Source organism: Nomascus leucogenys, chromosome 24 (genome assembly GCF_006542625.1).
Source record: "Nomascus leucogenys isolate Asia chromosome 24, Asia_NLE_v1, whole genome shotgun sequence".
In the NCBI taxonomy this organism is placed as follows: Eukaryota; Metazoa; Chordata; class Mammalia; order Primates; family Hylobatidae; genus Nomascus; species Nomascus leucogenys.
Window position 1 is genome coordinate 17385423 of NC_044404.1, and position 63674 is coordinate 17449096.

General features: G+C 49.2%; 1 protein-coding gene across 1 annotated transcript; it reads left to right on the forward strand.

Annotated features, from left to right (window-relative positions):
* The first annotated feature begins 272 nt into the window (after positions 1-272).
* PADI4 (peptidyl arginine deiminase 4) lies at positions 273-57423 on the forward strand. The gene is made up of 16 exons (XM_003279528.2): positions 273-386; positions 23720-23900; positions 26679-26745; positions 28833-28900; positions 30703-30820; positions 32657-32782; positions 34928-35106; positions 35284-35387; positions 39312-39423; positions 41272-41379; positions 48248-48402; positions 49704-49848; positions 50084-50186; positions 52250-52320; positions 52696-52824; positions 56941-57423. The coding sequence occupies exons 1-16, from the start codon at positions 295-297 to the stop codon at positions 57172-57174; spliced, it is 1992 nt and encodes a 663-aa protein (XP_003279576.2). The 5' UTR covers positions 273-294; the 3' UTR covers positions 57175-57423.
* The last annotated feature ends 6251 nt before the right edge of the window (positions 57424-63674 follow it).

Here is a 63674-nt window from a genome sequence, read left to right on the forward strand (position 1 = left end):
GACCCAACCCCTCTGCCCCACTCTCCACCCCAGGCTTTCTGAGCCATCCATCCTTCCCAGGAAACTGACAGAGCCACCCTGCCACTGGTACCAGCCAGCATTGACACCCATCTAGAGGTCCAAGGGGCAGCCCCAGGGCAGAGGAGATTTTGAGAGCCCACACCCCTGACCTGAGTGGGGAAGGGTGAGCCTCTGGGCCACAGACCGCAGGTGCTGACTCATGGCCTCAGCTGGGCGGTATAAAGGAACCAGCCGAGGGGCTTCCTACAGCCAGAGGGACGAGCTAGCCCGACGATGGCGCAGGGGACATTGATCCGTGTGGCCCCACAGCAGCCCACCCATGCCGTGTGTGTGCTGGGCACCTTGACTCAGCTTGACATCTGCAGGTAAGAGGGGGACCTTCTGGGGTTTTGCAGTCAGGTCAAGAGATGCTGGATGAGCCAGTTCTACTGAAACAGGAGCATGTGTTTGGCCCAGGCTCCAGGCTCCAGGCCCCAGCCTCCGCAGGCACTGCCAGGGGAGTAGCTGGAGAGAGAAGAGCCCAGCAGCCCTGGGAAGTGCCAGTCTCATGGCTGTGGGTTCTTTGCCATGTACAAGTGCAAATTCCCCAGGACCACACCACAGATAAATTATTATGGGGCAAACCAGGCCATCCATTTCCCTGTCTTCATCGAGGCAACAGAAGCTTACAGAGAGTCTGTGACTTGCTCCAGGTCACACAGCAAGTGTGCCCTGGAAGTAAGGTTAGCCCCTGGGCCTCCCGGTTCACAGCACAGTTTATTACCCCACATCTCTTAGCTAAGCCTCCCTCAGTGGGTGCATAATCGCATGGGTGGGGATGGCGAAACGGGGCTCTCTGGCGTGGCAGAGACTGAGGTAGGAAGCCTGGACCTGCTGCTGGCTACCAGGGAAGCCTCGGGCAACTGAGCCTCAGTTTCCTCATCTGTGAAATGGGGATAATACTCACATCATGGGCTGGTTATAGGAATTCAATGTGAAAAAATGCGCAAATGTTGGTTGAGTACTTAGCACAGTGGTGGGCCCATCCTTGGTAGTTTTTATTCACTCACTTAACAAATGCTGTGTGCCATGCCCTGTGGCAGGGTCTGGGTTAAACAAGAGAGTTGAGGAACGCTCTCAGGGAGTGTGCAGGGTCATTGTTGTTACTGTAGAACAGGAATTAAAAGAAATTAAAAAATGTGTAAGCAAAAACTCAGTTCTATGTTAAACAAAACAATTTTCCCAGAAAAAAAAAAAAAGAGCTGGAGTCCCTTGAAAATTAACTGCCTGTTTTTTTTGTGGCTAGTGAGCCTTCTTGCTCCTCTTTTTCCAGGCATTGTAAAGACCCTGTTTCTCCAGCTGTGCAGCTGCAAGGTCACTAGACAGATAAACTCAAGCTGTAAAACATGTTTTTCCTTAAAAAGTAAAAATAATATAATGCATGTCTCAATTAAATAACTGTCTTTGTTTCTCGCCTCTATAACATGCTTCCCCCTGCACAGATCTCCCCCTGCCCCATGAAATGCTTAAAGATAACTTAACTCTTTGTTCAGGGCTCAGTCTTTTTAAGTGTTAATCCGACTGAGCCAGTGCACCTAAGTAATAAATCCTCCTCCACCCCTCGGTCTCTCTGATTCCTAAATTATCCTGCAACAATTGCTGTTGTCAGGAATAGGAGTGGTTGCCCCTAGCTTCCCCATCCCAGGCTGGGCATCGGTGGCTCTAGAATGGTGCCCATAGGAGTGTCAGGGACATTTCTTTGAAAGTGTCACTTACTGCCTGAGCCCCAGCAGCCAGAGAACAGCAGGAAATGTCGGGATGGTCTCCCAGGGCCACATGGGGGAGTCAGGAGACCAAGAAGTTGGGGAGAAAAGGAAAAAGAAAATCACGTGACATCATTTGAGGCACCCCCAACTCCTCTGAGAATGGGTGTGGAGGAAATGACAGGGGCTGGAGCTAGCCCAGGGCATCTCCCAGCATGCCCAGGCTAGCCCTCTACCCAGCGTCCAGGAGTAGTAATCAAGATCACAAGTGCTTCCTCTGGCCCTAGAGAGGTGGGTGGACAGCTGGTCAGCACTGGGCAGAGAGGAAGGCACTGCCCATTTCTCCCAGAAAAGATGGGGACTCCGGAGTTCACAGGGGCCTCTAAATCCTTCTTTTCTCCTCCTTCAGCCACACATTGAGCCCTGTCACTCTATCCCCTGAACATCTCACACAACAATGGCTAATATTTACATCACACTTCCTGCATTCAACTCATTCAACGGCCTTGGGAGTCAGGTAATGTTGTTATTCCCATTTTACAGAAGAGGAAACGGAGGCTCCAAGAAGTTAAGTAACCCATCTCAAGCCACACAGCTAAGTACGGGAGCCAGGACTCGACCCAGGCAGCCTGACTCTAGGACCCTTCTGTCTCCCCATGGGTCTCCGTTCCAGATCTTCCTGTCACTTCTTATCTGTTCTTAACATAGCCCCAGACAGCGCCTCCCTCCCATCTCCTGAGCAGCCACCAGCCTCTTCCTGAACCACATAGGTGGGAGGGCCACTTCCCCCTCACCTCCACCCCACATATGCATACCTCCATAACTTGGCTCAAGCCATTCTCTCTGTCTCCAAAGTCAGGAACCCGGGAGGCAGAGGTTGCAGTGAGCCAAGATCAGGCTACTGCACTCCAGCCTGGGCGACAGAGTGAGACTCTGTCTCAAAAAAAAGAGGCAAAAACACCTACCAGAGGGTCACATAAATTAAAGGTGGCAAGCTGGGTGTGGTGGCTTATGCCTGTAATCCCAGCAGTTTGAGAGGCCAAGACGGGCAAATCACTTGAGGCCAGAATTTCAAGACCAGCCTGGACAACATGGGGAAACCCCATCTCTACTAAAAATACAAAAAAATTAGGCCAGGCGCAATGGCTCACACCTGTAATCCCAGCACTTTGGGAGGCTGAAGGGGGCGGATCACAAGGTCAGGAAATCGAGACCATCCTGGCCAACGTGGTGAAACCCCGTCTCTACTAAAAATACAAAAAATAGCCGGGCATGGTAGCGCACAGCTGTAGTCCCAGTTACTTAGGAGGCTGAGGCAGGAGAATCGCTTGAACCAAGGAGGCAGAGGCTGCAGTGAACCGAGATCGTGCCACTGAACTCCAGCCTGGGTGACATAGCAAGACTCCATCTCAAAAAAACAAAAAAAAAATTAGATGGGAATAGTGGCACACGCCTGTAATCCCAACTACTCAGGAGGCTGAGGCACAAGAGTCGCTTGAACCTGGGAGGTGGAGGTTGCAGTGAGGTAAGATTTAACCACTGCACTCCAGCAAGAGCAACAGAGTGAGACTGTGTCTCAAAAAAAAAAAAAAAAATTTAAAGGTGGCAAAGCCAGGACTGTCTGACCCTAAACCCACCCTGCTTACCAGCACACCCTGCCTCCAAATGCTGTGGAGTGGACCCCTCCCTGGGCACTGCTCCCTGTGGGCAGAGCTCATTCAGCTTCCAAAGGATTTGGTAAAAGCCTAGAAGGGGTGGGGGTCCAGGAGGTGCCAACTGCAAAGGCAGTGGGCATTCAGAAACTGCCATCTATGGTCTCTCTTCTTCCTCCCAGGGTCTCCTTCTTTTTTTTTTTTTTTTTTAGACAGAGTCTCGCTCTGTCCAGCCCAGGCTGGAGTGCAGTGGCGCGATCTTGGCTCACTGCAAGCTCTGCCTCCTGAGTTCACACCATTCTCCTGCCTCAGCCTCCCGAGTAGCTGGCACTACAGGCGCCTGCCACCATGCCCGGCTAATTCTTTTGTATTTTCAGTAGAGACAGGGTTTCACCGTGTTAGCCAGGATGGTCTCGATCTCCTGACCTCGTGATCCACCCACCTTGGCCTCCTAAAGTGCTGGGATTATGGGATTACAGGCTTGAGCCACTGCACCTGGCTGGGTCTCCTTCCGAATAGGAGACCATTTGGTATGATAGTGGGGAGCCTGGACAAGTCTGTTTGTATTTCTGAGCCTCGGTTTACCCATCTGTAAAATGGGAAAATTAACACCCCTTGCTGGGTTGTGGTGAAGATTAAATTATATAATGCACACCAAGTGTCTGGCAGAGGGGTCCCCTTTCCAATGCAAATCAAAGAAAATGACTAAGGTGAGTGTCAATCATTTTCAGTGGTTTATTTCCAAGGTTAAGGACGTGCCCAGGAAAAGAATACAGAAACAGGAAAAATCTGTAGTCCGTGCTTTTTCCTAAATGGGTCTGGGGACTTCAATATTTAAAGGGAAAAGAGTGGGTATCTGGCTGGGTGCGGTGGCTCACGCCTGTAATCCCAGCACTTCAGAAGGCCGAGGAGGGTGGATCACCTGAGGTCAGGAGTTTGAGACCAGCCTGGACAACATGGTGAAACCCCATCTCTACCAAAAATACAAAAATTAGCCAGGCGTGGCGGTGGACACCTGTAATCCCAGCTACTCAGGAAGCTGAGGCAAGAGAATCACTTGAACCCGGGGGGCGGAGGTTGCAGTGAGCCGAGATTGCACCATTGCACTCCAACCTGGGCAACAAGAGTGAAACTCCACCTCAAAAAAAAAAAAAAAAAAAAAAAAGTGGGTATTGGGGGAAAGAGGAAGAAAGAAAAAAAAGATGGGTAGATAAGAGGTAAGTGGTCGCATTCTTTTGAGTCTTTGATCAGCTTTCACTGAATACATTTTCCGTGTGAGGTGGGGAGAGGAATAGTCACTTATGCCTTGAGCTCAGTGAATCTATATTGTCACATAAGATAAACATAGAGCAAAGGAAGAAATCAGATATGCATTTGTTGCAGGTGAGCAGAGGGATAACTTTGATTTCTGATTTCTGTCCTTTGTTCCATGCCTGTGAAGATAAGCTATTAACTTACATTGTCAGGGTGAAATTCAACAGAACTGGTTCAGCGGAAAGATCTTAAGGCTCACGAGGAATTTCCTTGTCAGCAAATTGTGAGGGAGATATGTAACTTTTTTTTTTCTTTTAATCTTTGTAGCCATCTTATTTAGAAACAAAATGGGGCTGGGCACGGTAGCTCATGCCTGTAATCCCAGCACTTTGGGAGGTTGAGGTGGGCAGATCATGAGGTCAAGGGATCGAGACCATCCTGGCCAACATGGTGAAACCCCGTCTCTACTAAAAATACAAAAATTAGCTGGGCATGGTGGCGTGCGCCTGTAGTCCCAGCTACACGGGAGGGTAAGGCAGGAGAATCGCTTGAACCTGGGAGGCAGAGGTTGCAGTGAGCAGGGATGGCACCACTGCCCTCCAGCCTAGGTGACAGAGCAAGACTCTGCCTCAAAAAAAAAGAAAAAAAAAGAAACAAACAAACAATGAGGCCAGGCGTGGTAGCTCAGGCCTGTAATCCCAGCACTTTGGGAGGCTGAAGCGGGTGGATCACTTGAGGTCAGGAGTTCGAGACCAGCCTGGCCAACATAGTGAAAACCCATCTCTACTAAAAATACAAAAACTTAGCCAGGCGTGGTGGTGCCTGCCTGTAATCCCAGCTACTCGGGAGGCTGAGGCATGAGAATTGCTTGAACCTGGGAGGCAGAAGCTGCAGTCAGCTGAGATCATGCCAGTGTACTCCAGCCTGGGTGACAGACCAAGACCTTGTCAAAAAAAAAGGAAGGAAGGAAGGGAGGAAGGGAAGGAGGGAGGGAGGAAGGAAGGGAGGGAGGGAGGGAGGGAGGGAGGAAGGAAGGAAGGAAGGAAAGAAGGAAAGAAAGAAAGAAAGAAAATGGGAGGCAGATTTGCATGACCCAGTTCCCAGCTTGACTTTCCCTTTGGCTTAGTGAGTTTGGGGTCCTGAGATGTATTTTCCTTTGACAGCAGCGAGGACTACATGAGCCTCCATGTGTGAGAGTGGCAGACACTGAGTGCCACCCTCATGGGGGTGTTTGGTCAGGAGATGGCGGATGCTGGAGTTGGAGGAATGATGGAATGATGTCACTGTCTGGAGCTCAAGCTCCCAGTGCTGGCTGTATGGAGGGTATTGGAAGTTACAAGAAGATTCAGCTCTGGATGGTCTTATGATAACACACATGGGTCACATGCTTGAGGGAATGCACATACCTGGTGTGAACCCCCAGATGTTTATGAAAGTTCCTTGTTTAGGAGCTGAGAACATCTGGAACACAGCCAGAGGAAGCACACACATCTTAGAGTCGAATCCCAGTGGCCCAGTTCCCAGCTGGCCCTTACCTCTCTGAGCCTCAGTTTCCCCATCTAGCAGGGAGAGTGGCTATAAAGGTGCCAGACCCACTCGTTTGTGCCCTTCTCCCTTCCCCTCTTGAGGAAGCCACATGGGACAGAGGGGGCTCAGGCGGACCTAGCCCCTCCGTCCACCTGCTGTGCGCCCCTCGGCCTCCATTGTCTTTTGAGCCCCTTATTCATTTTCTTGGTGGACCAGACACATGGCGTGTCCCTCTCCTGTCCCCATCCTCTGACCACACTGCCCAGGCAGTTGGAAGGCCTGGCTTATCACTGAGGCTTTGAGAGAATGAAGGAAAACAACAGCACACAGAACCAAGAGAATGAGCCTCTGGGCTTTGGCAGAGAAACAAGGGCCTTGGTTAAGTTTTGGTCCAGCCAGGTAGGTCTATCGTAAATGGAGGCACCTGAGCAGAAAGGCACCGGAGCCACTGGGGCATCTCCTGGCCGGGAACTGCCCCCTGGGCTGAGCTGTCTGCTGCTTCATTTATTGTTATTATAGTAGCCGTCCCATACTGAGCAGCTACCACATGCTGGGCCCTCCAAACCCTGCAGCCACCCAGGAAGCATGTCGACGTGATTCCCATTTTACAGAGAAGGAAGCTGAGACCCAGGAAGGGCCAGTGGCTAGGCCAAGGTCACACAGCCTGTCAGAAGCAGCCCAAGCTCATTGCCTCTCTCACTCCCTTGAGGCTGCCTGCTGCTTCTGGCCTGGCCTGGGAGAGGTTTCCCGTGGGCAGCTGAACCACTCCAGCCCAGCTGGTCTGCAGGAGAGTATCTGATCCCAAACTGCTTCAAGCAGTTGGTGATGGCTGAGTGCAAAACCACAAGCACATGCTGTGCCCTGGCTGGCTGGTGTAGACAGACTGGCCTGCTGTGGTATGTGGTATGTTGGGAATTCATATGTTCCGTTCACACTGACCCTGACAATCTCCCCTAGGCCCAGGTCAGTGCCACCCAGGGTGATGACAACCCAGCCATCCCACTCCCCACCCCCGTCAGCATGGGAACCAGGCTGGGAGCAGGTGGAAAAGCCACCACCCGAGCTGAGGGGACAGGCAGGGACAGCCACAGCTTGAGTTTAGCAGATGTAGAATGATGTCGTTGTCAAGGAGAACTGGGGGGATTCCACAAGGGAACCCCAGATTTTCCACCTTGTCCTATCCACCTTGTCCCATCCACCTTTGTCCTCAGCACAAGGTCTGGTACACAGTGAGGGGTGAGTGAGTGTGTGGTGATTGATTGATTGAATGAATGAATGAAGGAATGAGTGTGTGTTTTAAGGGAAACTATGCCTGTCACGCAGGAGGTGCTATTTAATTGTTTTTTGAGTGAATGAAAGAAAGTTGAGAGCAGGAAGCGTGTCATTCCTCTTTGCATCCCCTATAATGCCTGGGACGTACTTGACACTCAGTTATTATGAAATCTTTTTTTGCAACAAGAGAGGGCGGAGGATAAAAGGGAAAGAGAGAAAAATTGAGAGGGAGATGGAGAGAAAGAGAACATACTTAAAAACATTCCACCATCCTGACATCAGCCACTACCATCCCTTACAATGCAGGAGCCCCTACATGCCAGGCCACTGGGACATGGTTTTTGCTTCCATGACCCTTCAGGAAGGACCCCCCCACCCGCCACCCCCTGGGTCCTTTGGTCAAAGACTGCAGTGTTAGTTCAACAGGAGAGGGAGGAGGGGAGCAGCAAGTAAAAGAAAACTGTCTAAAAATTGGTGCCTGCTGTGACCCACACCCTTTTCTCATACCTTCCCTTGTAGCCCTGGGAAAGAGGAATTCTTCCTTTCCATTTTGGAGAAAATTCTGGGATCCTACACTGGGTTCCCATTCAGGGGCTTTTCCCCCAACCCCCAGTCCCCACCCACAGTGACCTCACAGCCTCCCAGGGCTACCCCTATCACTTGGACCTGGCTGCCTTCCTGACCCACAGCTCTGCCCTGACCCCTCCTCTCTCGGCCCCTATCCACAGGGTGCCTCTACCCAGATGGCCCAGCGAAAACAAAACCAGCCTGGCTCCCTGCCTTTTCCTCCTCTTGATGAGGAGGCTGCCACCCCCATCTTCCCATTTATGTCAATAACACTCCTAGCTGTACACAGTGGTTCACGCCTGTAATCCCAACACTTTGGGAGGCCAAGGTGCGCTGATCACATGAGGCCAGAAGTTCGAGACAAGCCTGGCCAACATGGCAAAACCCCGTCTCTATTAAAAATACAAAAATTAGCTGGGCATGGTGGTACACATCTGTAGTCTCAGCTACTAGGGAGGCTGAGGCAGGAGAATCATTTGAACCTGTGAGGTGGAGGCTGCTGTGAGCTGAGAGCACACTACTGCACTCCAGCCCGGGTGACAGAGCAAGACTCTGTCTCACAAATAAATAAATAGCCGGGCACGGTGACTCACACCTGTAATCCCAGCACTTTGGGAGGCCGAGGGGGCCAGATCACGAGGTCAGGAGATCGAGACCATTCTGGCTAACACAGTGAAACCCCGTCTCTACTAAAAATACAAAAAAATTAGCCAGGTGTGGTGGTGGGCACCTGTAGTCCCAGCTACTCAGGAGGCTGAGGCAGGAGAATGGCGTGAACCCGGGAGGTAGAACTTGCGGTGAGCCAAGATCGTGCCACTGCACTCCAGCCTGGGCAACAGAGCGAGACTCTGTCTCAAAAAAAAAAAATTAAAATAAATAAATAAATAAATAAAATAACACCCCTGCCCAATAACAACCCCCCCCCCAACCCGTCTCCCCGACCCCACACCCAGCATCTGTCTGTGGCTGCATTTCAGCTGGGCATTCAGCAGAAGCTGTGGGACTGCATGACTGGGGCAGAGCCTCAATGTGCTCATCTGTAAAATGGGAAGAGGGATACCTGCCTCACAGTAGCAAGACCTCATAGTGCTGCCATGAATGTTCAGCTGATGAGACAATGTGTGTAGAATGCCAGGCTCACAGTAGCTCTCAACAGATACCAGCGTATGCATTTTCTCCAGCCTCAGTTTCTTCATTTGTAGAAGGGGAACTGCAATAGCACCTATGTCGCAGAGTTGTCATGGAGATACCTGTAGAGACGGAGTTTAGCCATGTTGCCCAGGCCGGTCTCAAACTTCTGGACTCAAGCAATCCACCTGCCTCAGCTTCCCAAAGTGCTTGGGTTACAGGCATGAGCCACTGTGCCTGGCTGTGTGTATGGCTTTTCTGCATAAGAAAATAGCAATAACAATGCATGCCACAGACATAATGCCTTTTTTTTTTTTTTGAGATGGAGTCTTGCTCTTGTCGCCTAGACTGGAGTGCAATGGTGAGATCTTGGCTCACTGCAACCTCCACTTCCCAGGTTCAAGCGATTCTCCTGCCTCAGCCTCCTGAGTGGCTGGGATTACAGACACCCGCCACCACACCTGGCCAAATTTTTTGTATTTTTAGTAGAGACAGGGTTTCACCATGTTGGCCAGGCTGTTCTCAATCTCCTGACCTCAGGTGATCCACCCTCCTCGGCCTCCCAAAGTGTTGGGATTACAGGTGTGAGTCACTGTGCCTGGCCATCATAATGCTTTATTTATTCTGTCCTGTGCATCATGGCATGGTTCCCTCAGATTCCACTCAAAAATCAGGGTAATTCAACAAACTCGTATTAGCATCTTCTTTGGCAGTGGTTCTCACACTTGAGTATGTATCAAAAGCATCTGGAGAGTGTGTTAAAACACAGATTGCTGCTGTGCCTGTAATCCCAGCACTTTGGGAGGCCAAGGTAGGAGGATCGCTTGAGGCCAGGAGTTCGAGACAAGCCTGGGCAACATACTGAGACTCTCATCTCTATAAAAATGTTTTTTACATTAGCTGGATGTAGTAGTGTGTGTCTGTAGTCCCAGCTACTCAGGAGGCTGAGGCAGGAGGATTGCTTGAGCCCAGGAGTTCAAGTCTGCCATGATCTATGATTGTGCCTCTGCACTCCAGCAAGACCTCCTCTCAGAAAAACCAAAACAAACAAAAAACACACACTTCTGGGCCCCACTCCTAGAGTTTCCAACTCAGTAGGACTGAGTGGAGCCCAAGAATCTGCATTTTTAACAAATTCCCCGGTGAGGCAGATGCTGCTGTTCCGAAGACCACACTTTGGGAAGTATTGGTCTTTAGGAAGTGCTGGATGCTGGGCACAGCAGGGTGGCACCAATGCAGAGAAAGAGGTAGCCGTGATGTGGCAGGAATGGCACCAGGCTGGGCTGCAAGAGGACCCACACCTGCCATTATCAGCCAGCACCCAGACACGTCACTTTGCCTCTCTGAACCTGTTTTCTCACCTGTAAAAGAATAACAATGGCTCACTCACAGGATGATTGTGAAAACAAAGGTTAATGGCCACACAGAGAAAGGTGAGTAGCTTGTCATCTGCTGCAGGCATGCGAACGCCAACTCAGGCAACAGTGTCAGGACGGGAGAAGGTGCCAAGACCGAAATGTCACTGAGGATGACAGAAATTCTAAATGTCAAACTCCCAAACGGAGGCGGGGAGAATAACCTGACTGCTGAGTGTGACTTAATGTCTTGATCAGACTTCCCCGTGACTTTGAGCTCTGAATAAACATTTTTATATTTTCACCTTTTGCCATTCATATGCACACAAGGCGAAAATTGGCATGCTGATCTTTTCTTTTTTTTTTTTTTTGAGATGGAGTCTCGCTCTATCGCCCAGGCTGGAGTGCAGTGGTGTGATCTTGGCTCACTGCAAACTCCGCCTCCCGGGTTCATGCCATTCTCTTGTCTCAGCCTCCCGAGTAGCTGGGACTACAGGCACCTGCCACAACGCCCGGCTAATATTTTTGTATTTTTAGTAGAGATGGGGTTTCACTGTGTTAGCCAAGATGGTCTCGATCTCCAGACCTCATGATTCACCTGCCTTGGCCTCCCAAAGTGCTGGGATTACAGGCGGGAGCCACCGCGCCCAGATTTTTTTTTTTTCTTTTTGTGGAGACAGGGTCTCGATATTTTGCCCAGGCTGGTCGAAAGCAGTCCTCCCACCTCAGCCTCCCAAAATGCTGGGATTACAGGCGTGAGCCATCGTGCCTGGCCAGCATACTAACTTTTTAAAAAATCTACTACCACATGCCCCTTGCTTTTTCTTTTTTCTTATGAAGATGCTGATTTTGGTTCAAGTGTTTTTTTGATTGCCTGCCACTTTTCCAGACCTCAGCCATCATATCACTCAAGAGTACAGGGTTTTATCCAGGATCAAGAGAGAGACAAACAGAGGCGTGGCGTGGTGGCTCATGTCTGTAATCCCAGCACTTTGGGAGGCCAAGATGGGAGGATCCCTTGAGCCCAGGAGTTCGAGACCAGCCTGGAGATAAGGAGACTCCATCTCTACAAACAATAATTATTTTAAAATTAGCCAGGGGTGATGGCATGTACCTGTGGTCCCAGCTACTCAGGAGGCTGAGGTGGAAGGGTCACTTCAGCCTGGGAGGTTGAGTTGCAGTGCACTGTGATTGTGCCACTGCAGTCTAGCCTGCGTGAAAGAATGAGACCCCATCTCTTAAAAAAAGAGAGACAGAGACATTCAAAGACAGAGGGTGTATTAGTTTCCTATTTGTTAAAAGAAACACAAGACAAATTAAATTTAACAGCTTAGTGGAGCAAAGAACCATTAGTGAATCAGGCAGCCCCCTCTACCCAAACCAGAATAGGTTCAGAAAGACTCAGGAGCTGCCACATGGTTGAACAATATTTATGGACAGAAAAATGAAAGTGACCCACAGAACACAGAAGTGAGGCTCAGAAACAGCTGGATTGACTACAGCTCGGCATCTGCCTCATTTGAACATGGTTTCAACAGTTGGCTGCCTGAGATCAGCCAAAACAGTGCTTGGTATAAAAGTAGGTCACAGGCTGTTTACACCTCCAGGTAGGTTACAGTTTACTATGTACAAAGAAACCTTTCAGCCGAACTTAAAATACCTAAGGAGGCAGCTGTGGGGTAAACTTAATATAACACATTGCTGCTGTAACAAATCACTACAAACTTAGTGACTTCAAACAGCACAAATTTATTACCTTCCAGTTTGCAAGATCAGAAGTCCAAAAAATGAATCTTTCTTGGCTAAAATCAAGGTGTCGGCAGGGCTGCATTCCTTCTGGAGGCTCCAAGGAAGAACCCATTCCTTGCAGCTTCTAGAGGCGCCCGCATTCCTTGGCTTGTGGCCCCTTCCAGCAACAGCATCACTCTGATCTCTGCTGCCATAATCACAGTTTCCCTGACTCAGACTCTCCTTCCTCCCTCTTATAAAGACCTTTTTTTTTAAATTTTTTTCTTTGGTTTTTTTTTTTTTTTTTTTTTTTTTTGAGACGCAGTCTTGCCATGTTGCCCAGGCTGGAGGGCAGTGGCGCGATATTGGCTCACTGCAAGCTCTGCCTCCCAGGTTCACGCCATTTTCCTGCCTCAGCCTCCCGAGTAGCTGGGACTACAGGCACTTGCCACCATGCCCAGCTAATTTTTCTTTTTTTTTTTGTATTTTTAGTAGAGACAAGGTTTCACCGTGTTAGCCAGGATGGTCTCGATCTCCTGACCTCATGATCCGCCTGCCTCGGCCTCCCAAAGTGCTGGGATTACTAGCATGAGCCACCGCGCCCAGCCTTAAAGACCTTTGTATTACTGGAAAGTGATCCCAATCCAGACCCCAAGAGAGGGTTCTTGAATTTTGCCCAAGAAAGAATTCAAGGGGAATCCATAAAGTGAAAGCAAGTTTATTAAGAACGCAAAGGAATAAAAGAATGGCTACTCCATAGACAGAGCAGTCCCAAAGGCTGCTGGTTGCCCATTTTTATGGTTATTTCTTGATTATATGCTAAACAAGGGGTGGATTATTCATGAGTTTTCAGGGTAAAGGGTGGGCAATTCCCTGAACTGAGGGTTCCTCCACTTTTTAGACCATATAGGGTAACTTCCAAGCGTTGCCATAGTATCCGTAAACTGTCATGATGCTGGTGGGAGTGTCTTTTAGCATGCTAATATATTATAATTCGTGTGTAACGAGCAGTGAGGACGACCAGAGGTCACTCTCGTCATCATCTTGGTTTTGGTGGGGTTTGGCCAGCTTCTTTACTGTCACCTGTTTTATCAGCAAGGTCTTTATGACCTGTATCTTGTGCTGATCTCCTATCTCATCCTGTGACTTAGAATGCCTAACTTACTGGGAATGCAGTCCAGCAGATCGCAGCCTTATTTTACGCAACCCCTATACAAGATGGAATTGCTCTGGTTCAAATGCCTCTGACACTTGTGGTTACACTGGGCCCATCTGGCTAATGTGGCCCATCTGGCTAGGATAATCTCCCCATCTCAAGATCGTTAACCTAATCACATTTGCAAGTTTCCTTTTCTGTGTAAGGTAACATATTCACAGGTTTGGGGGCCTAGGGTGTGGTCATCTTTGGGAGACCATTGTTCTGCCTGCCACAGAGGGCTGATCTCATTTTGAGGAAGAAATTCCTTTTGGTTGGAGTGATAAAGGGAGGATTCAGTGGCAAAGAACCCACTGAGATGGGCCTTCAGGGCTGGATTGGATTCTGCAAGAAGGATGTGGGAAGGGAGAGCCCTCCAGATGAGGAGCAGGTGAGAAGCAAAGCCCGGGAGATGAGAAGGTGGGGGGCAGGTGCAGGGAACTGTGGGCCATTCAGTCTGACCATAGCACAGGGAGAGCAGCACGGGGGACCAGTGGGGGCCAGGCCAGGGCCCACCCTCACTCTCTTTATGAAGCAGAGATCCAATATACCTAACTCTTGAGTTTGGGAAAGTGACTTCACCTCTCTGTGCCTCAGTTTCCTCATCTGTAAAATGAACAGTACCCGCCTTACAGGCTGGTGGTGAGAACCAAATTAGTTAATGTGTGGAAAGAATGTGACCAGTGCCTGGAGCAGAGTAAATTGCCTGTAAGTAATTGCTGTCATTTAAGAATGTGAGCCGGGTGCGGTGGCTCATGCTTGTAATCCCAGCACTTTGGGAGGCCAAGGCGGGCGGATCACGAGGTCAGGAGATCGAGACCATGGTGAAACCCCATCTGTACTAAAAATACAAAAAATTAGCCGGGCGTGGTGGTGGGCGCCTGTAGTCCCAGCTACTCGGAGAGGCTGAGGCAGGAGAATGGCATGAACCTGGGAGGCGGAGCTTGCAGTGAGCCGAGATTGAGCCACTGCACTCCAGCCTGGGCGACAGAGTGAGACTGCGTCTCAAAAAAAAAAAAAGAATGTGAAATTGACTTCGTGAGGGTAGAATGAGAGCCCAAGCCAGGGTGGGCAGGAGATGGAATGAAATCTCCTCTTCTGTCTACTTCAGAGCTCTTAGGTTCTTCAAAGGCTATGCCAAATTCCATCTCCTGAAGGATCAACATCAGAATGCTAGTGATTGTCTTGTAAATCAATTAAAATGACCAAGACGAGTCTCAATGATTTTAGGAGGTTTATTTGCCAAAGTTAAGGACACGTGTCTGGGAGGCAGGTCTATGCCCTTCTCTAAAGATGATTTTGAGGCCTTGGATATTTAAAGGAGAAAGGGCAGATATTGGAAGAAGAGGAAGAAATTTTTTTAATGTGTGGGTGGGTAAGAGACAAACAGTTGCATCCTTTTGAGTCTTTGATCAGCCTTTCACTGAAAACACAATTTTCATGTGAGGCAAGGTAGAGGAATAGTCACTTATGCATTCATCTAGCTCAGTGAATCTGCATTTTTACATAAGATAACATAAATATAGTGGAGAGGAAGCAATTAGATATGCATTTGTCTCAGGGGAGCAGAGGGATGACTTTGAGTTCTCTCCTTTGTCCTGTACCTGTAAAGATAAGCTCTGTCCTTTGCCCTGTACCTGTAAAGATAAGCTATCAGCTGGGCGTGGTGGCTCATGCCTGTAATCCCAACACTTTGGGAGGCCAAGGTGGGTGGATCACCTGAGGTCAGGAGTTTGAGACCAACCTGACCAATATGGTGAAACCGTATCTCTACTAAAAATACAAAAAATTAGCCAGGAGTGGTGGCATGTACCTGTAGTCCCAGCTACTTGGGAGGCTGAGACAGGAGAATTGCTTGAACCTGGGAGGCAGAGGCTGCAGTGAGCTGAGATTGCGCCACTGCACTCCTGCCTGGGTGACAGAGTGAGACTGCATCTCAAAAAAAAAAAAAAAAAAAAGATAAGCTATAAATGTACAATTGCTAGGGAGAAATTCAACAGAACTGTTTTAGGGTAAAGATCTTTGGGGCCCACAAGGAATTTCCTTGTGGGCCAATTGTGAGGGAAGTATGTAGCTTTTTATCTTTATAGTTATTTTATTTATGAACCATGAGAGGCAGGTTTGAGGGACCCAGTTCCCAGGACTCTTCCCTTTGGCTTAGTGAGTTTGGGGTCCTAAGATGTATTTTCCTTTCACAGTCTGTAAGTGGTAAGATTCATTTTCTTCTAGGCAATTTATGTCTTCTTCCCTCCTTTCCTTCTTTCTTTCCTTCTTCTTTCTCTTTTTCACTCTTTCTCCCCTTCTCCCCATCCCACTCCTTCTTTCTTCTGATATACTGTATTAGCTATCTATGCTGTGTAACAAACTGTCCCAAAACTTAGTGGCTCAAAATGATAACATTTATTATATCATAATTTCTATAGGTCAGCAATCCAGTATGGTTTAGCTGGGTTCTGTGCTCCAAGGTTTCAAGATATTGGTAGAGCCGTAGTCATGCTAAGGCTCGATCAGGGAAGGTGCCACTTCCAAGCCCACTCATATGGCTGTTGGTAGGATTCAGGGCCTTGCAGGGTGTTGGGACCTCAGTTCCTCCCTGGCTGTTGGCTGGAAGCCTCCCTCAGTTTCCTGCCATGTTGACCTCTCCATAGCTCACAAAATGGCAGCTTGCTTCATCAAGGCGAGCAAGCTAAGAAGGCAAGAGACAGGCAGACAGAGAGACAGAGACAGACAGAATTCTACTGTAACCTTATGACAGAAGTGATATTCCAGCACTTTTACCATTTTCCATTGGTTAGAAGGAAGTCAGTAGGTCCAGCCCATACTCAAAGGGAGAGAATTACACAAGGGCATGAACAGCAGAGATGGGAATTACTGGGGACCATTTTAGAAGTCTGTCCACCATATACTTTTCCTGTATTTTCCTAATTCTTTATAATGAATACATATAACTCTTAATATAGAGACAAATATTCAATACAAAATAAAAATAGAAAATGTAATCCTAGGCCAGGTACTGTGATTCATGCCTGTAATCCCAGCACTTTGGGAGGCCAAGGCAGCAGATCACTTGAGTCTAGGGGTTCAAGATTAGCCTGCATGACATGGCAAAACCCCATCTCTACAAAAATACCAAAATTAGCTGGGTGTGGTGGTGCACGCCTGTAGTCCTGGCTACTTGGGAGGCTGAGATGAGAGGCTAGCTTAAGCCCAGGAGGCAGAGGTTGCAGTGAGCTGAGATCACACCACTACACTCCAGCCTGGGCAACAGAGTGAGACCTCACCTCAAAAAACAAACAAACAAACAACAACAACCAAAAAAACCACACGTAATCCTAAGTGTTTCTGTGACCTTATATGGAAGGAGTTCTGCCTCTCTAGGGAGTCTCCACTGTGAATCCACTATAATTTATTAGCTATTCTTTTGTGGGTATTTAGACCATGTTTCATTGTTCACATTACAGAAAGGGCTGCTCTGAACTTTCTTGAACATGTCTCCTAGTGAACATATGAAAGAGATTCTCCAGAGTGTCTGCCTAGGAATCGAATTGCTGGGTTTGGTGTTGGCTAATAACACCAAGTTGGGTTTTTTTTTGCAAAATGGTTAACTTCACACTCCAGTAAGCAGTGTGTTAGAGTTTCTGCTGAATCGTATCATCTATAGTGTTATTTTTCACCAGTTGAGTGGGTATAAAACCCTATTTCTTTATGGTCTTCACCTTTTCATTCTCTTACTTGTTAGTAAGGTGAAGTGCCTCTTCATGTTTTCATGTTGATTTGCCTAAGTTCTTTAAATAGTCTGCATGCTAAGCCTTTGTTGGTTTTATGTTGTGAATATATTCTCCTTAGATTGTGCTTGTCTTTTTACTTTATATTGTCTTTCAATTAACAGATTTTGTTTTCTTTTTTAATTTTTAAATTGATGTTAATTTTTTAAAAAATAGAAACAGGGTCTCACTATGTTGCCCCGGCTGGTGTTGAACTCCTGGCTCAAGTGATCTTCCCACCTTGCCCTCCCAAAGCACTGGAATTACAGGCATGAGCCACCACACCTGGCCAATTTATTTACATCTAGTTGAATTTTTTTATCTTTTCCTTCAGGTTTACTGGTTTTGTGTCTTGTTTCAGAGAAAGCATAAATATGTTATCCTGTATCCTCTTTTAGAGATTCAAAGTTCTGACTTTCACATTTAAGTCTTTATCTCCCTCCAGCTGATTTTTGTGTATAGTGTGAGGCTGGGATCAATTTAATTATTTTTCCAATTTAGTATCTTCTATATGAATTAGCAATTGCTCCAGCAACTTTTATGATATAGTCTCTACTACCTCCAGCCATCTGCAAGCCTATTTCTGTCATAGATCAAGTTGTATCTCCTTTAAGTTTTATCCTTCCTTTGTCTTGGCCTGAGCCATTAAAACCCCATCTGAAGTTCCATGGCTTTATAGGAAGTCTTATACCTGGTTGAGAAAGTGCCTCACCTTTTACTACTTTTCTTTACAAGTACCTTGACCAACTTATTTCCTGGATTTCTCATGTAGATTTAAAAATCAACTTGTCAAGTTCCATGAGAAACCCTAAAATTCCATTGAATATATAAATCCATTGGACAGAATTCATACCTTTACGGCAATAAGCCTTCCTAACCATATACATAGTATTTCTATTTCTTTGGATCTTCTCTAATAGCTTTCAATAAAGTTTGAATATTTTCTTCATAAAAATCTTACACATTTTGCTAGATTTATCTTAGGTGCTTTACAGTATTTTTTCCTTTTGTAAATTATATCTGTTTTTTAAAAATTGTTTTCTTCTTGAAGAAATGGTTTGCTAGAAAAAAAGAAAAATATTTGTTTCCTATTTATTGCTGATGTATAGAAATGTAATTTATTTTTTCCTCTTTGTTAGTCACCTTATTAAAGTTTTGTCTTTTTATTTATTTTTAATTTTTAAAAAAGTTTAATTCACTCTTTTGGGGTTTGCAGACAACTGTATTTTCTGTCAATATTGGCAGTTTTTTTCTTACTTTTCACTCTTTATATCTTTTACTTTATGTCTTTTTTTTCTCTTGCTGCAGTGGTTAGAATCATCCACACAATGTCAAAAAGATGTGAGGGTGAGTATCCTTACCACGTTCCTGATTTTTTTTTTTTTTTTCTTTAAACAGAGTTTCACTCTGTTACCCAGGCTGGAGTGCAATGGCACAATCTTGGCTCACTGCAACCTCTGCCTCCTGGGTTCAAATGATTCTCATGCCTCAGCCTCCCCAGTAGCTGAGATTACAGACGTGCACTACCCAGTTAATTTTTGTACTTTTAGTAGAGACAGGGTTTCGCCATGTTGGCCAGGCTAGTCTCCAACTCCCGACCTCATGGGATCTGCTTACCTTAGCTTCCCAAAGTTCTAGGATTACAGGCATGAGCCACTGCACCCAGCCCCATGTTTCTGACTTTAGAGGGAAGGTTTTCACATTTTCCCTGTTAAACAGGACGTTCTCTGTGGGTCTTTTGTTAACCTTTTATCAACTACCTACAGAAAAAAAAAAAAATCTGCTTTATCCTCAGTAATGTTTCTTTTGCTTTCCTAATATTTTTTCTCTTGATCCATGTTGCCAGAGATTTGTCAGTTTTATTGATCTATTCTAAGAACCAACTTTTGGCTTTATTGATTGTTTTATTATTTCACAGATTTCTTCCAACTTTATCTTGGGACTTTACATTACATTTTCTTTTTCTATTAATTTTCAGCTTTTACTTTCTTTTTGAAAAATATAAACATTTAAGGCATAAAGTATCACTCTGACATCTCCCCAAAAGTTTTGAAAATAGTATTTTAGTTATTGCTCAGTCCTAAGTATTATTACTTACTTTCCATTATTAATTGTCCTTTGACTTGTGAGTTATTGAGATGTCTGGTTTTAAATTTCCAAATGTATGGGGCTTTTACAAACATACTTTATACTAGTGACTTCTAACTTAGTTACATTATGATCAAAGAATCTGCTGCCCATATATTACCTCTCCTTTAATGTTTGTCACACTGTTGTTGACTTGCTTTATGGCCAATTACATAGTCACTTTTTGAAATGACCCATGACGCATGTGTGCTTTGCTTGGGAAAATGTATATTTGCTAGTTGTGGGATACACAATTCTATATATATCCACTAAATCAAGTTTGTTAATTATGTTAGCAAAATCTGTATCATTACTAAATTTTTATCTGCTTAATCTATTGTTAATTGAGAAAGAAGAGTTGAAATCTTCGACTCTGATGGTGGTTTTGTCAACTTCTTTTCCCTATGAATGTATTTCTAATAATGTTTGCTTTATATGCTTTTTTTTTTTTTTTTTTTTTTTTGAGACACAGTCTTACCCTCTCACCCTGTCACCCAGGCTGGAGTACAGTGGTGCAATATTGGCTCACTGCAACCTCTGCCTCCCAGGCTCAAGTGATCTTCCCACCTCTGCCTCCTGAGTAGCTAGGATTACAGGTGCATGCCACAATGCCTGGCTAATTATTTTGTATTTTTTGTAGAGATGGGGTTTTACCATATTGCTCAGGCTGGTCTTGAACTCCTGGGCTCAGGCGATCTGCCCACCTCGGCCTCCCAACGTGTTGGTATTACAGGCATGAGCCACCATGCCCAGCCTTGCTTTATATATGTTGAGGCTGTTATTAGATGCATACAAGTTTAGAATATCTCCCAGGTAAGTTAAACTGTATATCATTAGGTTGCAGTCCTCTCTATTGATACCAATGTGTTTTGTCTAATCATTTATTCTTTTGATATTAATATATCCATCCCAGCTCTCTTTGGGTTAGCATTTGCTTAATGTATCTTTTTTCCTTTTTAAAAAAATTTCAACTTTTCTGGATCTTTATATTTTAGATGTGTTTCTTGTAAACAGTATATTACTGGATTTTGTTTATTTATTGAAAACTCTATTTTAACTGGCAATACTAATCCTGTTATATTTATTTTGATTATTTACATTTTTTTTTTTGAGATGGAGTCTCACTTTGTCACCCAGGTTGGAGTACAGTGGTGTGATTTCAGCTTACTTCAACCTCTGCCTCTCGGGTTCAAGCAATTCTCCTGCCTCAGCCTCCCAAGTGGCTGAGATTACAGGCACGTACCACCATGCCCAGCTAATTTTTGTATTTTTTTTTAGTAGAGACTGGGTTTTGCCACGTTGGCCAGGCTGGTCTCAAACTCCTAACTTCAAGTGATCCTCTCACCTCAGCCTCCCAAAGTGCTGGGATTACAAGTGATTATTTACATATTTGGATTTGTTCTTACCAATCTTTTATTTTTATTTGTCCAATTTCTCCCTATGTGGCCTTTTACTCTTTCCTTGCTTTTTTGGAAGGCAGTTCTCCTATTCATTTTCTTATTATTGCATTTTTCCCATGTGTAGAAATTTATAAATGCTATTTCTATTATTTTGGTGAATATCTTTATTTATTTTATTTCTTAAAGACAGGTTCTTACTCTGTTGCCCAGGGTGGAGTGCAGATGTTGTGGAGTGCAGAATCATGGTTCACTGTATCCTTGACCTCCTGGACTCAACTTATCCTCCTTCCTCAGCATTTTGAGTATCCATGACTACGGGCACAAGCCACCATGCCCAGCTAATTGTTTTATTTTTTGTAGAGACAGGATCTCCCTATGTTGCCCAGGCTGGTCTGAAACTCCTGGGTGCAAATGATCCTCCTGCCTTGGCCTCCCAAAGCGCTGGGATTATAGGCATGAGCCACCATGCTCGGCCAAATACCTTTAAAAGTATAGGCACATAAAAGTTTAGGCCAGGCACAGTGGCTCACGCTTGTAATCCCAGCACTTTGGAAGACCAAGGCAGAGGGATCGCTTGAGGCCAGGAGTTTGAGGCCAGCCTGGGTAACATAGCAAGACTCTGTCTCTACAGACAATTTTAAAAATTCGCTGGGTGTAGCATGCACCTGTAGTCCCTGCTGCTTGGGAGGCTGAGACAGGAGGATCACTTGAGCATAGGAGGTCAAGGCTGCAGTGAGCTGTGATCACATCACTGTACTCTACCCTGGGTGACAGAGGGAGATCCTGTCTCAAAAATAAATAAATAAGTTTGACTTTAAAAATTTAGAGTTAAACAATATCTTAATTCCCCTTTTAAGCAAGGACCTCAAAATACTTCAACCCTCTCATCCTCCTGCCAAATTACATTCTGCCTTTTTTATCCCACGGTTTTTATGACCTTTTTGTATACAATGTTGGTTTAGATTTACCAAAATATTTACCATTTTATTTGTTCACCAGTCTTTGTTGCACTTCAGACCATTCTTATGACATCAGATACCTCCATCCTAAACTATGCTTTCAGAAATTGCCTTGGTGAAAGTCTGATTTTAAAACATCAGTCTTTGTTCATCCAAAAACATCTTTATTAAGATATTTTTTGGACGACTGCACAATTTTAGGTTAACAGTTACAATTGACCCTTGAATAACATTGTGGATAGGACTGCTGACCCCCAGTGTCCTTGAAAATCTGTGTGTACAGGAGGCTGAGGCAGGAGAATGGCGTGAACCTGGGAGGCGGAGCTTGCAGTGAGCCGAGATCGAGCTCACTGCACTCCAACCTGGGTGACAGAGTGAGACTCTGTCTCAAAAAAAAAAAAAAAAGAAAAGAAAAGAAAAGAAAAGAAAAGAAAACAAAATCTGTGTATAACTTTGACTCTCCAAAACTTAACTACTAATAGACTACTGTTGATGGGAGGCTTACTAGTAACATAAACAGTCGATTAACAGATATTTTGTATGTTACATGTATTATATACTGTGGTCTTACAACAAGGTAAGCTAAAGAAAAGAAACTCATAAGGAAGAGAAAATATATTTACTGTTCATTAAGTGGAAGTGGATCATCATAAGGGTCTTCAGCCTCGTCTTCATGTTGAGTAGGCTGAGGAGGAAGAGGGGCTGGTCTTGCTGTCTCAGGGGTGGCAGAGGAGGGAGGAAATCAGAGTAGAAGTGGACTCACACAGTTGAAACCTGTGCTGTTCAAGGGTCAACTATTTTCCCAAAACACTATAAAGAGATGACACAACTGTTTTTTGGATGTCACTGTTGTTGACAAGTCTGCTTCCAATCGAATTGTTATTTCCTCCTAGATAATCTAACTTTCCTTTCCGAATGCCTTTAAGATCCTCTCTTCATCTTTGATGTTCTTCACTTTGACCACTGTGTATGTGCATGTGTGTGTATGTTTGTGTGCACGTGGAGAAGGCTAATCCTGGGAGATTTACCTTATTTCTCATGAGCTCAGCAATGCTTTAAAAAGTATATTTTCAGAGTACCTGGTCTGCCACAATTCCAGAAGCAGAAGTCTATGATGCTTTCTACATGCACAATCCTGTGTGTGCACAGTGGCATGGTGGAAACCTCTGGGTGCACACACCCCTCCATGCCTACATCCTTGTATGTGGGAGCCTTTAGTGTGCACATCCCTCTGCTATTTTTCTAGCTCAAATGCAAACCCTTCAGGTCAGGGGATTCGCTTTCTGTCGCTCTCATTCCCTCCTGACAACCTTACAGTACTTACTCCCCACGGTCAGAGTAAGCACTGGCTGCTGTCCGGTTTTTACAACTGTTGGGAAAAGGAGTGTATTAGTCAGGGTTCTACAGAGGGACAGAATAATCGGATGTGTGTGTGAGAGAGAGAGAGTTTATTAGGGAGAACTGGCTCACTCGATCACAAGGCAAAGTCCCATGATCTGCAAGCTGGGGAAGAGAGAAGCTGGCAGTGGCTCAGTCTGAATTTGAAAGCCTCAAACCAAGGAAGCCGACAATGCAGGCTTCAGTCTGTGGCCAAAGGCCTGACAGCCCCTAGCAAGCCACTGGAGCAAGTCCCAGAGTCCAAAGGCCAATGAACCTGGAGTCTAGTGTCTAAGGGCAGGAGGAGCGGGAGGAAGCATCCAGCATGGGAGAAAGAAGGCAGCCAGAAGCCCCAGCAAGCAAGGTGATCCCACCTCTTCCACCTGTTTTGGTTGTAGCCATGCTGGCAGCCGACTAGACGGTGCCCACCCACACTGAGGGTGGGTCTTTCTCTCCCAGTCCCCTGACTCAAATGCCAACCTCCTCTGGCAACATCCTCACAGATACCTCCAGAAACAATACTTTGCATCTTTCAGTCCAAACAATCCGACACCTAATGTTAACCATCACAAGGAGAAAGGCTGGGAGAGCCATGGCCGGCCCAGCCCCTCCTCACTGCATCCGCTGCTTTCCCATGTGTCTTGTCCACAGCTCTGCCCCTGAGGACTGCACGTCCTTCAGCATCAACGCCTCCCCAGGGGTGGTCGTGGATATTGCCCACAGCCCTCCAGCCAAGAAGAATTCCACAGGTTCCTCCACATGGCCCCTGGACCCTGGGGTAGAGGTGACCCTGACAATGAAAGCGGCCAGTGGTAGCACAGGCGACCAGAAGGTGAGTGTCATAGCTGTGGGGTGGCAGTGTGGGTGGACTTCAGCAGGGCAGCCACTCACACTCTGTCCTGCCATGATCCACAGCACCAACCTGGCAGAGCCTCTTGCCCTGTGGAAGAGCTCGTGATGGCTTCTTCAGCCATAGTGTCCTTGGGGATATTAATATACGGCTACCAGGGGTTCATGGAGGTCAGGGTTTAGATTAAACTCTATTCAGCAAATCTTTAGTTAGTATCTAACACATGCCAGACACTGCTAGACACTGCCAGGCACTGGGAATCCAGAAATGAGTAACACAGCTGAGGGTGCAGCCCTCATGGGGCTTACAACCTATGAATGGTGGCATCAGAGAATCTACTGGTAAACAAACAATTGCAAATGATGCTGAGTTCTATGGAGGCCACAGACAGGTAGCCCCAAGGGACACTGGTCCATGCTCCTGGATCGGTTTCCTGTGTCTGGTATAGAAAATCACCATGGTGGCCAGGCACTGTGGCTCACACCTATAATCCCAGCACTTTGGAAGGCTGAGGCGGGTGGATCACCTGAGGTCAGGAGTTTGAGACCAGCCTGGCCAACATAGTGAAACCCTATCTCTACTAAAAATACAAAAATTAGCTGGGCGTAGTGGCGAGCGCCTGTAATCCCAGCTACTCAGGAGTCTGAGGCAGAAGAATCACTTGAACCCAGGAGGGGGAGGTTGCAGTGAGCCAAGATCGTGCCACTGCACTCCAGCCTGGTGAAAGAAACTCCGTTTCAAAAAAAGAAAAGAAAGAAAATCACCATGGTTTGCTTAAAACAACCGAAAGGTATCCTCTTACTGTTCTGGGGTTCGCAAGTCTGAGGTCAAGGTGCCAGCGGGGCCAGATTTTTCTGGAGGCTCCAGGGGAGAATAATTATTTGCCTCTTCCAGCTTCTGGGGGCCGTCAGCAGTCTGACTTGTGGCTGTATCACTCCAGTCTGCTTCCATGGTCACATCGCCTCTGCCCCTTCTCTGTGGAATCCCCCTCTGCCTCTCTCATAAGGGCACTTGCCATGGGATTTGGGGCCCAACTGGATGGTCCAGGGTGATCTCCTCATCTCAAGATCCTTTTTTTTTTTTTTTTTTGTGACAGAGTCTGTCACCCAGGCTGGACTGCAGTGGCGCAATCTCAACTCACTGCAACCTCCGCCTCCTGGGTTCAAACGATTCTCCTGCCTCAGCCTCCCAAGTAGCTGGGATTGCCGGCACTCACCACCACACCCAGCTAATTTTTGTATTTTCTTTAGTAGAGACGGGGTTTCGCCATGTTGGTCAGGCTGGTCTCAAACTCCTGACTTGAAGTGATCCGCTCACCTCGGACTCCCAAAGTGCTAGGATTACAGGTGTGAGCCACCGCGTCTGGTCTCAAGATCCTCAACTTAGATCTGCAAATACTTTTTTTTCCAAATGAAATCACATCGACAAGTTCCAGGGATTAGGATATAGATGTATCTTTTTGGGGGACCACCATTCCACCTACCACACCCCCTTTGCCTGTAGATGGGCTCAACAGGACCCTCTGGGGTTCCCACAGATCTCTGGGCCAATAGCCACTTGTTCCCAGCAGAACCAGCCAAGCAGGCTTCTCTCTGGGGGGAACACAGCGCTTGACTATCCAGGCAGGCTGAGGAAGGGGTGGTCAGGGAAGGCTTCCTGAAAGAAGCAGCAAGCTGAAGGAAGACACAAACTACCCACCTAAAAGCAGGAGAGAGGAGAGAGCTTGATGCAGAGGGGCAGCTTATGTGCACTCTCTGGATGAGAAAAGGGTGAGACACATGTTGGGGAAACTGAGGAAGTTCTGTATGGCAAGAAAGGTAGAGCAGGAGGTGAAGGAGTCAGTTTGAAGAGTTTGGTATCAGGGATCTCATTTTCTGTGAACAACAGGAAGCCAACAAAAAGTTTTCAGCCAGCGGCTAACAAGACAGCATTTGTACTTTAGAAAGATCCCACTGGCTGTGGCCTAGCAAGTAGACGGATCTAAGGAGTGGGTGGGAGGCAGGGAGACCAGACAGAAGGCTGACACCGTGGTCCAGGCAGAGGCCATAATTGCCGTGGCGTTTTCCTGGATTTCCACTGTCTACAGGACAGGTGCGAGCACCTCCATATGGCCCCTCAGGATCCTCTTCCTCTGGTGGCAGCGCTTTGGCTCTGCTTTGGAAACTCCCCACTGCCATTTTGCTTGGATGTGTCAACCCAGATGCTCCACCCTCCTCTGGCCAATCCGAGGTGTTCTCCTAGGATTTCCGAACCTTGGGCACGGCAGATTGGTGTTTTCTCATCTCTTCCTGAAAAAACCTCCACCCACTCAAAGCTCCTGCTCCCCAGATCCCCCAGGACCCGGCCTTTCCAGGGTCTGGTTCTTCAGGTCTTTCCTTGATCCCTTCTGCTTGCCAGAGTCAGTTCTGTGGCTTATGATCAGCTCTCTCCTTCTAGCGCCTCTTCTGCCCCATCTCCAGCTGCTGGGCCCCTACTCCCTTTCCCAAATCTACCTCAAATCACACTCCTTCACAAACGACCCTGCCAGGCAGAGTGTCTCCATTGCTGGGCCCCCACAGGACGCTCTTCTGTAGCACCAGTCATTCAAGCTTTTTGCTTTCCCTCCATTCCCATCGGATGGGGCCACTCCTTACAGGCTAGGACCAGTTCTTGCCCATCTTTGTCTCCCCAGTGCCCTACCCTGAGCTGGCACATAGCAGGAGTCCAGTGCGTGTTTGTTGAATGACTAAGAGAAGTCATTAGTGATCTGCTCTCCCATAGGTTCAGATTTCATACTACGGACCCAAGACTCCACCAGTCAAAGCTCTACTCTACCTCACCGGGGTGGGTAAGTGACAACCAGGATCCTAGAGTGCCGTCTCATCCCCTACCCACCTCCTAATCCCTGCAGGATGTCTCTGTAGGAGAAACCAGACCTGGAGCTTATTTTAGACTAAGCAGAGAAAAAGCATAGTTTCTAGCCAGTCAGACATCTGGGAGTTCAGAAATATTCCATCCCTAGTCAGTGAACCACAAAGAAATACAATGTGGGAGTGGTGGTGCGGGGAACTTTAATTATATCTTAACATTTTGCTTCTCAAGTTAGGAAGTAGGAACATGGAGTTTCAATATATGCATCTCCATTATTTTTTTTTTTTTTGAGATGGAGTCTCACTCTGTCACCCAGGCTGGAGTGCAATGGGGTGGTCTCGGCTCACTGCAACCTGCGTCTCCCAGGTTCAAGCGATCCTCCTGCCTCAGCGTCCCTAGTAGCTGGGACTACAGGTGCATGCCATCATGCCTGGTTAATTTTTGTATTTTTAGTAGAGATGGGGTTTCACCATGTTGGCCAGGCTGGTCTCGAACTTCTGACCTCAGGTGATCTGCCTGCCTCAGGCTCCCAAAGTGCTGGGATTACTGGCATGAACCACTGCGCCTGGCCCTCTATTCCTTTTTGGTATCTCAAATATCTATAACAAAAAGTAGATAATGACACTGTCTTATACAAGAATATAGACAGTGTTCCCCAAATTCCATTATTTATATCTCATCTTCACCATTTCTGCCATATCAATGATCCACTTATACTCATATTTATGTAATGTTCTTCTTTAAATAAAATCCATTCTTAAACTTGACCTCATTTTGAACAATATCATGATTAGTATCATTATGTGTATTAAACATATAAGTAGCAGCCAGACATCGTGGCTCACACCTGCAATCCCAGTGCTTTGGAAGGCAGAGGCGGGAGGATCGCTTGAGCCCAGGAGTTTGAGACCAGGCTGGGCAACATAGTGAGATCCTGTCTCTACAAAAAATTTAAAAAATAGCTGAGCATGGTGGCATGTGCCTGTGGTCCCAGCTACTCAAGAGACTGATGTGGGAGGATTGCTCGAGCCCAGAAGGTCAAGACTGCATGATTGTGCCACTGCACTCCAGCCTGGGTGACAGAGTGAGACCCAGTCTCAAAAACTACAAAATATATATACACACACACATATGTATAATATGTAGCATATAGAATCTTCAGGTTTCGTTTCATTAATGCACTTCATTCATTAATGCATATTTAAATAATAATACTACAGCACTTACTCGATTGCCAGGCATTGTGCTAAGATTTTACATTTAATCCTTACAGCAATCCAGTGAAATTGGTATTATTATTATCCCATTTTACAGATGAGGAAACTGATGCACAAGAGCTAAACCGAAAGGACAATGCTTCCCTGGCCCTAACTAAGATGTGGCTATGAATATGTTTAGAAGGTCATCTGGGTCAGCCTCGTGTGGGACAAGAGTCACCATATGATGCTGTGGGGCACACAGATCTATTTTATTGGAATGACCTTGCGGTCATACATTCGGATGAGGGAGGAAGGATTTACAAACAAATGTTTGCTTTCTCAGCCAAGCCATTTGGACAGAGTGGGGGCATGTTCAGGGTTGCAATTTGTCCCCAGATACAGTCACAACACATGTCATGAAGAGCCGGTGGGGCTGGTGTCACCGCTGGGTCCTCCATCCCAAGGTCACTGAGGGCTGGGGCCAGAGTCTTTCGAGAGCCTGGCGGGGTGTGCCTGCAGGGGCTTCACATCGAACCTCTCATTGTGGGCGTTGGGAATTCCTTCCAAAATCCCTGGGGGTGGCCAGACGTGCAGGGTCTGGTGGACATCACAGTTGTGGCCCTGCTGAAGGGGAACAGGTATGGTCAGAGGCCCCAGCTCTGCTGTCCGAACTGTAGCCAGACTTCCTGGGGGCCATGGAGGAGGGATGTCTTGAACCTGTGTCTCCTCTGAAGGACAGGAAGAGGGGCTCCCACTATGGGTGCACACAGTCCCCTGGGGAATGGACCTGCCCATTGGGGGCCAGGCTGGGTGCGCCAACCCCGGACCCCCACCAACCCTCTCCTCTTATTTGATGGGATTTCAGAAATCTCCCTGTGCGCAGACATCACCCGCACCGGCAAAGTGAAGCCAACCAGAGCTGTGAACGATCAGGTACCGCTCACCCAAACGCTCCTTTCCTAGTTCTGCTGGATTCTCCCCGGGCGCCCCCTTGTGGTGATGGGGTAAATGCTGGTCTGTCTCACGTATTCCATGTTAACTGTTTAAAAAAAAAGAGAGAGAAAGAAAATTAGCATCACCATTAATATTTTGGTTTATGTATTTCCCATCTATTTTACAAAATCAGATTTTCACCAATTGTGGGTTCAGATGTGTTATCTTACAAACTGGAAACGCTACTGAGTCACCCAGTTAATACACAGCAGAGAGGAAATTCGTGGGCAGGTCTCGACTCTGGCTCAAAAACTCCCTACTCCATGCTCTATAGCTGATATGGGAGAGATTTCTGCAGAGCTGTCTACATGGGGAACAGCAAAGAAAGGAAGAAATGGCAGGGGGAGAGGCGGGAAGGAGCCAGGTGGGGAGAGAGAGGGTGTGTTGTGGAAAGATAGGATGATGGGATGTGCAGAAAGGGCAGGTGAACGCTGTCTTAAACCAGAGTCTGCAGGTAAATCTGAAACCCCAGAACGGCCTGCACCATTTTATGCTGGTGTGCACTGGGGGCTGTGCCCTGTAAAAAGATGAAGATCCTTTGTGGGGTCAGCAAAAGTGGGAAGAAAAATTACAACTCTAGGAGCAGAATCTGTCCCTGTATCCCTCCCGAAATGCAGTCATTTCCCGGGGCAAACGCTCTCCCGCAAAGGGAGGCGCCATCACTATTAGATCCCTATAGGGTGGGGCTGCTTAATGTGCTTTAATCTCTGGACAGATATTAACTAGCTGCTAAGAATAGTACCACACTTTGCTGAATGAGTAATTAAGAGTTCACATAATAGTAACTATTTAGATTAGAATCTTGACATACATATTTAGCTGCATTTGGTTTGTCAAGCTCAACATTTTATTTATTTATTTATTTTTTGAGATGGAGTCATGCTCTGTCTCCCAGGCTGGAGTGCAGTGGCGGTTCACCGCAACCTCTGCCTCCCGGGTTCAAGCGATTCTCCTACCTCACCCTCCCAAGTAGCTGCAATTACAGGTGCATGCCTGTACGCCCAGCTAATTTTTGTGTTTTTAGTAGAGATAGGGTTTTGCCATGTTGGCCAGGCTGGTCTTGAACTCCTGACCTCAGGTGATCTGCCTGCCTCAGCCTCCCAAAGTGCTGGGATTACAGGTGTGAGCCACCGCGCCCGGCCAACATTTCTTAAAAGCTGTTAAAATCCATGTGACTGTCTTGGGCTCCTTTTTTTAAATGGATGAATTGTGTTTTGGGTGAATTTGGTTGTGACTTTTGGAGTAAAGGGCAAAAATCCACTCCTGAGATCAAATAATTAATTGATGTGGGAGCAAGATGTGTAAACTGCACTGGGTTAAAGAGGTGGTGGGGGTGGCCGGGCGCGGTGGCTCACACCTGTAATCCCAGCACTTTGGGAGGCCGAGGAGGGTGGATCATGAGGTCAAGAGATTGAGACCATCCTGGCCAACATGGTGAAACCCCGTCTCTACTAAAAATACAAAAATTAGCCAGGTGTGGTGGCACACGCCTATAGTACCAGCTACTCAGGAGGCTGAGGCAGGAGAATCACTTGAACCCGGGAGGCGGAGGTTGCAGTGAGGCAAGATCACGCCACTGCACTCCAGCCTGGCGGCAGAGGGAGACTCCGTCTCAAAAAAATAATAAATAAATAAATAAATAAATTTTAAAAAAGAGGTGATGGGGAGTTGCTATGCCTCTTGCAAGAGTTGCAGGGCTCTATGCTAGTTTCTAAGCATGACTCTTCCCTGCTGGTGTCCAGAGGACCTGGACCTGGGGCCCTGGTGGACAGGGTGCCATCCTGCTGGTGAACTGTGACAGAGACAATCTCGAATCTTCTGCCATGGACTGCGAGGATGATGAAGTGCTTGACAGCAAAGGTAAAGAGCATTTGCTAGCTAATGGGAAGGGCTTTTTATAAAGCCCTTTTGCCCACATGGCCGGAACCCGGTGACGGCCCTCTGAAATAAGGGTCATTGAAAGCATGTTCTTGTTGGCATGTCTGTTTTATAGGTGAAGCAATGGGCAAAGGCCCTCAGGGGGCAAGTGACCTCCCCAAGCTCACACAGCAGTCAGGGAAGAGCTGAGGCCAGTGCTGTCTCCTGATGCCTCCTACAGGCCCCAGTTTCCATGCCCCACCCTGCTGCCCAACCTAAACGCTCTTAGGTCAAACCTGGAGCCTGAAATCCTTCGAAATGAAAGCTTCTCATTCCCAAACTCATATCAGAGCAGCCCCTGAGACCTCTGCCATAGGCCGGGCACGACTCTGAGCACTTTGGAATGATTAACTCATTTGATCTTCCAACACAAACCTTTACAGATAGGAAAACCAAGGCATGGGGAACTTAAGCAATTTGCCCAAGGTCACAGCACTGATACGTAGCAGACTCAGGGTTTGAACCCCAGACGTCCCAACACTGGAGCAGGTTTAGGGGCATGAGGATGGTGGGGGATGCAGGATCTCTGCAGGCAAACCTCTGGGCTGCTAAGGGGGTGGCTCTGGGGTTGAAGTCAGGACACATTATCCACCTGTGCTGGAGGAAGGTGCTAAGGGGCTTGGGCTGGCAGGCCTTCCTGGGGTGCTCTTAGAATAACATAGAAATGGGAGTATTTTCTTTTCTTTTTTTTTTTTTTTGAGACGGAGTCTCGCTCTGTCGCCCAGGCTGGAGTGCAGTGGCGCAATCTCGGCTCACTGCAAGCTCCGCCTCCCGGGTTCATGCCATTCTCCTGCCTCAGCCTCTCCAAGTAGCTGGGACTACAGGCGCCCGCCACCACGCCCGGCTAATTTTTTGTATTTTTAGTAGAGACGGGGTTTCACTGTGGTCTCGATCTCCTGACCTCGTGATCCGCCCGCCTCGGCCTCCTAAAGTGCTGGGATTACAAGCGTGAGCCACCGCGCCCGGCCTTGAAATGGGAGTATTTTCAAGTTGCATGTAGTTGGCCTGGCCCGATGCCAGGGGGCAGTCTCTGTACAGTGCCTGGCATGCAGTAATAATCACAACAGCTACCCTTTGTGGGCACTCCCGGGGTGCCAAGAGCTGGCATAAGCACTGTGTATCACCTCACTTTATCTTCACAACAGTTCTATGGTGGGTACAACTCTTGCCCCTGTCTTAGTGATGAGGAAACAAAGGCAGAGAAAGCTGAAATCCCTTTCCCAAGCCCACCCTGATCCCAGATTCAAACCAAATTGACCCCAAAGCCTTTAAGCCCTTGGCTATCCGTCAGTCCCTCGGGAACCATCTCTTCACTCTCCCCACCCTCTACCCCTTCTTGGCTATTGTTCAAGTTGGTTCACAAACTACACTTCTTGCTTGGGACCAGCACAGAAACCTTTCACTCGTTCACTGCACAAATCTCAGCTGAGCACCTGCCGCCTGCTGGTCATTGTTCTAGGGAGTTCTCAGCTTTCTAGGTTCAAGATTCAGGGAACGTTGCAAGGAACAAAATATTAATAAATGTGGTCCCCGCTTTGCTGAGGTTACATCCCCAGCTCATCCTAGTGGGAGGAGACCAAAACCTTAATGAGCTCTCATTCCAAAATGAAAACCATCATTTAAAGACTCAAAATAGCATAAAGAAAAGAAAACCAGGCAACATGGTAAAGGGAGGTCTCAGGGGAGCGGTGGGGTGTGAGGCTCCACCAGGAGGTGGCTATGGGAAACCAGCAGTGGTCTCAAGGGCCTGTGACTCAGGCAATGCCCTTCTCATCCCAGACCTGCAGGACATGTCCCTGATGACCCTGAGCACGAAGACCCCCAAGGACTTCTTCACCAAGCACACACTGGTGCTCCACGTGGCCAGGTCTGAGATGGACAAAGTGAGGGTGTTTCAGGCCACACGTAAGTCATCCCCATCTGTGTTCCCCTCCTGCCCTGGCCAACGGGGCACAATCCCATCATACAGCTGTGTGGCAGATAAATCCTGAGCACCTACTATGTGCCGATTTCTAAGAACAGCAGACACAGCAGTGGGCAAGACAGACAACTTCTCGTCTACTACCTTCTAGATGGAGGACACAGACAAAATGACTGGTTATTTCTCCCTGCTTTTCTCTCTCTCTCTCTCTCTCATACACACACACACACACACACACACACACACACACACACACCCCTCCTGGTTATAGACTTTGAGTGCAAGCTGACCGCATGTGGCATGTAATCATTTGTTCTGCAACATCCTGCTAATCAGAGACATCAGGAACTTCTCAGTGACCCACAAGCACCTGCAACTAAGTAGGTGCCAGGTTGGTCCCAGGAACGGGGCACAGAGCCACAACTGTGACCAAGTCCCTGCCCTCGTGTTGCTTTCATCTTAGTGGCTGGGAGAACTATAGGTAAAATAATTACATAAAACACCTAGTGTGTCCAATGCTGTGACATGCTATGTAGAAGAATGCGGCAGGGAAGGGGATGTGGAGTGAGGAGTGGAGTTGGGGGTGTGTGGAGAGAGGGTGGCCAGGGAAGGTGTCCCCCATGAGGTGCCACGTGAGCAGAGGGAGATACAGGAACAGCCAGGAAGACACCTAGGGGAAGGGTGTTCCAGGCAGAGGGAGCAGCAAGTGCGTGGGCCCTGAGGTGAGCTCATGCCTGTGGTTTGGAGGAATGCAGGGAGGCTAGTGCAGCTGGGGTGGAATGTGCAAGGGTTAAACTGGGGGATGAGGGTGGAAGAGACAGCGCAGAGGGGAAGGGGGAGGTCAGGTAGGCATATATTGACTTTGGCTTCTGGACAGAAGGAGATGGAGAACGCCATGGGAGGGGTTTTTTTTGCAGGGGTCTGACAATCATTCTGATCCTGATCATTCTGCCTGGTCTATTCCATGTTTTTTTTTTTTTAATTTTTTTTTTTTTGAGAGAGTCTCACTCTGTTGCCCCGGCAGGAGTGCAGTGGTGCCATCTCGGCTCACTGCAGCCTCCACCTCCTGGGTTCCAGCAATTCTCCTGCCTCAGCCTCCCCAGTAGCTGAGGTTACAAGCATGTGCCACCACATCCAGCTAATTTTTGTATTTTTAGTAGAGATGGGATTTCACCAGGCTGGCCAGACTGGTCTCGAACTCCTGACCTCAAATGATCCACTTGCCTCAGCCTCCCCAAGCACTAGGATTACAGGCACCACGCCCAGCCTCTGTTTCTTTCTTTCTTTTTTTTTTTTTTTTTTTTTGAGACGGAGTCTGTCTCTGTCACCAGGCTGGAGTGCAGTGGCGCGATCTCAACTCACTGCAACCTCCACCTCCTGGGTTCAAGCGATTCTCCTGCCTCAGCCTCCCGAGTAGCTGGGATTATAGGCGTCCCCCACAATGCCTGGCTAATTTTTTTGTGTTTTTAGTAGAGATGGAGTTTCACCATGTTGGCCAGGCTGGTCTCGATCTCCTGACCTTGTGAACCTCCTGCCTCGGCCTCCCAAGGTGCTGGGATTACAGGTGTAAGCCACCGCACCTGGCCTGTTTCATTCTTAAAGTGATTAAACTGACACTGATTTGGTGACAGGTCAACTTATTGCCTCCACCCAGGCATCACCTCCTTCAGGAAGTCCTCAAGGATTCCCTCTATCACAGCCGTCTGCTATTTTCATGATCTCTGCTTCTCCCTACTCACCCGTAAGACTGTGCACTCTCTGGGGGTGAGGATAGGAGGACAGTGACTCTGTCTCCCTGGTCCCCTGCTGTGCCTCTGTCCCCTGCTGACATCTGGCTAGAGCAGATGCTCAGGAATGAGTGAAGGAATGGTGTATACTGGACTTTCTGTAAAGTTTGGAATGGCTCAGTCACCCCTGCCACACCCTTCCGGGACTTCAGCCAGGAAGCAGTGGCCCAGCTGGGACTTCGGTCCTTTTCTCCTAAGGGGACTGGCCAGATTTGGCTGCAAGGGGTTCTCTGATGGTGGCATGTGGTGACCCTGGGAAAGTTTTCTGGGGAGCACTGGAGAGAGGAGGAAAGGTCTTCAGAAGTGAGGACGCAACCTGAGTCTCCCTTGCCTCTCTCCTAGGGGGCAAACTGTCCTCCAGGTGCAGCGTAGTCCTGGGTCCCAAGCGGCCCTCTCACTACCTGACGGTCCCCGGTGGAAAGCACAACATGGACTTCTACGTGGAGGCCCTCGCTTTCCCGGACACCGACTTCCCCGGGCTCATTACCCTCACCGTCTCCATGTTGGACACGTCCAACCTGGTAGGCCGAGAAGGCAGCCCTGCGTTGGGGGCCTGGGCTTCCGGGCAGTGGCCTGGCTGGGGAAGGGGGTACAGAGCCCAGCTGGGCAGGGGGACTCCAAACAGCTGCGGGAAGTGGTAGGTGCTGGGCCCTGGTGGTGGTGATAGCCCCTCCCTCCCCTTACCCCCTCCTCCGCAGGAGCTCCCCGAGGCTGTGGTGTTCCAAGACAGCGTGGTCTTCCGCGTGGCGCCCTGGATCATGACCCCCAACACTCAGCCCCCGCAGGAGGTGTACGCGTGCAGGTGAGAGGCCCTGGGGTGGGCCCAGATACCTCAGGAGGAGCCCTGGGCCAGCAACAAAGAGCCTGAGTTCCATCCGCAGCACTCACTGTGTGATAGGAAAAGCAGTCACCCCTCCCCTGCCCACTGAGAGCCTGCTGCTTGTTGGGGGCTCTAAAAAGGCAGGGAGGTTCCTTACCGTTGTTGTAATTGCCTCTGTCCTGCCCTGATGCAGCTGAGGCTACGTTAGCTCCCAGGGGCCTGTAGAGTGTGGCCAACGGACCTCGTGTACCAGAAACTCCTGGGAACTCATTGAAAATGCACCTTTCTGGGCTGGGCACAGTGGCTTATGCCTGTAACCCCAGCAATTTGGGAGGCCGAGGCAGGTGGATCACTTGAGGTCAGAAGTTTGAGATCAGCCCAGCCAACATGGTGAAACCCCGTCTCTACTAAAAAATACAAAAATTGGTCAGGCGTGGTGGTGCATGCCTGTAATCCAGCTACTCAGGAGGCCGAGGCACGAGAATTGCTTGAACCCTGGAGGCGGAGGTTGCAGTGAGCTGAGATTGCGCCACTGCACTCCAGCCTGGGCAACAGAGTAAGACTCCATCTCAAAAATAAAATAACCAGCCTGGCCAACATGGTGAAACTCCGTCTCTACTAAAAATACAAAAAATTAGCCGGGTGTGGTGTCATGTGCCTGTAATCCCAGCTACTCGGGAGGCTGAGGCAGGAGAATCACTTGAACCCAGGAGGCCTAGGTTGCAGTGAGCCGAGATCGCACCACTGCACTCTAGCCTGCGCGACAGAATAAGACTCCATCTCGAGAAAAAGAAAAATAATAAAAACAAAAAATTAAATTAAATTAAAATTAAATAAAATGCACCTTTCTGGCTGTCTGTGAGCTGCTGGGTCTTATCCCTGGGGACGGGGCCCATCTGCATTTTGGGGAGGCCCAGGCAATCTTCCTGCAGTCTGAGAGCCCCTGACAAGTGTGCCAGGGTCTCAGGAGACCCTCTCCTCCCCTCTTCTGATTGCTTCAGGGGCAGAAGAGTAAGAGGGTAACCTGGTGGACAGGATGCAGGCCAGAATCCAGTGAGGACCGTATTCCAATCCCAGCACTGTTCCAGGTGGCGTGACCTTGAACAGTGAACTCATATTCTGTCTTCTCCCAGGTTGATATGGTTTGGCTCTGTGTCCCCACCCAAATCTCATCTTGAATTATACCCCCGTAATTCCCACGTGTTCTGGGAGGGACCTGGTGGGAGATAATTTGAATCATGGAGGTGGTCTGCCCCATACTGTTCTCATGGTAGTGAATAAGTCTCATGAGATCTGATGGTTTTATCAGGGATTTCTGCTTTTGCATCTTCCTCATTTTCTCTTGCCGCCATCATGTAAGAAGTGCCTTTCACCTCACACCATGGCGTTCCCAGCCATGTGGGAGTGTAAGTCCAATTAAACCTCTTTTTCTTCCTAGTCTCAGGTATGTTTTTATCAGCAGTGTGAAAATGGACTAATTGATACCAGTAGAGGGGGGCATTGCTGAAAAGATACCCAAAATGTGGAAGCAACTTTGGAACTGGGTAACAGACAGAGATTGGAACGGTTTGGAGGGTTCAGAAGAAGACAGGAAAATGTGGGAAAGTTTGGAACTTTCTAGAGCCTTGTTGAATGGCTTTGACAAAAATACTGATAATGATATGAACAATGAAATCCAGACTGAGATGGTCTCAGATGGAGATGAGGAACTTGTTGGGAACTGGAGCAAAGGTGACTCTTGTTATGTTTTAGCAAAGAGACTGGTGGCATTTTGTCCCTGCCCTAGAGATTTGTGGAACTTTGAACTTGAAAGAGATGATTTAGGGTATCTGGCAGAAGAAATTTCTAAGCAGCAAGGCATTCAAGATGTGACTTGGGTGCTGTTAAAGACATCCAGTTTTAAAAGGGAAGCAGAGCATAAAAGTTCAGAAAAGTTGCAGCCTGACAATGCAATCGAAAAGAAAATCTCGTTTTCTGAGAAGAAATTCAAGCCAGCTGCAGAAATTTGCATAAGTAACAAGGAGCTTAATGTTAAGCCACAAGGCAATGGGGAAAATGTCTCCAGGGCATGTCAGAGGTCTTCACGGCCGCCCCTCCCGTCACAGGCCCAGAGGCCTAGAAGAAAATGGTTTCGTGGGCCAGGCCCAGGGTCCCCATGCTATGTGCAGCCCAGGGACTTGGTGCCCTGCATCCCGGCTTCTCCAGCCTTGGCTAAAAGGGGCCAGCGTAGAGCTCAGGCCATGGCTTCAGAGGGTGCAAGCCCCAAGCCTTGGCAGCTTCCACATGGTGTTGAGCCTACAAGTGCACAGAAGTCAAGAATTGGGGTTTCAGAACCTCTGCCTTGATTTCCGAAGATGTGTGGAAACACCTGGATGTCCAGGCAGAAGTTTGCTGCAGAGGTAGGGTTCTCATGGAGATCCTCTGCTAGGGTGGTGGAGCAGGGAAATGTGGGGTGGGAACCCCCACACAGAGTCCCTACTGGGACGCCAAGTAGTGGAGCTGTGAGAAGAGGGCCACTGTCCTCCAGACCCCAGAAGGGTAGATCCACTGATGGCTTGCACTGTGTGCCTGGAAAAGCCACAGACACTCAACACCAGCCTGTGAAACTGGCTTCCCATGAGGGAGGCTATACCCTGCAAAGCCACAGGGGCGGAACTGCCCAAGACCATGGGAACCCACCTCTTGTGTCAGCATGACCTGGATGTGAGACCTGGAGTCAAAGATCATTTTGGAGCTTTAAAATTTGACTGCCCTGCTGGATTTTGGACTTGCATGGGCCCTGTAACCCCCTTGTTTGGGCCAATTTCTCCCATTTGGAACGGTTGTATTTACCCAACACCTGTACCCCCATCGTATCTAGGAAGTAATTAGCTTGCTTTTGATTTTGCAGGCTCATAGGGGGAAGGGACTTGCCCTGTCTCAGATGAGACTTTGGATTGTGAACTTTTGGGTTAATGCTGAAATGAGTTAAGACTTTGGGGGACTGTTGGGAAGGCATGATTGGTTTTGAAATGTGAGGATATGAGATTTGGAGGGGCCAGGGGCAGGATGATATGCTTTGGCTCTGCGTCCCCACCCAAATCTCATCTTGAAATGTACTCCCATAATTCCCAAGTGTTGTGGGAGTGACCCAGTGGGAGATAATCTGAATCATGGCGGCGGTTTCTCCCATACTGTTCTCATGATAGTGAGTAAGTCTCGAGATCTGATGGTTTTATCAGGGGTTTCTCCTTTTGCTTCTTCCTCATTTCCTCTTGCCACCGCCATGTAAGAAGTGCCTTTTGCCTCCCGCCATGGCCTCCCCAGCCATGTGGAACTGTAAGTCCAATTAAACCTCTTTTCGTTCCCAGTCTCAAGTATGTCTTTTTTTTTTTTTTTTTTTGAGACGGAGTCTCGCTCTGTCGCCCAGGCTGGAGTGCAGTGGCGCAATCTCGGCTCACTGCAAGCTCCACCTCCCGGGTTCATGCCATTCTCCTGCCTCAGCCTCTCCGAGTAGCTGGGACTACAGGCACCCGCCACTACGCCCGGCTAATTTTTTTGTATTTTTAGTAGAGACGGGGTTTCACCGTGGTCTCGATCTCCTGACCTCGTGATCCGCCCGCCTCGGCCTCCCAAAGTGCTGGGATTACAAGCGTGAGCCACCGTGCCCGGCCTCAAGTATGTCTTTATCAGCAGCATGAAAACGGACTAATACACGGGTGGAAGGGGTACCCACTAGTTCCTGCCTCATAACTTGTTAGACGGATTCCATGAGCTAATGCCTGCTAAGAGCAGATGGACTGGACATGCCAAGAGCCTCTGTTCAGGCCACAGGTGACCCCTGAGCACCTGTGTGTCCCTCCACATCCTTCCAGGCTGAGCTTCAAAATCCAGAGCACTAAGGAGCTGCTTTTCTGCTCTCTCTAGTATTTTTGAAAATGAGGACTTCCTGAAGTCAGTGACTACTCTGGCCATGAAAGCCAAGTGCAAGCTGACCATCTGCCCTGAGGAGGAGAACATGGATGACCAGTGGATGCAGGTATGTGTCCTGTGGGGCAGGCAGGGTGAATGTCCCTGAGGGCCAAGAGACACTTGGGGGACCCAGGCTCCTGGGGTTCAGCCTGGTGCCTCACTGGCCACCCTTCCTTAGATGGACAGGGAGGTAGGAACCTGAGAGGTCCTTGGGCCAGGAGGCTTGAGAAAGTGATTCGTCTGACGTTTGCTGTGGGCCACTGCAGGCCCACTGCAGTCACCAAGATGAAAGCCACCTTCCTGCTTGAAAACACTCAGGTGGCCTCGGGAAATATGTGAAGCTCAGGAGATTGGTGCTCAACCAGCCCCTCAAGTGGTCCTCCCTCCAGGCTGTCCATCTTGGGCTCAGCCACCAAACTAGGTCACGCCCCAGCTCCAGCACTTTCCATGGCTCCCATCTCCTCCTGCTCCGTCTGTTTCCAGGCCCTCTCAGCCTGCCTGGTTCCCTTCCCTGGGGCCAGCCTGCCACTGTGCCTGGAAACACCTGATTACCAGTCTCTGTTTCCATGCCACTCACCCCATCATGCCAGGAGTGCCCCAAGGACTGACACTGGGCCTCATCCAGCCCAGCACCCCAATGCCTGGCACTGGGCAGTGCCAGTGGGCATTTGGTGGGCAGCACTGACCCTCCCCACCATTGCCTTGCTTTGCCTCAGGACCCTGTGCTTCCATGCCGCACCCCTGCGGTGCTGTCTCTTGGACCCATCTCCCCATTCCCATCCCCCATCTCCAATCCATACCGGTGAATCCCAGTGCCAATGCTCCTCGTCCATAAATTTCCCCTGTCACCCCCAGCAGGAATTCATCCCTCTTTCTTTTCACCCCCACACAACATCCTCTCTTCCTTTCTTGCCATTCCATCTTTTTTTTTTTTTTTTCGCTCTTGTTGCCCAGGCTGGAGTGCAATGGCGCGATCTCGGCTCACCACAACCTCCACCTCCTGGGTTCAAATGAGTCTCCTGCCTCAGCCTCCCGAGCAGCTGTGATTACAGGCATGTGCCACCACACCTGGCTAATTTTGTATTTTTAGTAGAGATGGGGTTTCTCCGTGTTGGTCAGGCTGGTCTCAAACTCCTGACCTCAGGTGATCCACCCACCTCCACCTCCCAAAGTGCTGGGCTTACAGGTGTGAGTTACTACACCTGGCCGCCATTCCATTTTTTTGATATCAGGTTGACCTGTGTGAAATTGCTGATATGCATCATTTTTGATTTGCAAGAGTGGAACTTTTGTCTGGTTCATCCTAATAGTAACTTATAGTAGTGATTATGTCCAACGTCACATCTGCCTGCTAGAATGCAAGCCTGCGGAGGCAGAATTTTCAGCAGATTCATTTCTGAAACCTCCCCGTGCTCCTCCTGCCTGCTCCAGTGGCCCAGGCTGGGTCTTATCTGCCCTCCTTTGGGGAGGAGGCCGGGAGCCCTGGCGCCAACAGGTCTTCTCTGGCCCATCCTAGCCGCATCGGGAGCCCCTCCTCTGTGTCCCCATAGACCCCTCAACCCCTCACCCCCTCATCACCTCCTAACCCTGGTGCCCACTGCCTGCCTCCCTTGTTTTCTCACGTTGAGGAGGGGTCTCAGTTTTGCTCACCAGGGGTCCCCAGCACTGGCCCAGGCACCACCAGGAGTGGGAGGGAAAGGCACTCCTGCAGGCTCATGGCCTCTCATGCACTGGGCAAATAGGGGGCAATAAGCTCCGCTTTCTGAGCCCCTTCTCTGAGATCAAACATCTCATAGGAATGTGCCCTTGACTGCAAGGGTGAGAGTGCGTGGATGGTTTCATGCCCCCATCCTGGCATCGGGCATCAAGACCCAGGCAGCACACCCAACAGCCTCCTCTCCACTCACTCCCACAGGATGAAATGGAGATCGGCTACATCCAAGCCCCACACAAAACGCTGCCTGTGGTCTTTGACTCTCCAAGGAACAGAGGCCTGAAGGAGTTTCCCATCAAACGCGTGATGGTACCTGCATGGGGTGGGGAGGGGGCACAGCTGCCGAAACCCTCTTGTCTTGAGACGCCCTCCTTTTAGCCTGTCTTCCCCGCCCGCGCCTGTGGCTGAGTAGCCCAGTGCAAGCAGGTGGAATTCCTACCAAAGTGGGCGCATGTAGGTGGGGCTTGTTATTTTTGTTATTACCAAGATAAGATCTGGCTCTTCATTTCCCAAAACCCTTGTCACCTGTGAGCTCAGCTTGATCTCCAGGTAACCCTGCCGAGGAGGTGGCTCAGGCTTGGACCTCCCTGTGCTCTTGAAGAAGCTCTTGCTGCAAGGTGGAGGTGGGGCCAGGCCTGGAGTCTTTCCCAACGCCCAGCTGGAGGCTCTGTCTTATGGGTGGTGTTTGGCCTTCCGGTGCTCCATCTGGGATGTGGGGGGTCTTGGGATCAGTGGATTAGTGGTCATTTCCTGGGTGTGACTTTATCAGCCAGAGGCTGTCCATGTGGGGGTGGGAAGTGACATATTGCTGACTCATGCTTGACTAGCCTGGCAGGTTGATACAAACTCAGCACAGAATAATAATAATAATAGTTGCATTTATTGAACATGAGTTGTGTGTTAGCCAGTGTTGCATTCTTTACCCGCACTGACTCATTTAATTTGATAAACTGTTATGGAGATGCTATCAATAGGCCCATTTTATAGAAGAAGAAACTGAGGCTCAGATGGAGAAGTTGGAATTCAAACCCGGCTGGTCCGGCTTGGCGAGCATGCTCTTCCCCGCCCTGCCTCCCTCTCCCTGCTTTCCCAGGAAGACCCCAGGCCTGCACTCTGAGCCCTGGCAGCCCCTTGGCTCAAGATGCCCAGGGAAAACGACGGAAGGAGTGTGGGGTCCAAGGTTTGCTAGGACAAATGACTTTCCGACAAGCATCTGTACTGTGCCCCAAGGGAAGGGAGAGTGGCCCTGCCCACACAGAAGGCTTCAGAATGAAACTTCAGTTAAACTCAACAACTTGTCCTGAGTCTCGCTTCCTCCTGGCCAAGCAGTGCGCGCCGAGTGGTGGAGATGCAGAGATGCTGTTGGATTTACAGTGTGTACTCAGCCATGGGGTCAAGTTCATCCTGTTTCAACAGCGTTGGGGCGAACCAGCCAGCCGCTACTGTGACTTTGCCCTCTTTCCGCTGCTTTCAGTCCTGGCTGGTTCAGTGGCTGTGTCTCCTACTTTGATGCTCCAAGTATAACAAAAGCCAGATTTTCTGATGCCACAAGTCCTGCTGGACAGACGGACACCTCGGCACCGTTGTTGTCCCCTTTCCCACAGACAACTTTGGATGAAGGCAAGCAGTACCGGTCCCTCAGCTAAGTACATCTGCGTATTCTGACTCAAATCACTCAGAATGAGGCCAGGTGTGGTGGCTCACACCTGTAATCCCAGCACTTTGGGAGGCCGAGGAGGGCAGATCACCTGAGGTCAGAAGTTCGAGACCAGCCTGGCCAACATGGTGAAATCCTGTCTCTACTAAAAACACAAAAATTAGCTGGGCATGGTGGCATGTGCCTGTAATCCCATCTACTCAAGAGGCTGAGGCAGGAGAATCCCTTGAACCCAGGAGGCAGAGGTTGCAGTGAGCCGAGATTGCACCACTGCATTCCAGTCTGGGTGACAGGGGAAGACTGTGTCAAAAAAAAAACAAAAAACAAACAAGCAAAAAAAACACACAAATCACTCAGAATGAAAATAATTGGAGATAAAGTCACACTCGGCACCAGGCTTTGGCCCCACCTGCCTCTCCAGCACCACTGTGGGCCACTCTCGCTGTCCCTTACCCAGCCCCACCTCCACTGGCCTCCTTCCTGTTCTTCAAGCTTGCCTAACGTTTCCCCACCTCATGGTCTTTGCATATATGCTGTTCCCTCTGCTTGCAATGCTGTTCCCTGTTCACGGGGCTGGCTGATTCTCAGCCTTCAGGTTTCAGCTTCTATTCCCTACTCAGTGAGGCCTTCCCTGATGCTGAAGGAGGAATCCCTACTCCCACCCCAACTCCTAGCTTTCTCCACTACAGCCCCCTGTTGACTTCTTCAGTGTATTTTGTTAAAATCATGGACTCGTTCATCTACTTTTCGTTGCCTGCGCTGCTGGGCCTGCGGCTGTTATGCCTTACGCTGTCCATCGGGCAGCTGGCACGAAGCTTCACACACAGTGGTTGTTCTTCCCGTAAGCATCGTCAGTAAATTTTCTATCACCACCGTCAATGGGAAACCAGCACTTCCCACAGACAGAAGGCAACTGTGAAGTTAAACAGAACTGAAACAAGATCCTGCTACCAAAGCCAGCTCATTACAAGTGACTGCAGCATCTCTGAGCTCGAGGTCAGCTCTCTGGTTGTTAAAATGAGAGATTAGCAGGTGTTAAGGATGTGTTTGTGTCACTGAAACTTGAATTTCTGAGGAACCAGAAAAGACTGGAGGAAAATGAGAAGGGCAACAGCTTTCCAGCGTTGTGCCTCATGCACCTGGCATCCATGAGCGTCCCCCGCATAGCCCACTCTTGGGGGGCCACTTCTGCAGACTATGGACATGGCTTCATTTGCCTGCAGAAATCCAAGTCTGAAGGCTATATAACTGAGCCCCTCTCACAGCAACAGCCAGGGCGGGGATGTGGATGAACTTACATTCATTCATCAAACACTGTTTGAACATATACTCAGCCGGGCCTTGTTCTAGGCACTTGGGATATGACAGGGAACAACACCAAGGTCCCTGACCTCACGGGGGGACATTCTGGCCCACAGAGACAGACAGCAGACGATGAATAGAGCAAAGCAGTTATATGGTTCCTTAGAAGGTGATGTCAAGAGCTACAGGTGCTGGGTGTGGTGGCTCGTGCCTGTAATCCTAGCACTTTGGAAGGCCAAGGTGGGAGAATTGTTTGAGCCCAGGAGTTTGAGACCAGACTGGGCAACATAATGAGACCTTGTCCCTACAAAAAAAAAAAAAAAAATTGTTTTAATTAGCTAGGCATGGTAACGCATGCCTGTAGTCCCAACTACTAGAGAGGCTGAGGCGGGAGGATCGCTTGAGCCCAGGAGGTCAAGGCTGCAGTGAGTCATGATTGCACCACTGCACTCCAGTCTGGGCAACAGATGAGACCTTGTCTCAGAGGGAAAAAAAAAAAAAAAAAAGAGCTACAAGAAAAGAGAGAGTAGAGCGGAATGGAGGGGCTCACAGGTGCCAGCGTGGTAGGGAAGGTGGATTAGGTTACATTCTTTTTTTTTTTTTTTTTTTTTTGAGAAGGAGTCTCGCTCTGTCGCCCAGGCTGGAGTGTAGTGGTGCAATCTTGGCTCACTGCAAGCTCCGCCTCCTGGGTTCACACCATTCTCCTGCCTCAGCCTCTCCGAGTAGCTGGGACTACAGGTGCCCGCCCGGCTAATTTTTTTTTGTATTTTTAGTAGAGACGGGGTTTCACCGTCTCTCGATCTCCTGACCTCGTGATCCGCCCGCCTCAGCCTCCCAAAGTGCTGGGATTACAAGCGTGAGCCACCGCGCCCGGCCTAGGTTACATTCTTAAAGCCGAGTCTGGTGGATCATTCCAGTAATCCCAGCACTTTGGGAGGCCAAAGCTGGTGGATTACTTGAGCCCAGGAGTTCGAGACCAGCCTAGGCACCATAGTGAAACCCTGTCTCTACAAAAAAAAAATTAAAAATAAAAATAAAAATAAGCCAGGCGTGGTGGTGCATGCCTATAGTTCCAGCTACTTAGGAGGCTGAGGTGGGAGGATCCTTGAACCCTGAAGGGTGAGGCTGCAGTGAGCCATGATCACACCAATGCATTCCAGCATAGGCAATAGGAGTGAGACCTGTTCTCAAAAAAAAAAAAAAAAGATGGCTTCTTAAATAGGATGGTCAGGGTGGGCTTCACAGAGAAGCTGACCTTGCAGCAGATGCTTGAGGCAGGTGAGCGAGTTGGCCATGTGAGTGGGTGTCTGGGTGAAGAGTGTTGTAGGCAGTGAAACAGCCAGTGCAAAGGCCCTGGGGCAGGAGCATGCCTTGAGTGTTCCAGAACAGCAAGAGGGCCTGGAGGGGTGGAGCAGAGCAACCAGGAGGAGAGGCGGTCAGAGAGGAGATAGGAGGTGGTAGAAAAGGCAGTCAGGGAGGTGATGGGAGGCAGTAGGAGAGGTGGTCAGGGAGGAGATAGGTGGTGGTAGAAAAGGTGGTCAGGGAGGTGATGGGAGGCAGTAGGAGAGGTGGTCAGGGAGGTGATGGGAGGCAGTAGGAGAGGCGGTCAGGGAGGGATAGGGGTGGTAGAAAGGTGGTCAGGGAGGTGATGGGAGGGTAGGAGAGGTGGTCAGGGGGTGGGGGGGGGGAGAGGTGGTCAGGGAGGTGATAGGAGGTGGTAGAAAAGGCAGTCAGGGAGCTGATGGGAGGTGGTAGAAGAGGCAGTCAGGGAGGAGATGGGAGGTGGTAGGAGGACGTGGTCAGGGAGGGAGGATGGGAGGCTAGAGGTGATGGGAGGTGGTAGAAGGGTCAGGGAGGAGATGGGAGGTGGTAGGAGGGGTGGTCAGGGAGGAGATGGGAGGTGGTAGCAGGGGTGGTCAGGGAGGTGATGGGAGGAGATGGGGGGTGGTAGGAGAGGCTGTGGTCAGAGGTGATGGGGAAGGGACGGGATGACCGGATGGGGTTGGGCTTGTTGGCTACTGTTAAGGCCGCTTGTTTAGAAACTGAGAATCATCACAAGGTCTTAAAGAGAGGAGGATTATGATCTGGTTTGTTAGAAAAGGGAACAAGCCCTGCTACGTGTTGAGTAAAGAGAGCAGAGGCAAGGGGGAAGGGAGTGGGCAGGTGAGGGATGCTGGGAGTGCAGGCAGGGTGTGGCCGGAGGAGGTGAGAAGCCATGAGATTCCGGCTATGTCTGGAAGGCATAGCCAGCAGGACATTCTGACCCCCACTATGAGAGAGTCAAGCCAAAGCTGACAGCAAGGCTGTGACCTCTGTGGGTGGCAGGCACCATCCCCTGGGAGGGGAGGACTGTGGGAGGAGGAACAGGTTGATGGAGAATGAGGGGGTGGGAAGAGGGGACCCAAAGTTCTGTTTAAGGCAAGTGGGAGATAATTGGTCAACATCCAAATGGGAAGTCAGGTGAGCCTGGATAACATCTGATGTTTGGGAGGGAAGGGATGCCCAGAGATGCGAACATGAGGGTTGTGGCTCGGGAACGGAATTCCATGAGACTCGGCAGGACCACTGAAGGGGCAAGTGAGGTTGGAGGTGAACCAGGATCCCCCGGTGTCCTGAAAGCCAAGGGCAGAAAGTGTGCGGAGAACGCAGGCGTGACCAGCTGATTCAGGTGCTTCTGAGGGGAAGGTGAGGCCCGAGCATTGCACTGGGGATATGGCCATGTGATCATGGAGACCTGGACAAGGAAAGCTTTGATGGGCGGGGGAAGCAGGTTGGTCTGGGTTTTAGAGAGAAGTGGAGAGAGGACCTGGAAGTGTGATTGTTAAATTTGTGGAATCAGGCCAGGCGCAGTAGCTCACACCTATAATCCCAACACTCTGGAAGCCGAGGCAGGAAGATTGAGCCCAGGAGTTTGAGACCAGCCTGGGCAACATAGTGAGACCCCATCTCTACAGGAAAAAACAACTTTAAAAATTAGCCAGGTCGTGATGGCATGCACCTGTTGTCCCAGCTACTCGGGCCCAGCTACTCGGGTGGCTGAGGTGGGAGGATTGTTTGAGCCCAGGATGTCAAAACTGCAGTGAAGAAGTAAATTTGTAGATCAAGACCTCATTGAAACCTACTCATCTTCCCAGAAACTCACACCTGGGCACACAATTTGGAGTCTACTCTCAGGGAGTTCATGGCCCCCATGAAGCCCCAGGGAATGGACCATCTATGTGTAGAAGGCTAGATGTACCCTCTCCTGGGAGGCAGGGGAGATGGGCGGTGGATTGAATAATGGCCCCTCTACATCCTAACCCCCCCCGAACCTGATGTTTCCTTATATGGTAAAAGGGACTTTGCTGAATGTGATTATATTAGGGATCTTGTGATGGGGTGATTATCCTGGTTTATCCTGGAATGCGGGAGGGCCTGTGATGATGGAAGCTGAGGCTGGAGATCTTTGAAGGTGGAAGAAGGGGCTGCCAGCTAAGGCGGCTATTAGAAGCTGAAAAAGACAAGGAAATATAATAGATTCTTTCCTCAGGGCCTCCAGGAGGAACCAGCTCTGCCATCTCTGGACTTAAGCCCAGTGAAACTGATTTCACACTTCTGGCCTCCAGAATTTTAAGAGAATAAATGTGGCTGGGCGTGGTGGCTCATGCCTGTAATCCCAGCACTTTGGGAGGTCGAGGCAGACGGATCACTTGAGGTCAGGAATCCGAGACTAGCCTGGCCAACATGGTGAAACTACTAAAAAAAAAAAAAAAATCTGTCTCTACTAAAAAAAAAAAAATACAAACATTAGCTGGGCGTGGTGGGGCGCGCCTGTAGTCCTAGCTACTCAGGAGGCTGAGGAGTATTGCTTGAACCCAGAGGCGGAGGTTGCAGTGAGCTGAGATCACACCACTGTACTCCAGCCTGGGCAACAGAGCAAGACTCTGTCTTAAGGGGGAAAAATGATGTTTTGCAGATTCGTTTTATGCCCAAATTAAGGTTTACCAAGCAGCTGGCATGCATTAGGGACCCAACAAATGCTAGTCCCTTTTCTTGTCTGTTGAATGAACTCAACATTCCTTTAACCTTCCACGTGTGATAACAGCACCTGCTATGTACCAGCTGCAGATGGTACTGAGTTACTTCCTGTGCCCAAGTTCATCTCTAAACTTGGACCCCCCGACCCTTCACCAGGGACCTCATTCCTCTAACTCTTGGCACTCCCTTCTCATATCTCAGGGTCCAGATTTTGGCTACGTAACTCGAGGGCCCCAAACAGGCGGTATCAGTGGACTGGACTCCTTTGGGAACCTGGAAGTGAGCCCCCCAGTCACAGTCAGAGGCAAGGAATACCCGTTGGGCAGGATTCTCTTCGGGGACAGCTGTTATCCCAGGTAAGGAGGGGAGTAACTGGAAGGGGCAGCCAGGACCCAGGGATGCCGCGGAAAAGCAGAGGCCAGAGTGGAAGCCTCGCCTTCCTGCTTCCGACCCTAAACAGCCCAACAGACTTGAGGGAGTGTGAGAGGAATCCAAGTGCAGGGTGAGGAAGGCGGGCTTTGGAGCCCATAGACCCAAGTTCAATTCCAGCTCTGCCACTTACCCTCTTTCAGTCAGTGAATATTTACTAAGCATCCAGAATGTTCTGGGAGCTGGGAATGCAGCTGTGGACATGAAAGACAAGTCCTTACCACTCTAGTAGGGAAACAGATGATAGAAAAGTAGACAAGATAATTTCAAATGACAAAAACAAAAGAGAGGGGCACAGGAGGAACAGGAACTGTCAGGGTGACCAGGGAGGGCCTCTCTGGGGAAGGGGCTTTTGAACTGAGGCCTAATGACAGAAGGGACAGGGCCACATGGAGGTCTGGGACAGAGAGTTCCTGGCAGATGAAAGTGCATGTGCAAAGGCCCTGAGGCAGGAATGAGCTCCTGCGTGCAAGGCCAGGATGGCTAGAACCTATTGAACAAGAAGAGGCTGGCCGCAGTGGCTCATACCTGTAATCCCAGCACTTCGGGAGGCCGAGGTGGGTGGATTACCTGAGGTCAGGAGTTCGAGACCAGCCTGACTAACATGGTGAAACCCCGTCTCTACTAAAAATTAAAAAATTAGCTGGTCCTGGTGGTGCATGCCTGTAATCCCAGCTACTAGGGACGCTGAGGCAGGAGAATCGCTTGATCCCAGGAGGCGGAGGTTGTAGTGAGCCGAGATTGCGCCAGCCTGCGCAACAGAGCAAGACTGTGTCTCAAAAAAAAAAAAAAAAAAAAAAAATGAGGAAGAGCAAGGCACTGGAACACGAATTTTTTTTTTAGGAGAAAACTGAGGCTCAAACAGGTGAAGGAATGTCCCCAAGGCCACATGGCTAACAAGAGATCACCGACTTAGGTCAGACTGACTCTAAACCCCATGGGTACCCAGAACACCAGCATCTCGTCTAACTCGAGAGGCAGTGCTTTCTGAGGCTAAGCTCTGTCCTACTTACCTTAGTGACTCTGTGCCTCAGTTTCCCCCAATAAAACTAGAATGACAATTCCTTAATTTCTCAAATGTTAGGGGATAAAATAAAGGCATTCTATGCTCCTGCATCCCTTTCTCAGCTGAAGGAGAACCTTGACCTTTTTGCTAAGCCCCTTGTCCTTCAGGGACTTCCCTGTGGCCTTTGCTGCCAATAACACCCCTTTAACCCTGCCATGACAGCAATGACAGCCGGGAGATGCACCAGGCCCTGCAGGACTTCCTCAGTGCCCAGCAGGTGCAGGCCCCTGTGAAGCTCTATTCTGACTGGCTGGTTGTGGGCCACGTGGACGAGTTCCTGAGCTTTGTGCCTGCACCAGACAGGAAGGTACAGTCTTGGGGGCTGCCTTAGGAAGCCATGCCTCCTTCCTGGGTAGACCCTCTGCCTGGGGTGGGAGCAACTTTACTTGTCTGAGTCTATTTTTCCTTCACCCTTAGGATGGCAGTAGAGGAGGTGGCCAGCTTGGGTCCAAGTCCCCACTCCTCCCACTGTCGGCAGATCCACCCTCCTTGGGAGGCCCAGGGGCAAAGCTGACCTCTAACCCCAGTGTTTCTGCCTCCAGGGCTTCCGGCTGCTCCTGGCCAGCCCCAGGTCCTGCTACAAACTGTTCCAGGAGCAGCAGAATGAGGGCCACGGGGAGGCCCTGCTGTTCGAAGGGATCAAGAGTAAGTGGGCCCTGCCTTGTTCTCCTGTCTGTGCACCTTCCTGCTTCCCGTGGTCCGCTGTTGCCTGGAGGGAATCATCCAGGCAACAGGGTAGCATCTGAGCACCTACTGTGTGCCAGGCACTGTGCCAAGTGCTAGGGAGACTGCGTGAACAGGGTAGAACAGCTTGCTGCCCTCTGGGCTCACAGGCCAGGGGGAAGTGAGTCAACAGAACAGCTCCAACACAGGGGCTTTGAGGGGTGTCTGAGTGGATGGAGCTCAGAGAAGGCTTCTTGGAGGCTGCAAAGGCCAAGCAGGAGCATGCAAGTAGGGGTTGGCTGGGCAAACGGGGCAGGGAAATGAGAGGAAGAGAGATACCACAGGCAGAGGGACAGCGGGTGGAGTGGCTCAGAGGCAGGAGAAAGCACGATGTATGTGAGGACCTGGGGGAGGTTCGGTATAGCTGGAGCACAGATGAAATATTACTCTTTCAGCAGAGCTCACACACATGGGCCGGGCCCACGGGCTGAAAAGCCTCTGTGGCTGAGAGCTCCACCTCAGATCTGAGTATGTTGTGTGGCATCAGGAGAGGGCAGACCTGTTTCTTCCTTTCTCGATGGGATCTCTTTGGAGATAAGATAATTTAGCATTAATGCAAAGCAAAACGTTCCAGTGAACAAGTTTCAGTGGTTCAACTTTATAATAATTATAAGCAACCCTGTTAAATTTTTCTGGACATTCTTTTCTTTTGAAACGAAGTTTTCGTCTGTTGCCCAGGCTGGAGTGCAATGGCGCGATCTCGGCTCTCTGCAGCCTCTGCATCCCAGGTTCAAGTGATTCTCCTGCCCCAGGCTTCCGAATAGCTGGGATTACAGGTGTGCACCACCACACCTGAATAATGTTTTGTATTTTTAGTAGAGATGGGGTTTTGCCATGCTGGCCAGGCTGGTCTCGAACTCCTGACCTGGTGATCCACCCACCTAGGCCTCCCAAAGCGCTGGGATTACAGGCGTGAGCCACCATGCCCGGCTTAAAACAAGGAATTTTCTTATTGATGGCAACTAAATGGTATTTGTAGCATTTTTATCACACAGTAGAGTCCGTCCATTCACTATACTTTTCTGAGCTGTCTGTCCTGCATGCAAGTAGATATTTTTAATGTTGTCTGTTTTCTGTGCTGTTTCTGTAAGTGTGCTATTAAAATACATTAAACTAGGCTGGGCGCGATGGTTCATGCCTGTAATCCCAGCACTTTGGGAGGACGAGGCGGGTGGATCACGAGTTCAGGAGTTCAAGGCCAGCCAGGCCAAGATGGTGAAACTCCGTCTCTACTAAAAATACAACAATTAGCCAGGCGTGGTGGCAGGTACCTGTAATCCCAGCTACTTGGGAGGCTGAGGCAGGAGAATCACTTGAACCTGGGAGATGGAGGTTGCAGTGAGCCGAGAATGTACCACTGCACTCTAGCCTGGGTGACAGAGCAAGACTCTGTCTCAAAAAAAAAAGAAGAAAACATTAAACTAAGCCGAGTGTGGTGGCTCACACCTGTAATCCCAGCACTTTGGGAGGCTGAGGCGGGTGGATCACCTGAGGTCAAGAGTTCAAGACCAGCCTGGCCAACATGGTGAAACCCCGTCTCTACTAAAAGTATAAAAATTAGCTGGGCGCAGTGGTGCACGCCTGTAATCCCAGCTACTGGGGAGGCTGAGGCAGGAGAATTGCTTGAACCCGGGAGGTGGAGGTTGCAGTGAGTCAAGATCGCACCACTGCACTCCAGCCTGGGAGACAGAGCAAGGCTCTGTCTCAAAAAAAAACAAAAAAAAAAAACAAAAAAAAAACTATAAAAATATATTTTAAAAATAATTTAAATGAGGTGAGAACAACATTTTTAACGAGAACTTATACTGCTAAAATATTGTATTAAAGGCATTTGACTCGCAGATGCTCACAGCAAGCCTGTATGGTAAGAATTATTACTGACTCCATTTTATAGATGGGAACACTGAGTCCCCCCCAGCACTGGCTGGGAAGAGGGAAATCAACCTCTAAGTTCCTTTGCCTTTTTTTCTTTTTCTCCATGACAGAAAAAAACCAGCAGAAAATAAAGAACATTCTGTCAAACAAGACATTGAGAGAACATAATTCATTTGTGGAGGTAAGAGCCTGGGTGCCTACACCCCAGCAGACCTGACGCCCTGTCCCCCGCTCAGCCACTTTCCCAGTGATTAGAGGCACGTAGAGGCTCAGGGTCTCAGGATGCGCTGGAAGACAGAGACACAGAAGCAAGAGCAGAAGCAGAGACTGGGAGAGGCTGAGGGAGCAGAGGGAATGGGAGGCCCCAGGGTCCCCCGAGAGCACTGGGCAGAGGCCCCTCTGTGCAGGGAGGCCTGGCAGCCACCTTCACTGCCTTCCTGACACTGTCCCAGGTCCTTTCCTCAGGCAGGGGGCCTCAGCCCCACACTGTCCCCCACCCCCCCCCCCCCCAGACTGCCAGCATCCCCCACTCACTGACCCTGCCCCTCCCCCCAAGAGATGCATCGACTGGAACCGCGAGCTGCTGAAGCGGGAGCTGGGCCTGGCCGAGAGTGACATCATTGACATCCCACAGCTCTTCAAGCTCAAAGAGTTCTCCAAGGCCGAAGCCTTTTTCCCCAACATGGTGAGGAGGTGGTGGCTTTAAAACCCCAGGGTGTGGCATGGAGGTAGCTCAGCCTGAGAGGCCAGCAGGGCACCTGGGCGGTCCCAGAGGGCTTGGCTCCTCTCCATAACCGTTTGTAGCTTTGTCCTGAGTGGTACAAGGTCAGACGTGACCAGGTCCATGCACGTTGGTGTCTTTCCACAAGGTCAGGCTTCTACTGATGCTATTTCCATCACAAAATCCACAAGCCACACAGAGTTCCCCAGGGGCAGTCCTCAGGTGGGCAGAGCCCTGGGCACACAGGCTCAAGCCACTCCACAAGTCAGTCAGTACTGCAAACCATACATAGCAGTGTACTCAATCAACACAGAAATGTTACAGATGAAACATTCATATCAAACAAAGCAATATTTAACATCAAGAGAGAAGGGGACAGGAAAAGGGGTCAGTGAACCAGTCCAAGGAGAGTGATGTGGACGGAGAGGGTCCTGGGCTGATCTAAACGGACATCAGCGTCTTGCAAGGAAGAGTGTAATTTTGGCAGAGCCTTCAACAGCGGGTGCCAGGTGCTAATCGCTAGTGACAGCAAGACAGTGTCTGTTAAGACAGTCATCTTGAGGCCGGGTGCGGTGGCTCATGCCTGGAATCCTAGCACTTTAGTAGGTCAAAGGGGTGGATCACTTGAGGTAATGAGTTCGACACCAGCCTGGCTAACATGGTGACACCCCCATCTCTACTAAAAATACAAAAATTAGCCAGGTGTGCTGGCAGGAGCCTGTAATCCCAACTACTTGGGAGGCGGAAGCAGGAGAATCACTTGAACCTGGGAGACGGAGGTTGCAGTGAGCCAAGATCACGCTATTGCACTCCAGCCTGGGTGACAGAGTGAGACTTTGTCTCGGAAAAAAAAAAAAAAGACAGTCATCTTAAGCTAGTGAAGACCTGCTCTTTTTATAGCCAGAGTCCTCTGGTGAAGACTGATAGTAATAGAGTATGCCTGCTTATGTCCCTATCTGGTTGGGTGCAGTCTCTGTTGATTAGGCAAACATCTGGTTCCTGTTAGCATGGGGCCTTTTGAAATGTAAGATGGAGTCTTTTTCTAAGATGGAGTCACTTATGCCAAGGGTGCTCTATACAGGCTTGCATGGCCATGTACCACTTCCAGAGCACCTTCTGGTATCTCACAACAATTCTGGGAGTCAGAGTCTATCGTCACCTCCACCAGGGCTCTGGCTTCAGACCCCCTGCCATAACCACCATGCTGCCTTCCCACCTAGCAGCTTCCCTGGGGCTCCGGGGTGGTGCAGGGAATGGAGGGATGGATAGGGAGTCAAGCAACAAACAAGACACCCTCAAGTCGCCTTATGCACCATAACAGGGACACACGTGGGGGCACCACCTCAGACTGGGGGGTCCGGGAAGGCCTCTGTGAGGAGGTGGGGCTGGCACTGCCTAGGCTGAGTGGGATTCACCTCCTGGAGGCTGCACTTGTGGGTGGTCCCACCTTTGTCTTGAGCGTTCACTGTGGCCCCTAAGTGCTGTCTTGATATCATCCACTGTGTTTTTGCCATTCCTTGGCCCCATTCCTCCCTCTCTTCAGAGCATATCCGAGACCCAGGCAGAAACTTCACCTGGTCCTACTGGGGAACCCCAGCCACCCCCTTCTTCTGGAGCTGGGCGTTACAGTCCAGGGAGGAGCCAGCAGGCCCTACCACAGTGGTTTTCAAACTGGGTTCCCTAGGGCCCTTGAGTTCCAAGGCAGTGCCTCGAATCCAGTGGTTCAGATTTTCTGTTTCTGCATTGACATTCTGCAAAAGATTGTGTGTAGAATAAAGGGCTCCTTGGCCAAAAGGAATTAAAGTATTGACCCCAAGCATTTTGTTTCCCTCCAGTTTGGCCAAGCCAGGCTTCCCAGTGCGGGAATGAAAGTGGACGCCCATGGCTATGGTAGTCAGCAACACTGAGGGCTGACCACGTGCCTTCACTGCTCAAGGTCCCCAGAGGGAGTCTGAGCATGAGACCAGACTCTCTCCCGGGAGCTGGCTGTGGGAGGCCGGGAAGAGGGAGTGGAACAGGCAGAGGGATGAACAGCACGAGGCACTTAGCATGCATGTGTCTAGGCGGTGGCAAAGAATGAGATGCCTCCTTGAGGACTCATGACCCATGGAAAATGGCTGTGCACCTACTATGTGCCAGCACAGTGCTGTGCCTACGTGTTCTTACCTAATTTTCATTGCAATGGAAATATGTGTTGGGCTCATTTTGCTGATGAGGCTCAGAGGGGTGATGTGACTTGCCTAAGGCCACACAGCTATTGAATAGCAGAGTTGGCATTCAAACCCACATAGGCCTACAGCCAAAATCCTCACCTTTCCACCTCGCCGGGCTGCCTGCCAATCTAATGGAGGAAGCAGAGTCATTTACATACATTATTTACATATGGACAGTGCCATAACAGAGGCAGTCATTTATCCATCCAGTCAACAGATGTTTATTGAGTATCTACTACGTGCAAGGCGCAGTGCTGGGAGTTATGGGAACACAGAGCAGGAGTGACTGCCAGAGCTCAGGGATTCATGGGCAGTTTCACAGAGGGGCTGCCATCTGAGCTGGGCCCTGAGTAATAGAAAGAGCTTACCAGAAGGTTGCAGATAGGGGAGGAGAATGTAGTGTTAACAGCATGGGCCGCATCAGAAAGAATGAAATCAGCCAGGAGGGGTGGCTCATACCTGTAATCCCAGCACTTTGGGAGGCTTAAGCGGGAGGATTGCTTGAGTCCAGGAGTTCAAGACCAGCCTGAGCAACATGGAGAAACTCTGTCTCTACAAAAAATACAAAAATTAGCCAGGCATAGTGACATCTGCTGAGGCAGGAAGATTGCTTGAGCCCAGGAGGTGGACATTGCAGTGAGCTGAGATCGCACCACTGAACTCTAGCCTGGGTGAAGAGTAAGACCCTGTCTCAAAAAAAAAAAAAAAAAGAAAGAAAGAAAGAAAGAAAAGAAATCATGTCCTTTGCTACAACATGATGGAGCTGGAGGCATTATCCTAAGTGAACTAAAACAGAAAATGAAATACAGCGTGTTGTCACATATAGGTAGTGGGTACACATAGACACAGAGATGGAAATAATAGGCACTGAGGACCCCCAAAATGGAGAGAATGAGAGCGAGGTGAGGGCTGGAAAATTACCTATCGGGTATGATATTCACTGTTTGGGTAATGGATACACTAGAAGCCCAGTGCCCACCAGTAATCAATATACCCATGTAATAAATATGTATATGTACCCCAGAATCTAAATTTTTTTAATTTAAAATAAATAAGAGTATGGAACTTGGAGTCTAATAGCTGCAGTTCATGTATAGCTGGGTGGCCTTAGGCAAACCATTTTCCACGTCTGGGTCTCAGTTTTCTCATTTGTAAAGTGGGGCTATTATTTTTATTTTGTTTTAATTTTTGAGATAGAGTCTTGCTCTGTTGCCCAGGCTGGAGTGCATTGGAATGATCTCGGCTCACTGAAACCTCCACCTCCTGGGTTCAAGCGATTCTCCTGCCTCAGCCTCCTGCGTAGTTGGGATTACAGGCGCACCTGGCTAATTTTTGTATTTTTAGTAGAGAAGGGGTTTCACCATGTTGGCCAAGCTGGTCTCGAACTCCTGACCTCAGGTGATCCACTCACCTCGGCCTCCCAAAGTGCTGGGATTACAGGCATGAGCCACCACACCCAGCAATTTTTATTTTTGAGATAGATTCTCACTCTGTCGCCCAAGCTGCCAGGCTGGAGTGCAGTGGCACAATCACAGCTCGCTGCAGCCTTGACCTCCTGGGCTCAAGTGATCCTCCTGCTTCAGCCTCCAAAGTAGCTGGGACCACAGGCACACACCACCATGCCAAGCTAATTTTTAAAAATACTTTTTGTAGAGATGGGATCTCACCATGTTGCCCAGGCTGGCCTCAAACTCTTGGGCTCAAGCGATCCTCCTGTCTCAGCCTCCCAAAGTGCTGGGACTACAGGTCTGAGCCACCACGCCTGGAGGGGCTATTATTTCCAAAGGTCAGAGAAGGGAGGGGCCGCTCGGATTGCGCTGCAGGCTGCCCACTGCTGCCTGTGACCTGAGCCCTCACTTCTCTGCAGGTGAACATGCTGGTGCTAGGGAAGCACCTGGGCATCCCCAAGCCCTTCGGGCCCATCATCAATGGCCGCTGCTGCCTGGAGGAGAAGGTGTGTTCCCTGCTGGAGCCACTGGGCCTCCACTGCACCTTCATCAATGACTTCTTCACCTACCACATCAGGCATGGGGAGGTGCACTGCGGCACCAACGTGCGCAGAAAACCCTTCTCCTTCAAGTGGTGGAACATGGTGCCCTGAGCCCATCTTCCCTGCTGTCCTCTCCCTCCTGGCCAGATGTCGCTGGGTCCTCTGCAGTGTGGCAAGCAAGAGTTCTTGTGAATATTGTGGCTCCCTGGGGGCGGCCAGCCCTCCCAGCAGTGGCTTGCTTTCTTCTCCTATGATGTCCCAGTTTCCCACTCTGAAGATCCCAAAATGGTCCTAGCATTGCACACTCAGTTCTGCTCTAAGAAGCTCCAATAAAGTTTTTTTAAGTCACTTTGTACATGAGGTCAAGATGCTGTTGGTATCATTCATTCACTCATTTGTCATGGTTGAATTGACTATCACAAAAAGCAAACTGAAAAGTATTAACAGGCTGCGCTGAAGGCCACGTTATTGTATGTGTCTTTTGCTCCCAGACATGTATTTGGACTATAAAATTTTGCATGATCCTAGTTCATTCTGAGTTTCCCACGGGACCTTTCCAAGAAGAGGAGGAGGAGGGAGCAGGGGAGGGGTGAGCCCCGCTGAGAGTCTGGGCATATCCCTCTTTAAACTCACCTACAACTGGGCATTCACCTACATACTGACAGCGATGGATTTTTGTGGAATGAAGTAATTCATCTCCTCGGTGTTCTTTTTGTATATTGCCTTTTATGGCTTTGACATAAAGACTTAGATTCCTCTGTAGACAATAAAACTCGATGGCTTGAGATCATTAAAATTGAGACCAGATATTGGCTCGGAAGGGTCCGAGATGTTCAGAGAACACCCAGGGATCCTGTTATTTTCATGTAGGTCGTGGAGAACATATGATGGTGGAAAAAATGAATATCAAAAGCCTCTGCCTTCACACTTCCTGATTTCAAAACATACTACAAGCTACAGTCATCAAAACAGTGTGGCATGGTCATAAAGACAAATAGACCTGTGGAATAGAATAGAAAGCCTGGAAGTAAACCCTCAAGTATAACATTTCTCCAAAGATGATGTACAAATGGCCAACAAGCACATGAAGAGATGCTTACCATCACTAATCATCAGAGAAATGCAAATCAAAGCCACAGTGACCTCACCCATTAGGATGGCTACTATAAAAAAAAAAGCGTTGGTGAGGATGTTGAGAAATTGGAACCCTTGTGCACTATTGGTGGGATTGTAAAATGAAATGATGCAACTGCTATGGAAAAAAGTATAGAGGTTCCTAAAAATAATTAGAAATACAACTGGTATATGATCCAGCAATCCCATTTCTGGGTAAATATCTGAAAGCAATATCTCCTTTTTTTTTTTTTTTTAAGAGGGGGTGGAGGGGGGGTTTTACCATGTTGCTCAGGCTGATCTTAAACTCCTAGGCTCAAGCAATCTGTCCACCCTGGCTATGGAATATTATTCAGCCTTAAAAAGGAAGGAAGGAAGGCCAGGCACAGTGGCTCACACCTGTAACCCCAGCATTTGGGGAGGCCAAGGTGGGCAAATTGCTTGAGCCCAGGAATTTGAGATCAGCCTGGACAACACAGCAAAGCCTTATCTCTACAAAAAAAAAAGAGTTGGGCATGGTGGTGCACACCTATAGTCCTGCCTACTTGGGAGACAGACGTGGGAGGATCACCTGAGCCTAGGGAGGTCGAGGCTGCAGTGAGCCGTGATTGTGCCACTGCACTCCAGCCTGGGTGACAGAGTGAGTGAGATCCAGTCTCGAAAATAAGGAAGGAAATCTTGTCACATGTTACAACATGAATATGCTTTCAGCACATTATGCTATGGGAAATAAGCCAGTTGCAAAAAGAGAAATCCTGTATGATTCCACTTACATGAGTTATCTAGAAAAATTCACAGGAACAGAAAGTAGAGGCTGGGCCAGGTGACTCACACCTATAATCTCAGCACTTTGGGAATCCGAGGCAGGTGGATCACTTGAGGTCAGGAGTTTGAGACCAGCTTTGTCAAGATAGCGAAACCCCATCTCTACTAAAAATATGAAAAATTAGCTGGGTGTGGGGTGCACATGCCTGTAATCTCAGCTACTCGGGAGGCTGAGGAACATGAATCACTTAAGCCTGGGAGATGGAGGTTGCAGTGAGCCAAGATCGCCCCACTACACTCCAGCCTGGGCAACAGGGCAAGACTCTGTCTCAAAAAAAAAAAAAAAAAAAAAATGTAGAATGGTGGTTGCCAGGTACTGGAAGAGCAAGAAGAGGGGAGTTGTTGAATGGGTGTGGAGTTTCTGGAGATCTGTTTCACAACAATGTAAATATACTTAACGTTGTTGAACTGTACACTTAAAAATGGTTAAGATGGGCCAGGTGCAGTGGCTCACGCCTGTAATCCCAGCACTTTGGGAGGCCAAGGCAGGCAGATCACCAGAGGTTAGGAGTTCGAGACCAGCCTGGCCAACATGGTGAAACCCCATCTCTACTAAAAGTACAAAAATTAGCCGGGCGTGGTGGCGTTTGCCTGTAGTCCTAGCTACTCGGGAGGCTGAGGCAAGAGAATCGCTTGAATCCAGGAGGCAGAGGTTGCAGGGAGCCAATATTGTGCCACTGCACTCCAGCCTGGACATAGAGTGAGACTCTGTCTCTAAATAAATAAATAAATAAAAACTGTATTTTTTTTTTTTGAAAAGCCTCTGCCCTGCCCACTAAGGAGAAGTGGATCCATAAAACCTGGGTCAAAACATGCTGCTCTGAAACAATTGGCTGCTCCCCCAGCCCCAAATGTGCTGGAGCAAAGGACGTGAGTGTTTCTGCGGACCAGAAGAGGGCCAGGGACAGAGGAAGCTGGTATGAGTTCAGCCCCAAACCTGGCAGATAGGGCTGCCTCGAGCAGCGAACAGGACTTAGCAGATAAAACTGAAGACTTTGCTGGATTCCTAGGGCTGGGGAAGGACTCAGAGACAAGCTGGTGGATAAGGCACCCCTGGCATCAGGGGACATGGAGATGCATAGATGTTACCCCAGCCACGTATGGGTTGCAGGTGGAAAGTGTCTCTGGAGGAGCCAGGGAAGCCCACGGGAGAGAAGGTGCTACCATCCCCCTAGAGCACAGAGCCATCCCCTGATCGTGCCCATCAGACAAAAACTTCCCTGTTCCTTTAGCCTTGCTCCCACCTCTCCCTTCCCCAGAGACCACATAAGCGTTTCCTGAAGCTGCTGTTACAAATCATCACGAACTAAAAGGCTTAAAACAGCAGAGATGGACCCTCTATCAGTTCCGGAGACCAGGAGATCAAAATCAATCTCACTGGGCAGAAATTCAGGTATCAGCAGGGCCATCCCAGCTCCAAAGCCTTTAGGAGGAGAGTTTCTCTTCTAGCTTCTGCCAGCATTCTTCAGCTAGTGGCTGCCTCATGCCAATCTCTGCCTCCCTGGTCACATGGCCTTCTCTTCTGTGTGTGTCAAATCTCCCTCTGCCTCTCCCTTATAAGGACACTCGTGATGATATTTGGAGCCCATCCTGATAGTCCAGGACAATCTCCCCATCCCAAGATCTTCATTCACCTCTGCAAGCAAAGACTCTTTCCATATGAGACAACTTACAGGTTCCGGGGATTAGGACCTGATCTCTCTTGGGTGCCATTATTCCACCTATTGTAGGTTGGGAATCACCACGTGCCTGCTGCAGCCAGCAGAGTAGGAAAGAAATAAGCCAGGCACCTCCTTTCCTTTGCACAGCTCTAAGCCTTGCACCTGCATTAAGCCCTCATAGGAAAGGATGAAGATTCCCCTTTATAAAACTGAGTCTTTTGTGTGGGAGTTGACCTTCCAACTCCTGAATTGAGAATGTTTTAGGTCTGGTTCCAGGAAACAGATTCTTAGATGCAGATTTGCCTGCAGGAGGTTTATGGGGGGTGCTGGGGGAGGGTGTTTCAGGAGGCACACCTGGGAGGGAGTGTGGGGCTCAAAGGGAGACACTGAACTGGGATGCAGTTGCCTCAAGGCTTCAGGCAATGCATGGGGTATCTTGGGGGCTGGGGAAGGGCCACAGAGTTGTCCTGCATTCAGACAAGGCAACCTGGCCTTTGTCACCCCACATTGGATGTGGCTGTCCCCAGAAGGGGACACAACCGGGTGCTAGGCCACTCCTAGGCACAGAAGGCAATTCCAGAAGAGAGACTTGCGGCACTCGCAGCAGCTGGGGGCGTGAGTGCCTCCCCCTAAAGAGGGGCGCAGTGGCACACCACAGCGCCCACCACAGTGACCTCAAGTGACCGTGGGACTTCTGATGAGCAAACCTGAGTTGAGCATGATGAGCAAACCTGAGTTGCCGAGAGAGAACTTCTTCATGGAATAAGCATGTGAGGAGTGCAGGAGTCAATACAAAGTTACTTTATGATCATGTAACCCAAGCAGGTCCAGCCAATGCCGCTTGGAGAGCTCGAGTCCAATAACAAGAGAAAAATATGGTAGAAGGTGACTTTATTTACCAAAACTAGCAATAGGGGAGTGGTTGGATTCACATCAAAAGCAACCGCTTCGACTTTCTGGGGTGAAGGCAAGAGTTTAAAAAGGGAAACTCTGGCTGGGCGCGGTGGCTCACGCCTGTAATCTCAGCACTTTGGGAGGCCGAGGTGGGCGGATCACCTGAGGTCAGGAGTTCGAGACCAGCCTGACTAACATGGTGAAACCCCATCTCTACTAAAAATACAAAAATTAGCTGGGCGTGGTGGTGGACACATGTAATCCCAGCTACTTGGGAGGTTGAGGCAGGAGAATCGCTTGAACCTGGAAGACAGAGGTTGCAGTGAGCCAAGATGTTACCACTGCACTCCATCGTAGGCGACAGAGCAAGAATCTGTCTCAAAAGAAAAAAAAAAGGAAATTTGGTACAGGAGGTGTGCAGGAGTTGTGAGGAGTACAAGGTCTGTGTCTTGTTTCCATGGCTAACTTGGGTCTCAGTCCCCCTAAAGCACAGGCTGACATCATTTCAGCAATGTGCTGAGTTGTTGGCTAATCTCTTGAATTCTGCACCTGGGTCTCCAGGCTTGGTCTGTCTCAAGATTAGCCCCTGGAACTTCTTTTATTATTATTATTATTACTATTATTATTATCATTTAGAGGCAAGGTTTCATTATGTTGCCCAGGCTGGTCTCAAACTCCTGGGCTCAAGGGAGGAGCTCAAGGGAGCCCCGGCTGTCTCAGCCTCCCAAAGCTCTGGGATTACAGGCGTGAACCACCACACCTGGCCTGGAACTTCTAAGTAGCACATAATTAGATACTAGCAGAGTTAGATACATGTGAAGGGGCTTTATGGTGGGAAAGGGAGGGACATGGAGTCTATTTTAAGGTTAAGGGAAAAGGCTTCTGCAGTTTGCTTTAAGGTTACATCTTGAGATTAAAGAGAAAGGGAAAAAAAAGTTGTAAAATGCATTTGAAGTTAAGCTGCTCAGTTACAATCACAAACCCCTCGGTTCAGTGGAGACACCCCTAGAAGCCCATTGGGTTATTAGCTTTTTTTTTTTTTTGAGATAGAATCTTGCTCTGTCAGCCAGGCTGGAGTACAGCGGCATTATCTCGGCTCGCTGCAACCTCCGTCTCCCCAGCTCAAGTGATTCTCCTGCCTCAGCCTCCTGAGTAGCTGGGATTACAGGTGTGCGCCACCATGCCTGGCTAATTTTTGTATTTTTAGTAGAGACAGGGTTTCACCGTGTTGGCCAGGCTGGTCTCAAACTCCTGACCTCAGGTGATCCGCCCGCCTTGGCCTCCCAAAGTGCTGGGATTACAGGTGTGAGCCACTGTGCCTGGCCGGGTTATTTTTTTAGGGGGAGGACAAGGAGGTCATTTAGTCATTTGCTCCACAATAATTTGTTGAGTACCTACTATGTCTGGGGCTCTTTTGCAGGTGCTGGGGATTCAGTGGTGAATAGGAAGCCCCTGGAGGGGAGGAGGACGTGCTCTGGGTCTGAGTCCCTTTCATCTCTGTCCACGAGGCTGGGTGAGGAGCCTTCCTCACTGTGCTCAGACAGAGCCCTGGCACAAGGCAGGGCTGCCCCAGGGTGGGGAAGGTCAGAGCTTCCAGGCTGCCCTCCTCCAGACCCCAGAGCCTGGACTGGGCCTCAGCAACCCCTCCCCAGTCAACCCGTCTTCTCCCTCCAGCTGCCTCTGGCCGCTTGTGCATGAGGGTGGGTGAGCCCTTTGGGATGAGTCTCACCAGAGCCTCTGCACGCTGAGTGCCTCCTGCCTGCTTAATTTTGCCACTTTCAATCCAACCAGAGGGGTGTTCTGGGTCTTTCTGACCAACCTCCTGCCTCCAAAAGCAACTAAAACAGAGCCATCCTTGAGAGTTACGTTGCGTGCTTAAAACCTCCAGGGAGGGAATTTTTTACTGCAACTTGCAAATTTAACCAGCCTGGCTGACCCAGCAGGCTTCACTCAGTACCTCGTCTCCACCTCCTGTGCTGGGTACACCTGGGTGCGTATCAGAGCAAAGGCTGAAAACAAATGTTTATATTACAGTACAACCCTATGTAAAATACACAGCCATACAAAGAGGTAAGGCTGCTTTTTACGTACTGATACGAAGAACTTCTCTCCAGCATA

What these genes read in the sequence shown, in the direction of transcription:
- PADI4 (XM_003279528.2), top strand. Translation starts at nt 295, where the DNA reads ATGGCGCAGGGGACATTGATCCGTGTGGCCCCACAGCAGCCCACCCAT. An exon ending in ACTCAGCTTGACATCTGCAG is followed by an intron (nt 387 to 23,719) that starts GTAAGAGGGGGA and finishes TCTTGTCCACAG; the next exon opens with CTCTGCCCCTGAGGACTGCA. An exon ending in AAGCCTTTTTCCCCAACATG is followed by an intron (nt 52,825 to 56,940) that starts GTGAGGAGGTGG and finishes ACTTCTCTGCAG; the next exon opens with GTGAACATGCTGGTGCTAGG.